General features: G+C 38.4%; 3 protein-coding genes, 1 long non-coding RNA gene and 1 other non-coding gene across 5 annotated transcripts; 3 read left to right on the top strand and 2 right to left on the bottom strand.

Moving 5' to 3' along the window:
- The first annotated feature begins 17,127 nt into the window (after window positions 1–17,127).
- On the top strand, window positions 17,128–17,809 carry LOC137719917 (secreted RxLR effector protein 161-like). The gene is made up of 3 exons (XM_068458902.1): window positions 17,128–17,359; window positions 17,461–17,616; window positions 17,709–17,809. Exons 1-3 carry the CDS (start codon window positions 17,128–17,130, stop codon window positions 17,807–17,809), a joined length of 489 nt encoding a protein of 162 aa, XP_068315003.1.
- A 2,974-nt stretch (window positions 17,810–20,783) lies between these two features.
- LOC137719916 (uncharacterized WD repeat-containing protein C3H5.08c-like) lies at window positions 20,784–23,342 on the top strand. The gene is made up of 8 exons (XM_068458901.1): window positions 20,784–21,686; window positions 21,794–21,884; window positions 21,990–22,147; window positions 22,263–22,314; window positions 22,410–22,489; window positions 22,594–22,687; window positions 22,842–23,015; window positions 23,161–23,342. The coding sequence occupies exons 1-8, from the start codon at window positions 20,784–20,786 to the stop codon at window positions 23,340–23,342; spliced, it is 1,734 nt and encodes a 577-aa protein (XP_068315002.1).
- Window positions 23,343–27,017: 3,675 nt separating this feature from the next.
- Window positions 27,018–28,943, bottom strand: LOC137719914 (uncharacterized). The gene has a single exon (XM_068458900.1). It carries the CDS (start codon window positions 28,941–28,943, stop codon window positions 27,018–27,020), a length of 1,926 nt encoding a protein of 641 aa, XP_068315001.1.
- A 4,243-nt stretch (window positions 28,944–33,186) lies between these two features.
- On the bottom strand, window positions 33,187–33,291 carry LOC137721615 (small nucleolar RNA R71). The gene has a single exon (XR_011066685.1). It is a non-coding gene; the product is annotated as a small nucleolar RNA R71 (small nucleolar RNA).
- A 34,123-nt stretch (window positions 33,292–67,414) lies between these two features.
- On the top strand, window positions 67,415–69,039 carry LOC137721570 (uncharacterized). The gene is made up of 4 exons (XR_011066654.1): window positions 67,415–67,512; window positions 67,626–67,852; window positions 67,974–68,122; window positions 68,202–69,039. It is a non-coding gene; the product is annotated as an uncharacterized lncRNA (long non-coding RNA).
- The last annotated feature ends 3,050 nt before the right edge of the window (window positions 69,040–72,089 follow it).

Genomic DNA, 72,089 nt, shown 5'->3' with positions numbered 1-72,089 from the left:
CTAGTTTTTGTTCATGCATATATTGTTAACCCAAGTCTCCACTCCATGCTTTGATGTTCCCCAAGTCTCCACTCCATGCTTTGATGTTCCACATGCAGTGCAGAATCCTCCATGCTTTGATGTTCCCCAAGTCTCCACTCCATGCTTTGATGTTCCACATGCAGTGCAGAATCCTAGTCGGCTCCATGATTTGATGCTCCACATGCAGTGTAGAATCCTAGTCGGCAACAAGCTGTATGTGCATGTGCATGTGTGCTGTCTTCCCATGCGTGCTTGGCTACTGTTAGTTTAATATGTAAAGGTGTATAGATAGTGCTGCGGTATGGGTGTGCAGACTGCAACTTACAGTTTAATCTGTAAAGTGTTGTTGTGATGTATATATCAAAGCCTTCCCGTAAGGCCTGTGAATAATAAGATTTTGAAGTTATAATTCATATCAGAAAATCCTTTATGGTATCTAAAGCCTTTTTTGTCTAACGACAAAGATCAACCTATTATTCTGTTCATCATCGCTTCCATGGCTGGAAACAATGTCCCTGCTATCAACCCTAACCCCCAAACCACCACCTTTCAACCTTTTTCCATTATCGTCAATATCAAACTTGATAGAACCAACTACCCACTGTGGTTGGCTCAAATTCTCCCTATTTTAAAAAGCCGGGACTTGATGGGGTATGTTGATGGCACCTTGGTGTGTCCCCCAAAACATGTTGCTGGTTTGACAACCGTGAATCCTGCGTACACAACGTGGGTGCAACAGGATCAAATGATCCTTAGCTGGATTAATGGATCTCTGACTGCGTCTGTCTTGTCTGTGGTGGCAAGCAAAAGAACTGCTCGAGCTACTTGGGAAGCTCTGGAGCAAAGGTATGCATCCACGTCTCAGAATCGTATTTTGTTTCTAAGGAATGAATTGTTGCAGACCAAAAAAGGTGATCTCTCTGTGGCGGATTACCTTGATCGCATGAATGCGATTGCTGACAATCTTGCTCTTGCTGGGCAACCTGTGAGTGATGATGAACTGGTCCAGATTGTGTTGAATAATCTTGGACCAGCATATGAGATGACTGTGAGCGCAGCACAAGCTCGTGACAACCCTATCACTTATCCTGCCCTTGAATCCTTGCTGCTGACAACAGAAAGGAGAATGGTGGAACACAATGTTCCGTTGGTTGAAGGAGCCACTGTTAATGCCTTCGTGGCTTCTCGAGGACGTGGGGGTGGTCGTTCTCGTGGTGGTGGACGCGGGAACTACTCACATCGTGGTGGTGCTCACCGAGGTCCCAATCCTCGCCATTACAATGCTTCGCAGAATAATCAAGGTACTGGCGAAAGGTTTGTTTCTTGTGGTGATAGAATTGTGTGTCAGATATGTGGTAAACCAGGTCATCCTGCGTTGGATTGCTACCAGCGCATAAACACTGCCTTTGAAGGACGAATTCCAGCCAAACGACTCTCGGCCATGACCTCTTCACCAATTACTCTTAACAAACAGCAGAATGGTTCTTGGCTCCTAGACACAGGAGCCAATGCACACATTACTCCTGACATTCATAATCTGGCCAATCCCAAAGAGTATCACGGGAATGAAGGAGTAGGAGGTGTAGGTAATCACACGGGCATCTCAATTGCACATTATGGTTCCAGTAAACTTCAAACTAAATCTTGCTCATTTGTTTTACGTGACATTCTTCATTGCCCAACTGCCTCCACTAATATCCTTTCTGCTCATCAGTTTACCCTAGATAATGATTGTTACTTACTTATTTTTCCCCATGTTTTCCTTGTAAAGGACCTCAAGACACGGAAGACGCTTTTCCGAGGGAGATGTGAGAATGGGTTGTACCCATTTCCAAATGGCAGTGGCTGTCTCAAGCATTCTGTTACTGCATGTGTGGGAGTTCGAGTGTCGGTTCAAAAGTGGCATGCACGTCTTGGCCATCCTGCAAAACCAATAATCAAGTTTTTAATTTCAAAAAAATTGGTACCAATTCATGGTACCTCTGATGTACGCTTTTGTGAGTCATGTCCTCTAGGTAAAAGTACTAAATTACCTTTCCAATTGTCCGAGTCTAGGTCTCAATTTCCTTTGCAACTTATTCATTCAGATGTGTGGTGTTCTCCAATTCCTTCTAACGAAGGTTTTCGTTATTATTTGTTGTTTGTGGATGATTATTCGCGATATTCATGGATTTTTCCCATGAAACAAAAATCTGAAGTTTTTGCGATATTTGTGAAGTTTAAAGCCAAAGTTGAAAATATGTTTAACAAATCTATAAAAACTCTTCAATGTGATGAAGGTGGTGAATATAAGAATCATTTTTTTCAAAGGTTTCTTGATATTCATGGTATTTCTCAACGTTTTTCTTGCCCTAAACATCCTGAACAAAATGGTTTAGCTGAACGAAAACATCGACATATTGTCGAAACTGCCATGGTTATGCTTGCTCAGTCTTTCATATCAACTACGTTTTGGTTTGATGCATGCTCAACTGCCACATATCTAATAAACCGATTACCTACTCGTGTATTATTTGATACATCTCCGTTTGAGAAATTATTTCAAAGAAAACCCAATTATGAGTTTTTGAAGGTGTTTGGTTGCCGTTGCTTTCCATGGCTAACACCATACAAGCAAAACAAGTTACAACCAAAATCAAAGTCCTTTGTTTTTCTTGGATATTCTTTGAACCATCAAGGATACAGATGCTTGGACATGACCACAAGACGAGTTTATTTGTCTCGCCATGTTCTATTCGACGAGGACTCATTCCCTTTTCAGGGACTCACATCTCCTTCTGACAGTGTCGACGAACAAGGTAACAATTTTTTCCCTCATATCTTACCTAACTTTCCATTACCCACTAATCCACCATCCATGGTTGAACCTGTATCACAGCTCAACCCACCTTTAGACCCTAACCTATCTATAGGACCCTCACTATCATCAAATGAGCAAATTTTAGTAACTGAACATCATGTGCAACCCACTGTTCCCAGTGATACTGGACATTCTATGACTACACGGTCTAAATTAGGGGTTCACAAACCAAATCCAAAATATGCTATGCATGTTGCAGTTGATAACTCTCTTGTTGAGCCTACCTGTTTCAGTCAGGCAGTCAAACATCAGGCGTGGAGAGAAGCTATGGCGCAGGAGTTTAATGCACTACAAAGAAATGGCACTTGGAGCTTAGTTCCGTACAATTCTACAATGAATGTGCTACCCAACAAATGGGTGTTTAAAATTAAACGTCACGCTGATGGCACTCTTGAGCGACATAAAGCTCGGTTAGTTGCCAATGGTTTTCATCAGAAAGTTGGTGTGGATTACACCGAAACTTTCAGCCCTGTGGTAAAGCATAGCACCATTCGACTCGTGTTGAGTCTTGCTGTGTCAAAGAAGTGGCCTGTACGCCAACTTGATGTGCAGAATGCGTTTTTGCATGGATACTTAAATGAACATGTCTACATGAGACAACCATCAGGCTTCATTGACAACCAGTTTCCTCATCATGTACGTAAGCTACATCAATCTCTTTATGGTCTCAAACAAGCGCCTAGGGCTTGGTTTCAACGGTTCTCTGATTTCTTGTTTCAACTAGGGTTTGAGGAATCTACGTGTGATTACAGCCTTTTTGTGTTTGACAAGCAGGGTATATATATTATTCTGTTAATTTATGTCGACGACATTCTTATAACAGGGAACAATCCACGCCATGTGGCTCATTTGATTCAGAAACTTGGTAGTTTGTTTCTAATGAAAGATTTGGGACCGCTCAGTTATTTCTTAGGCATTGAAGTGAAGTATAATGGTGATGCCATGCATCTTTGTCAGTCTAAATATGCACTGGATCTCCTCACTTGCACAAAATTCACAGATGCCAAACCTATTTCTACTCCTGTGTCGTCTGGTCAGAAACTGAGTGCTCATATTGGCGATCCTTATGTCAAACCAGAGATGTATCGCAGTGTTGTGGGGGCGCTACAGTACCTCACCATCACACGACCTGATCTGTCCTACGCTGTGAATCAAGTGTGCCAATTTATGCATTCCCCGAAAAACACACATTGGATGGTAGTCAAGAGAATTCTTCGGTATCTAAAGGCTACATATAATCATGGCTTACTGTATCAACCAGGAACTGCTACATTGACAGCTTATTCGGATGCAGATTACGCTGGCAACACTGATACTCGTCATTCTACGGGTGGTTTCTGTGTGTATTTGGGTTCTAATCTTGTCTCCTGGAGTTCAAAGAAGCAGAAGACCGTTTCACGTTCGAGTGCAGAAGCGGAGTATCGCCAATTAGCTTATACTGCTGCAGAATTATCATGGTTAAGGTCTCTCTACAAAGATCTTCATTTAAATTTGGCTCCACCAACCATTTGGTGTGACAACATTTCCTCAATTGCCCTGGCGTCCAATCCAGTCTTCCACTCGCGCACTAAGCATCTGGAGGTCGACTACCATTATGTTCGTGAAAAGGTGGTTCGAAAACAGCTCGTAGTAAGTTATGTGTGTTCTCAAGACCAGCTTGCTGACATTTTTACCAAAGGCCTCTCTTCTTCACGATTTAAGCTTCTTGTCTCCAAGCTTCCAGTTGTTCCCCCACCTGTTCGCTTGCGGGGGGCTGTTAACCCAAGTCTCCACTCCATGCTTTGATGTTCCCCAAGTCTCCACTCCATGCTTTGATGTTCCACATGCAGTGCAGAATCCTCCATGCTTTGATGTTCCCCAAGTCTCCACTCCATGCTTTGATGTTCCACATGCAGTGCAGAATCCTAGTCGGCTCCATGATTTGATGCTCCACATGCAATGCAGAATCCTAGTCGGCAACAAGCTGTATGTGCATGTGCATGTGTGCTGTCTTCCCATGCGTGCTTGGCTACTGTTAGTTTAATATGTAAAGGTGTATAGATAGTGCTGCGGTATGGGTGTGCAGACTGCAACTTACAGTTTAATCTGTAAAGTGTTGTTGTGATGTATATATCAAAGCCTTCCCGTAAGGCCTGTGAATAATAAGATTTTGAAGTTATAATTCATATCAGAAAATCCTTTATATATTACAGCATTGTGTTAAGCAGCAACAACACAGCTCGCACTTATACACCTATAGCTCACACTTTGTCAGTTTACTATAGAACCTCTCTGTCTCTTAGATATGAGTATGTTTGTGATCTTCTGAGAAAAAGAAGGGCGAGAAAAATAAATAAATAACTTTACTCCACTCTTACCTTCTCCCTCATTTCCGTTTTAGTTTTTAGTTTACCTTTTGTACACCCTTATCCACAGCTTTCCCTCACTCTTCTTCATCTCTCCTTTCTATCATAGACTTAACTTCTCCATATCCCAAGCACATAAAACATAAAAAATCTAAATATAAATGATTAAATGATTATCAAACGGACTTAACTAGTTAAATTAGCTATTATAAGTGGAAAATATTGTCACAAAATTTTCTAGTATATAAACTAAGAATTATATAAACTAGGAATTTAAATTGCCATCCAGTTTTCCTTGGCATTAAGCTTGAGATGGCCATTCATGTGTAATGTACTTTTAGGTGTTTGGTTCACATGTAAAAGGATTTGACAATGAGAAATCACTTATTTTCTAATGTTTGGTAAGTTCATGATTGGGAAAAAGTTACATATCTTATGGGAAAATGAAGCAATCATCCAACTTTAGTTTTACTATCCTTTCTCATGGAATAAAGACAAAAGTTAAGAATCCAAATCCTCTCCGGATCCTCTTTGTAAGGATCCAGAAGATTTGTAAATTGTGTCCGTTCATCATACATCGTGTGGTTAATTTTCGTCAGATACGGTTTGTGCTCAATTTTAAATAATAAAATTTAAAATGATTTCTAACCGCACGATGTATGATAAACGGACACAATATACGAATCTCCTGGATCCTCACAAAGAGGATCCAGAGAGGATCCTTATTCCAAAGTTAATTATGCGTTGTATGATTGTGGGGAACAAATTTCACACAATCATAAAATTATTTTAGCGTCTCTGCAACCAAGAAAGGAATAAACATGTTAGACTTGGTCACACAAGTGTGGTGTGCGTCAAGAGCTTTTTCATGCTTAAGTTAGACTTAGTGAATATAATGAATACTTCTTAAGCTCTAGATTCTTGGTAGAGTAACTGATACCTCTTCATGGTCGATGACCATGTTTATATAGAGTAACAAGTCTAAGTTTGAAAGTGAATCATTAGGGCAATGTGTGATATTCCCTGAGTGATCGGTTTGAGACTCGTAATCCCGCCCATTAAGTTTTTAGACATTTGATTTTGGGGGACTTAGTAACAGGCACCAAATAAAAGTCCTACTTCGAGAGACCTCTTAACTCCATCAGATATCGTAGCCTGTGACTGGGCCGAGACCATAGGGATTGTTATTCCCTCTGCTGATTCTATAGGATAACTCCTTATCCAACCATGCCAGGCTAAATCCTTTATGTTAGATTATGCATATCTAACACGCGAGCTCGACAGAGGAGTCTCCTCTCCTTTCCTACATTCCCGAGACCTGGCCTCTAACATTTACGGCATGTTTACCAAAGGGGAATGAAATGGTGGAAATCGGAATTGCACATATCCTCAATCATTCCAACGTTTACTAAACCATCAGGAATCAAAATGATTGTGAGACCCGCATAAAATCAGGAATTCAACTCTTGAAATGGCCAGAGTCCAATTCTAGAGTGGGAAGAGGTATTTGGATTCTTGGAAATGGCTTTCATTAGGAATCCAAATTTTATACCGGTAATACCCTCAAACTCCAAAGATGAGAACAGTGTCAATGTTTGCAGACTTTGCGATAGTGATGGCTGGCTATAGGTGCTGCCTTCAAGCCCTTGCTTGACAAGGCTCGTGCTCCCGACGAAGACCAAAGAACAAGGAAGATGGTGGTCTCGCGATCAAGGTAGGTCGACAACAGAGAAAGATAGGGAAGAGACGGGGACGAGAGACAGATGCCTGGAGAATTTTAGAAAGGGGTGGGGCAGCAGAGAAAGATAAGGAAGATAGGGGAAGAGAGAGAGGTGCTAAGAAATTTTAGAAATGGATGGGTCGGCACGGCAGCGAAGAGATGGGGGAGAGAGACCACAGGAAATGATTTTTTTTTTTTTTTTTTTGGGGGGGGGGGGGGGGCGGGGGTGGGGCGGTGGGGTTTGTTTTATGTTGGTAATTGTTAAGGAGCAATGAAAGAATAAAAGCTACTAGAAAATAAAAAAAAAATAGTTATTCTCTCTACTGAAAAATGAAAGAATATAAATTTTATTAAAAATAATTAGATATAAAATAAATTAGTTACAAAAGGGGTATTTTAGTAATCACATTAATTTTCATTCTGATTCATGTGAATTAGTAAACAATTTATATAAATCAATATCATTCATACTCCGATTCCAGCCAATTTTAGTAAACATCTTTAATAAGAATTGGATTCTGATTCCACCTCATTCCAATTCCTCCTCAATCCAATTCCTTATCAATTCAATATCTCTCAATCTAATTACGGATTAGTAAACGAGCCCTTAGTGTGAAGTCAAGCGTGGGCACGTTAAAATTTCAATAGACAATAAGATATTTATGTCCACGTGCTAAATCTTCAACAGGCGGCGGTAATTTTTGGTAACTACAATAACCAACATACCTTTTGTTTTTTTTTTTTTTTAACGAACGATAGTATCTACATTAAGAGTTGAGAAAAGCTAAACAATAATTGTATACTTCGAATTAAGGGATTTAATTGAAATAGAAATTTCGGCATAGGTTCATGAACATTATAGCATAAGTGGATAGAAACATTTATGCTCTTCAACTATAAGGTCATTATAAACCATTCTCGTTATTAACTTTTCCTTGAAAATATTTTGTGACCTCAAAAAAATTAGGTCAATCTTAACAAAACCTTTAGTAATTAAAATATACTGAGAAACGTCCAATTTTGGTTAGACTTGATAATTTCTTACACAACACGAAAATAACGAGTTTATGGTCAACAAGATAACTAATCCGAGTCAGTATCAAGTCACACGATAGAAACCCGTTAATAACGAGTCTTTAACAGGTTTACGCAAGGGTGACACATCAGTAACCCGTTTCTACACGTTAAGAAAAAAGTTAGTTTGATGATTTTAATTTTTAAACTACTAAAAAAACTTACTATAAAATCCAATAGCCATAGTGACACACCCCGACCCGGAATGTCCATTAGGACTCCAAATCAGGTTGTGATGGCCAATACCTGGAAGGTGGTGAAGCCATAAAGTGTAGTGATGTGGAAAATGTAAATAAATTTAAAACATGAATGTGCCTAAATACAGAGTGCGCTAGTGAACGAGAATGAACCCATCTCACACGTGATGTCAGAGCATAAGTAAAGTACAATAGAGTGTATAAGGATTATACCCTCAGAGGTAGCCATCTACACTGAGATTTGCCAAGAATCCTCGTCGATACAATCACTCAGCAATTAAAGCCTAGAGGGGAGAAAAACAAAAAACATGAGTGGGCAGAAACAAAGCTTTTGAAAACACATTTCTCTTTCTAAACATAATAACCCCTCACCGTAAAACCTGTATAATTTCCCAGAAAATAACAATACGTACGTATATAGAAATCATGCTCGAGAGCAGTGAAAACCAAGTATATGCCATGTCGAGTATCTTAGTAATAAATATGTAAGCCAGGTGAAATGACTCAATGTAAAATGATATGTCAGCTGGAGTCACCTAACGTGGCCTGTACAGCTGAATCCATAGCTCATAAATCTATTCCTGTACACGAGTCGGAACCACCTAATGTGGTATGTACGACAGACTGAGTGTAACTAAGTATGCTCAAGTGTTATGATCACATGAAGGTTGTACGAAGTATCGCAAATGATCTATGAGTCGGAACCACCTAATGTGATCTATACGATAGGCTAGCACCTGCCTTGGATCCAAGGTGAGCGTGTGGTGCGAGAGGTGAACGATCACATAAAGGTTAGGCCCTGGCCTCGGGCAGAGAACTAACACCGGGGTGCAGGATAATGAGTACTAAATGTATCTAATCACAATCATATACACTACAATCTCTATCATCAACATCTACTCACCTGGAACTTACCTGAGCATTTGCAGCGTCATGCAACATTATGCATATCTATACTATAAATTAAAATGTGATGCATTTGACATGGCATTTAAAACGTAGATCCATTTAAAACAGTTTCTGGGAAAAATGTAAAGCGTATATACATATACATATATATATATATATACATATATATAGAAAACCAAAAGCCCACTCACATGGATTCCGCGCTACAACTCCCTAGCACACACATCGAGGCGTCACAAATGATCGGTGCCTAGAACAATTATCAAATCATGTCTCAGAAATCTTATCAAAAGAACATGTAACTTACATAAAACACATTCCCAAGGACGTTTTAGAATGATTTGAGACCCATTGACTAAAAGTCAACCGTCGGTCAAAGGTCAACAATAGGATCCATAACCCTACATAACTCGATTCAGAAGACCCGCACATCGGATTTCCGAGCTGTTATTTCCAAAGATCCGCATTATGCTTCTATAGTAACATACTAAATTCTTACTACAATCCGACAGTCGGATCTCCGCCAATTACAAATAAGTGGCGGTTAACGTTTTATCTTACGAACTTAGAAATTTAATTCGGAAATATCCGTACGTCGGATTCTCGATCCGTAAGTTCCTATGGTCCTCAAATATTACGTACTATAATTTATTAAAATTTGGTGATGATCCAACGGTCGGATCGTCAATTCATTTAACGACCCAGGTTTGGAATTTTTTTTTTTTTTTTTTTTTTTTCTTCCTCCTCACGAAAACCTGCATTTTGCAGATTGAAACGAACGACTTCCAGAGCTCATTTCGAGCTCGATTCTCACCCAAAATCAGTGCTACAAAGACCCACATGAAGCTAGAAATGTAGGAAACACAATCATACCAAGGTGGAGCCGAGATAAGATCTGTGTTGGCCGGAAAATTGGCCTGAAAGTGGCCAAATGACCACGGGTCCAAGTTTTCCAGAATCTGGGAAATTTCATCCCAACTTCCAGAGCTAATTTCTAGTTCGATACTTAAACCATTTTTAGTGTTCTACCTATGTATTTAAAGTTCGTAATGAGGGAAACAGGATCATACCAAAATCATAGCTCAATAGAGGTCGTAGACGGTCGGAAAAGGGGTCTGAAAGTGGTCCAACGACCACGGTTGGTTCCTTCCAAAAAATCTGGAAAATGACCTCCGATGTTCCTGTGTTCCCAGCTTCACCAAGGCGTTAAATACGACTAGATCAAGCTATAACAAAAAAAAGTTTGAAGAGTCTCGAAGCTCACCATGGTCAGAGAGATGAATGAACAGTGATGAAGTACTGTGTAGTTCCATTTGGGTGTCCTGAGTAATTGGGTACGAAGGAGGTGGTCTTCCGCGAGATTGATGGTTCAGGTGGTCTGAGGAAGAGCCAACAAAGATGATGATCATGTTGGGTGGTCCTCGGCATGGTTTGTACAGAGTGGGTTGAGAGTTTGAAAGTTGGAAGGTGAGGGATGAGAGAGTTAGAAGACAGGAAAAGTGTTTGAAAATAAGAAAAATAATGGGAGAGAGAGAGACCGAAATCTCTGGAAGGTGATGGAATGGAACAGAAAAATATTCGCACGTTATGAAATTACTAAAATACCCTTCACCTTCGCAGTTCCATAAAATCTTTATCGTAACTCCAAATTTGATTCCGCTTGTACCTACACGTTCGTAACGTCGAATACTTCAAGAATATGATAAAAAGAACATTTCGTAAGTCCCATTATAATATAGTCAACGAAAGTCAATACCCTTACTTTTAGGGCATTTTCATCAATTCCCTCAATTAAAATAAATAGAAACGTAAATTTAGGAACTAGTTGTCACACATAGTGTATAGTATATATATTGTATATTAATATGTATAGTGTATTATTATTCTATATAAATTTAAAATTTAAAATTTTATTTATTTATTTATTTTTATAGTATACTGTAGGCAAGGAGTAAGATTAAAAAATTATAAAACACGTTAAAAATAAAATATCAAGTAATTTAAAAATACCGAACACATTTGAACGGTTTACAATGTTCAGTTTTTATGTTTAGCTTATGTGGAAGAGAGTGTTAATGTGGAAAGTCTTAATGAAAACATCGTCAATATGACTCTTGAAAACGATATATAAAGTCAAAGTTCCAATACCATTTACCTTGGTGATTGATGAAAATTGAAGGGTTTTATTGTAAAAATCGTGCAAGGTTCCTCAACCTTGAAACAACTCCCATCATTTTGCATATGTTTGAACATTTGCTATTTTATAGAATGTACTAATGTTTTTTCATTAGGCTCTTATTTTGGGGTATATTATACTTGAAAGACAAATTTTTTTTCTTTATAAAGTTTAGAAGTAACATTCGTATGACAACGTGATATGCATATACTAATTTAGTATTATATTTCTATTCTATGTGGGTCGAATTATGTTTTTCATTTTCATTATATGTTGATTTAAATACAAGTAACAAGTTGGGTCATATTACCTGATAGTATTAACGGTTCGATTGCAGGTCAGGTCATATTACCTGTTTACTTTAACAGATGTTACATGACACAACCCATTAAGATATTGAGTATGTCACAAAAACTACACAAACACAAAAAACACGACATGAATGTCAGGTCTAGTTTTGATATTGGGTGTGGTAAGTGAGCTTTAGATTGTTTTGAATATGGTTGGGTGTGGTAAGTGAGCTTAACATTGTTTTGAATCCAAGAAGCATAGGTGAAAGTTCAACACCCTATTCACTAGGATATTGAACTACATGCTTACAAATCCTTGTATATAAATTTATATGAGGAACACCTCAATAATCTTATTTGAGGGACACCTTGTGTGGCCCAATTTATAATGGATTTCGACAATCTAACCATTGACCAACTTATTGGGTTGTATGTGTATGTTCGGGTAAACTACCGTTTGACCTCATGAATAATTACCTTAGTTGAAATTGAACATATGAACTATTTTTTTGGTAAATTATCCCCTGATCCATTTGAAATTAGTTAATTAACCCTTTAATGTCAAATTTTGTCCACTTTGCAAGCATATGATGACTTGTGATCAACATGTTATTCACTCTTAAGAGTAAAATCATGCTTAGTATTTGACGACAAAGTAGACGAAATTTCATCAAATCTGTCAATAAATAGTTAACTAACTGATTTCAAATAATTCAAGAGTTAACTTACCAAAAAAATAATTCATATAACTATTTTCAATTGAAATAATAATTCAAGAGATCAAACAAACACAGTGCCCAATAAATTGGTATAAAAAACTGATCGAGTTATTTTGGTAGTGGTATAGAATTGTGAGTTGTAAGATGTGGTAGGTGGTAGACAGGTGACAGTGTTGTGAGCAATCGATGTCTCTAGGGAGGGAGCTAGCTATTCAGCTATCCCTCTGCAATTTTAGCAAGCAGTTACTAGAGTGGCTACCCACTCAAATCCTCCTCGCATACTTGTCGCAGTCACAGCTTTTAATTTTCTATTTATCATTTCATCAATTTATTTTTTTAGCGGTCAAACTTTGTATTTTATTGGGGATTTTAACAAAAAAATTTCGGTACTGTTCATTTTAACGGAAAATCATATTTTTACATTAAAAAGTCAATCCGGGTATTATTCATTGTACCCTTTATTTTTGTTGGAGTCATATTTAGAATAGAAATGTGATTGTGTAAATCCCAAGAGATATGAGAAAATATCTTATATTCCTATTAAGACTAGATTACCTATTAAATGTTGTAATCCTAAATGGAAATGTTTTTACCTATCCTACTACTATAAATAAAGGCACAATGGGGTGAATCACACACCTCACAATTAAATCAATCTCTCTTCTCTCTTATTGTGGCCGGCTTGTCACATCCCGGCTCGGGGCGGACCACTTCCCGGGCCCGCTCCACCACCGTAGCACGATATTGTCCGCTTTGGGCTTACCATTCCCTCACGGTTTTGTTTTTGGGAACTCACGAGCAACTTCCCAGTGGGTCACCCATCATGGGATTGCTCTAGCCCTCTTCTCGCTTAACTTTGGAGTTCCTACGGAACCCGAAGCCAGTGAGCTCCCAAAAGGCCTCGTGCTAGGTAGGGATGTGAATATACATTTAAGGATCACTCCCCTGGGCGATGTGGGATGTCACAATCAAATAGGCCTACAACACGTTATCAGCATGCTTTTACCAAAAGCTGAGGAATTGACGCATCGTAGAAGAAGGCTATCATCCACCAAAATCAAAGGCTTATTCGTTTTCTGCTAATCAGGTACGCTTAAAACAAAAGAAGATATTTGAAACGTCCACGAAGCATGAAAACATTCCCCATGATGCATGAGCCCCTCTATGTTTATATTTTCCTTTCGATATATATATATATATGTATATATATATATATTGTATATGTTTATTTATTTGTCAATATATATATTTGTTTCATGCATCGGACAATTAAATTGTTATGTGGAATTTGTGAGTCAAACTATACAAAATAAATTAGAAGCATATTTAGGGTTTTTTCCTAAACCCTACGGGATTTTGAAAAAAAGAAAAAAGAAAGAGGGATTGGATTGGACATGGTGCGGCATACCACTGCACCTGAAGCGCATGCAACCTATTCTAGTAGCCATCAACGACGAAAGAATCGTCATAGCCATGGCAATGGGCGACAAGTCCAACCATGGGCCCAAGGTCAACAGAGTGCCACACTAAAGGGAAGAAATGTGACCCAGTAGCGTCCACCACTCGACCCTAAGGCCCCAAACTTCAAGAACAAGGGCAAAGCTCCCGTTTAGCCCACTTCTACTGAACTGGACATGTGCTATCACTGTGGATCAAATGATCATTGTTCACGCATATGCCAAGCTTCCCCTGAGGCTATTGTCAAGTATCATTCTCGTCGTGAGTCTAACATTGCACATGTGGATCATCCGGAAGAAGCAACTACATCAATGGAGATATCGGATTTTCAGGAGGCGTCAACGCCTATAAATGAATAAATTAGACATGTTTTTTAGGGTGTTTACCCCTAGTGGCCAAACCCACTAGGAGTGGCCAGCCTACCCCCTTATTTTGCTAGGTTTATGGTTTAATTTTGAACAATTTTCCTAAGTATTTGGAATACTTTGTTTGGTTTTGGTTTGTTTTGAATTATGGATTGTTATTTGAATGGATATTATTCTCTCGAATTGCTTAATTGAATGAATGGACTTATATCTATGCATGTGACCAATTCAATCAATTTATTTCTAGGTATGTCTAGTGGGGAAGTTAGTTGTCTGGCAGATAGTGCAACCACGCACACCATCTTGAGTGAAAAAACATTATTTTACTAACTTCATACCCAACCTGATTGAAGGATATGGAAAGGCACATATCATGTTGTCCAATGGTACAATTCTGACCATTAAGGAGGCACTCTATTCTCCACGTTCCGAAAGAACGTTGATGAGTTTTAGAGATATTCGAGATAATCAATATCATCTTGAAACCACTGAACATCATGGTTCTGAATTTCTTTGTATCACTTCATATGAATATGGCCAGAAGCATATTCACGAGAAGTTGGAACGTTTGCCGAGTGGGTTGTACATCACAACCATTCACAACATAGAAGCCCACAGTATGGACGGCCTTATGCCTGAGTTCCAGGACACTTTGTTACTTTGGCATGACCGTTTGGGACATCCTGGACGTGACATGATGCACCGTATCCTCAAATCTTCACACAAGCATAAGTTACATCCCTATGGTGGACTCCCGCTATGCAAAGCGTGTTCTTTAGGGAAGTTGAATACTCAACCCTCATATACAAAGATTATTCACGACCCCCCCTAAATTTCTTCAGAAGATTCAAGGGGACATTTGTGGACCTATCCAACCAACCTGCGGACCATTTAGATACTTTATGGTGTTGGCTGATGCATCGACATGATGGTCACATGTTTGCTTGTTGTCCACACGCAACACCGCGTTTGCTAAACTCTTAGCTCAAATCATTAAGCTAAGGGCTCACCACCCTGATTATTCGATCAAGTCGATTCGACTGGATAATGATAAAGAGTTTACGTCACAGACTTTTGACGATTATTGCATGTTAGTAGGGATTGATATGGAAAATCCTATGCCCCATGTTCACACCCAAAATGGCCTAGCATAAGCTTTCATAAAGCGCCTTCAATTGATAGCTCAGACTTTGGTTATGAGAACCACTGCCGGTATCTGCCTAGGGCTATGCAATATTACACGCAACTATGTTGGTCCGCCTGAGGCCCACCGCTACCCAAGCACATTCACCGTAACAATTGGTCACTGGATACGAGCCTGACGTCTCGCATTTATAGGTGTTTGGGTGCGTCATTTATGTGCCAATAGCGCTGCCGTTACGTACCAAAATGGGTCCTCAGAGAAAAATGGGAATCTATATCAATTATGATTCGCTATCAATTGTTCGATACTTAGAACCCTTGACAGAAGATCTCTTTACCACACGTTTTACGGATTGTCACTTTGATGAGACAGTCTTCCCATCGTTAGGGGGAGATAAGCATGCTAACGTTCCTGTAGAACTCTGCTAATTGTCGTGGTATGCTCCCACTATGTCTCATTTAGATCCCCGCATTGCTCTGTCTGAAACTGAGGTGCGATGAATTAGATATCTTCAGAGCATTGCTCAAAGCATGCCGAATGCTTTTAATAATCTAACAAAGGTGACAAGATCACATATACCCACTGCAAACACACCTGCAAGGATAAATGTACCCCACGTACGTTAACAACCCATCTGGGAAGGCCGAACCGTCCTCGAAGGTGGGGAGGCCGCACCTTCCACGCGGCAAGGTACATTGGCGGCAAGCCAATCACCTACTCCGACCCTGAAGCGTGACAGACCCCTTGGTTTAAAGGATTCACAACCCCAAAAGAGGAAAATGGCACCAACTAGTAACCCTAGTTTGAATCCGACCATCGCTCACTCATCCGTTCCAACGCATGAGGTTATTCTAGATTACGGTGATGTTTCAGATGAAACATGCCAGCTTCCTGAGAATCGTGAGATTTCGGTCCACTACATAGTATTGGATAAGGTTTGGAATAGGAATGAGATGATCGTTGACGATGCATTCTCATACTCAGTAGTTACTGACATCATGCTTAGCGATGACATTAAAAGACGTTACGTCGATGAATGTCGATGTATAACCGATTGGTTAAACTGGAAATAAGTAATCCAGGTCGAACTCGATTTGCTTGCGAAACGTAAGGTATTTAGACTTATCGTTCCTACACCGCCACGCGTGAAGCCTATTGGCTACAAATGGGTTTTCGTGAGGAAGCATAATGAGAAGAATGATATAATGCAATATAAAGCACGCCTCGTAGCACAAGGCTTCTCTCAACGCCCTGGGATTGATTACAAGGAGACGTATTCCCCCGTAATGGACGTTATAATGTTCCGCTACCTAATCAGTTTGGTAGTTTTCGAAAAACTGAATATGCAGCTTATGGACGTGGTAACCGCATATCTCTATAGGGATCTAGATATGGAAATATACATGAAAGTTCGAGAATGACTTCCATTGACTGGCTCAAATAACTCTAGACCACAGAACACCCTCTCAATTAGGTTGAGGAGGTCACTCTATGGATTGAAACAATCCGAGCAGATGTGGTATAACCGTCTAAGTGAATATTTGACAAGTCAGGATTATGTGAACAACGAACTATGCCCATGCGTGTTCATAAAGAAGTCACATTCCGAATTTGCAATCGTTACAGTTTATGTCGATGACATGAATCTCATTGGGACTCCCGCAAAGCTTAAGGAAATTGCTGCACACTTGAAATCGAAATTTGAGATAAAGGATCTTGGGAAAACTCGATATTGCCTAGGCCTGGAGATCGACATTGTTCGGATGGAATCCTAGTACATCAATCGAACTACACCTAAAAGGTGTTGCGTCATTTTAATAAGGACAAAGCGAAGCCTTCGAGTACACCCATGATCGTGCGAACTCTAGATGCTCAACGAGATCCCTTCCGTCCAAAGAAGGATGAGGAAGAGATTTTGGAACCTGAAGTTCTTTACCTAAGTGCAATTGAGGCTTTATTGTACTTGGCTCAGTGCACTAGACCTGACATCTCATTCGCTGTGAATCTATTGGCAAGATACAGCAATGCGCCCACACACATGCACTGGAATGGTGTTAAAGACATTTTCCGCTACCTCAAAGGTACAACGAATTTGGGCGTGTTCTATACCCGCGAATCTACAAATGTTGCCACCCCACCCCCTATGGTACTTGGATTGATTCTAGCCTTGTTGATTACGCAGATGCTAGATATCTGTCTGAATCACATAGAGCACGTTCTCAAAAGGGTTATGTCATTACCGTTGGAGACACCGCTATATCTTGGAGATCTACCAAGCAAACGCTAGCTACAACTTCGTCTAACCATGTTGAGATTTTTGCCCTACATGAAGCATCGCGTGAGTGCTTTTGGCTAAGAGAAGTTATGGGACACATTCGAAGCACTAGTGGTCTTACATCAGTCGTTGACCTTCTTACGACGATTTTGAAGACAATGCAGCATGTATCGAGCAGTTGAAGAAGGGATACATCAAGGGAGACAACACCAAGCACATAGCGCCGAAGTTCTTTTACTCACACCAGCAGCAGTAGCATTAGAACATTAAAGCGCCGAAGTTCTTTTACTCACACCAGCAGCAGTAGCATTAGAACATTAAAGTCAAGCAAATCCGTTCCCAGGACAACCTGGCCGATCTCTTCACCAAGTCGTTGCCCAAGTCTACCTTACAGAAGCTTGTCCAAGGAATCGGTATGCGTAAATTATCTGAGTTGAATCGCTTGTAGTTCTCTTATTTAGAAGTTATGTCTAACTCAGGGGGATTATCTAGAAGCATACTCACATGATCTTAATGTACTCTTTTTCCTACGATTAGGAGCAACTTTCCCACTAGGTTTCTACTACCTAATGAGGTTTTAATGAGGCACCCATTCTGGGTTGATCATACTCCGTTGAGTTCTCTACCTTCGTCTAGTTTGATGTTTGCTTAAAGACATTATGCATACTTCTAACTTTTCTCCTTAGGGTTTTCCCCATGCCTTGGGTTTTACCAGATGACTTCATCAACTATTCTACCTTATCTGCTAAAGATCTGATGCGATGGTTTGCTGAGTATTTACACGCTCAAGGGGGAGTGTTGCAATCATATTTAGAATAAGAATGTGATTGTGTAAATCCTAGGAGATATGGGAAAGTATCTTATATTCCTATTAGGACTAGATTATCTATTAAATGTTGGAATCTTAAAGGGCAAGGTTTTTACCTATCCTACAACTATAAATAAAGGCACAGTGGGGTAAATCAAACACACCTCACAATTAAATCAATCTCTCTTCTCTCTGATTGTGGCTGGCTCCCCTCTCTCTAAACCCTAAATTGTTCAATCAAATAGGCCTACAACAATTTTATCTTTATTGTTAAAATTCAAAATTTTCAAATTCTTTTAATTAGTTTTCCTTTTTTCTTATAGGATCATTGGTATTAAAGAGTATATACTCTTCACTAACACATTTTGGTTTGTTGTTTCTCTTTATTTCATACTCAAATTAAACTCTTTATTCTTTATTTTATGACTAAAAGTACAAAGTTTTTTATTATTTAAAATGTATTTGGATTATTTTAGGTATTCATGGAAATAAACGAACATGCGTTTGACATTTTTTGAAATTTAAAAAAATAAATACATATAATACGTTACTAGGACTATAAGAATGAGTACTCAAAAGATCAATAGCTTATTGCATGTCAAAAGTACACAGTTTTTCTTTATGAAGTGTATTTGGACTGTTTTCGACATTTATGGAAACAAACGAGTGTACGTTTGAAACCCTTTGGAACTTAAACAAATAAATACAAATAAGAATGAGTACTCAAAATATCAAAAGCTTGGATTTTGAATTTAATTCATCGTGCTTAATTGGGTTTTTAATTTAATTTATATTACTTAATTGGGTTTTTATGTAGCGTCTCTATCTATATAAATGTGAAAATTTACAGTTAAATTTTTTAAATTGATTTCTGGGGTTTCTGAATTTTAAACCAAAAAATTCTGCAATTAATTGCAGAAATTGCTGGGTGTAAAAAAAGCAGAAAGAAAAAGGAGAGAGCAGCAGCACAACCACTGGTAAAAGTAATAGAAAGGAGCAGTAGAGTGGCTGCAGCCCACAGAAGCGCAAACAAGAGAAAAAAAATATTGGGAGAGCTTGGTTGCGAGTTTTAAAAGAGTTGGGATCTGGAGGCCTCAAAATTCAAACATCTGGCAACTAAGGGAGTGAGAATTTGCAGCTGTTTCCTTTCCTTCCTCCGACATTTTCTATTTGCAGTTTGAGTGTCTGAGTTCAGAGTATTGGGTTGAATACAAATAAAGCAATGTTAGCTGAGTTGTTGAAATGTTTGCAGCAGTGACTCCACAATTACAGGAGGGTCGGTCATATTCAACAATATCTCAATTCATCTTGCTTTGCTTGCATTGCTTGCATTGCATTCAAACACACCACTGGAGCCGGAGGAGGTAATACTATAGTAATTATTATACTATACTAATACTATTGTTACGCCTTTTTTTAAGTTCTGACCGTCATTCTGTATCTCAATAAACTATTAGTAATTTAGTACGTCGTTTTTAGCATTCAGTTTTTGTTTTTTTGTTTTTTTTGACAAAAAAATGATAATCGCATACATTTTATAGTTTCTTAGTATTAGTTTGATACTGATGTGCTTTTATAAAAAGTGGGTATAGAAAAAAACTGAGCTTAAAAAAGAGTTTGGTAAAAACTTAAAAACTTATTTTCACAGTTTTAGATGAAACAACAAAAATGAGCTTATTCTCACAATACAACATAAACATTTTTTTTTCAAAGCACAGTAATACCAAACCAGCCACTATGTTTTGTTTGATTAAACCAATTTTTTCAAAGCACAACAATACCAAACCAATTTTTTTTTTTTTTTTTCTCGTTAAGTCTTGGTCAATAATTTTGTTTGATTAACACTGAAAATTAAAAGGGCATGTAAGAAGCTAAACATAGTGTGTAAAAATCAGCTGTGTTTTTTTCTAAATTAAAAAGGAAAAATTCACGAGTTTTCAATATTGGCTTTTAGTTAAAAATTTTGCTTTCATTACCAAACGACGAAAATTACAAACTGAGAACGAAATAGTTATCATATGTTCTTTGGTATTCTAACTCTGTCAGTTCAGGGCTTTTGGTTATTTCCGTCTTTCTATTTTATTTTATTAATTTAGTTTTGGGTGTATTCAAGTCCACTAATATTATTATAACAGTAACTATAAAGAATTAGCCAAATTAATTAATTTAAATTTAGTGTTGATATTTTGTTTGCTATTTTGGAGTTGGTAAGTTCGGTTCCTCGTACTTATCCATGCTTGTGTGTTTAATATTATTCAGTTGAATTGCTTTGCTTTGGAATGTGGATGCTTCATCCTGTCTGCATAGTTAACGAGAAAAACTCGGTCCGTGAATTGGGGACTTTGCTGCGTATTATTATTTACTAAACAAGGTTGCCTGCAACTTGGAGTGAAGGAGGTCTGGAGGTCCTCAAGTGACAGACATGCTGAGCTCTGATCAATCTTATGACGAAGAAAATGATGTGTTCTTCGACTCGGAGGACTTGTCACCTGCACGATCGCTCGTAGCAAGTGAGGAGTACAAAATTTGGATGTATGAGCCACCAAGTGTTAAGGAGAGACGGGAGAGTTTTCTGCGAAAAATGGATTTAGTTGAGTTTGATTCTACAAAGTTTGCTTCTGTGGATATGGGATTGAAAAGAGTTTCGGAATGCAGTGGAGCTTCCCCAAGCTCTTGCATTTCGCCTTCTAGTCGTCATCAAGCAAACTTTATGTATAATACATTGGATAGTAACATACAAGGTAGCTCAAATTTGGCCTGGACTCACGATGCTGTTCATATTGCTTCACCTTCTGCTACGGGTTCTGCTCGGAGAGAAGCTGAGGCTACAGAAATAGAATATCGGAATTCACAGGAGGGTGAAAAGAAGACGAAAGTTTGGTGGAAACAGTTTATAAACAAGAGGAAGAGAAGAGGAGGTAAAGTCGTGTCAAAGGTATCGAAACCAGATACTGAAATACCGAAACAAAATAGGATGAAGGTCAAGCAGAATGGTAAGAAGTGCATGGAGTTCACTGCACTATGCAGTGGGCAAGAAATTCATGCGCACAGGGGGTTCATTGGGGTGATGAAGTTTAGTCCCGATGGCCAGTATGTCGCAACTGGCGGTGAAGATGGGATTGTGTGCATCTGGCGTGTTACATTAGCAGATGCTTCTTGTACCTACTTAACACCTCAAGGGAACTTTGATAGCAAACTTAAGAAAATGAAGTCTGGTTATCGCGTGATCTTTCCTGAAAAGGGTTTTCGAATTCAGGAGTCACCGCTGCAAGAGTTTCATGGCCATTCCAGTGATGTATTAGACCTGGCTTGGTCGAGTTCAAATGTGAGTATATCGTAACGTTTCCTATTTCGTTGACTGACTGATATATAGTCATCTTTACAACTTTGTAGCTTGTGACTGATGTAAATTTATATATATGCTCATTGCAGTATCTTCTTTCTTCGTCCATGGATAAAACTGTTCGTCTGTGGGATGTTAGTTTCGGTCACTGCCTAAATGTTTTCGATCACAATGACTATGGTAAGGATAAAAATAAATATCCTAATTCTGTTTTTATTTTCCCTCAAATTTGTTTATGATATGATAATCTGAAATGTAATTGTTCAAATGTTTAAATGGTACCAGTGACGTGCATTCAGTTCAATCCTGTCAGCGACAATTATTTCATAAGTGGATCGATAGATGGGAAAGTTCGAGTTTGGGGACTCTCTGATAACCGAGTTGCTGACTGGGCTGATGTTCGAGATGTTATAACTGCTATATGTTATCAACCAGATGGAAAAGTATGATTCTTAATACCTGATTAGCCATGATTTTATTACACTGCTACTAAAATTATAAACTTGAGAGTTCTCTCCTCTATGATGCTAACCATATGGTTTTCTGCTGTGCAAGTAGGGTTTCGTGGTTGGTTCTGTTACAGGCACTTGCCACTTCTATGAAGTGTCAGGTACATAAAAGTCGTATGTTGTCTTCGTGTTGATATTCAAGTGTTTGCATTTTCCTCACCTGGGGAGTTGTTAAACCGATTTTGTGGTTGGACAGGGGACTATCTTCAGCTGGTTGTGCGAATGCGTATTCATGGTAGGAAGAAAACCTCCGGCAACCAAGTCACTGGCATCAAGGTTTTGCACTCAAAGCTCTTTCAAAATTTTCTTTTCCGCCACGCTTGTATAAGATGTTATGTTTCTGATTCATTCATTAACATTAGGATTTATTTTCTCCCCAGTTTTGCCAGGAAAAGTCGCAGAGAGTTATGATAACATCAGAAGACTCGAAAGTCCGTATATTTGACGGAGTAGAACTTATAAGGAAATACAAAGGTGTGGATGCTTACCATATCTTGATTTGGGTAGATGATATGATACCCCGTTCTCTTGCAGCATATGCTCAAATTTGCATCTTACTAGTACATAGTGTTTGTTCGCGGTTAATGAAACCATTCATTGAATAACTATATCTTTCTGAATGTAACAGGTCTTGCAAAGTCGGGAAGTCAGACGTCAGCTTCTTTTACATCGAGCGGGAAACATATAATTTCAGTTGGAGAGGACTCGCGTGTTTATTTGTGGGACTATGACGAGCATTGTGTCTCATCATCATCCAAACAAACAAAATCTGTTCAATCCTGTGAGCATTTCTTATGCGAAGGTGTGTCTGTCGCGGTACCTTGGCCAGGCATGAGAAGAGAACAAAGGAGCTTGGAAACACAAGGCCATCTGGAGGCTGCTCCGGGAAGCAGAGATTCGCAATGTTTTTCTCTTGGAAATTGGTTTTTCTTAAATGGTCCGTGCAGGGGCGACTCTGCAACTTGGCCCGAAGAGAAACTTCCTCTGCCTTTATGGGATTTACCGGTCATACGAGATGAAAATGGTCAACATCACCGGCAACGTCAAGTTCATCATCGTCAGCAGCAGCAGCAAAATAAAGCACTCAATCGCACCGCTGAATCGGAACCATGGGGACTTGTCATTGTAACTGCTGGATGTGACGGAACAATCAGGACATTCCATAACTACGGATTGCCAGTCAGATTGTAAGAGTTGGTTTGGATCACGCTGCACTGGCTCCAACCTCACTGAATCAACACGCAACGCAACAAGAGTTAAGTCCCTACATTTCCAAGTTTTTTCATGTCCGTCGAGCGTCCGTGGCAGTGCCCATGAAGATGTAGGTAGCTTAATTATGTAGTTTTTCAATCCTTAACATTTTTTTTTTGTGAATATTAATTTAGCACCGACAACATAGGGAATACGTACAATTACACAGTCGTCCCAGCCAGAATAGGACTAGAGTCGTTTTCGCAGAGCAGCAATGAAAGTTCTAGGATGGTACTAGTTTAACCTAGAGAGGGGTGAATAGGTTCCAACTTAAAAATCCAATTCAATTTTCAATTTAATTTTCAGTTCTCAAATTAAATTCACATTCACATCACATATCAAACTATCATACTCATATGCAATTAAAACGCTAAATAAAAAATGCACAAGGATGTAGGATTTAACGAGGCAAAACCCACCACTGGGAAAATCCTCGGGCTCCCAAGCCAGGACAAACACTAAGAGAAATAAGTACAGAAAGACTTACAAAACTCATCAACTAGACACGCATACTAGTAGGCAGTTTTGTCTCCGCGCTTTGCTACTCGATCTCTCTTTAGTCTTCGAGTGGAAGTGGCATGACACTAACGCAGCCGTCAATCACTGTCTCCTCGAACTTTGCAAGATACTAACCCAATCATGCAAAATGTATGTAATGAAATGTTTTTTGGAAATCAACCAATTATGAAAATCACAAGGCACATTTTCATAATTGATTTCAATTGAAGCGCATGAAAAATTAGTGAACAAAAACTAATATTTTCTTTGAAAAACACTTGGCAATAAACTGATTTTTCTGAAACGAAAAATAACTCTCATTGCACTTAGGGCTGCTAACAAACGTTTGCTTTCAAATGATATATCATGTGTTAAAAGCAAACTAAAAAACACTCTGATTCATCACGATGAAAATATAAACCGACTTAACCCAAGGGCATGCGTCACATGAATTTTCTATCTGTTTAATGCATTGCTGCTAGTGTTTATATCATACGGAAACAACCTAAATGCATATGCATCAGCAGTAGGAAAAACTCTAAACTGATCTAATGCATGCGGCAAACAAAACATAAAAACATATTCACTTGGTGCTGATGCTCTGTTAACCAGTCTGTGTTATGCGGCAGCCCTCAACCAGGTAACTAGGACTTCTATTTATATGTGCAGCAGCTAGACTCTCTTATCCCTATCATATACGCGTGAGCCACAAGCCTAATAAGACCTAATCACTTACCAGTTAAGATATAATGAGATAACTAGGTGAAGGGATATATATGCAAAACCCGAGACATTAACATCAAGTTAAATTCTTAAAAGTAAAACAAGGTTATGCGGCAAGACTAGGATCCCAAAGGTATATATGCATATATATGCTAGGGTTTTAAGCTGACTTAAAATTATGGGCTTAAACTAAAGCATAGTTAAACTAAATGGCCCATCGAATGCAAATTTAGACTATATGAATATGCATGCCAAATTTACCTGAGTGAATGTCTCTGAAAACGTTTATCATTTTGTGATCGAGAGCATGTGAGACAAACTTAGACTAAAATAATTACAACTGAAAACAAGCACTAGTCTAAGATTACAGACTCAGGCGTTTTGTTTAGGAATAGCCAATTTTATCCTAACAATCTCCCCCTTCGGCATTTCCTAGACAAAACCCTTAATCACAATATTATAGACAACTAATAAAATTAACATCATGCATAACATTGAAGTCTGTAATCTGCACACACTCAAACAAGAAAACCTGTGACATACAAAAGATATATGTTGCTGAAAATGAAAGCATTTATCTATAAAAGCAAGCAACCAAAAAAAAAAAAAAACAACCAGGTTTTCAAAATTCTACTTCTCCCCCTGGTTTTCAAAATTCTACTTCTCCCCCTAAATATAAGCATCCTACTTCTCCCCCTTTTTGTCTAGAAACGTCAAAGGCCTTAGAGGTAACCATCAGGTGCAGTCAGTGGAAGATAAGCGGAACATAATAAAATGTGACGGAAAATGATTTCCTTTCTGTGAACTAGAACTTCTTCGAAAGAATAAAAGTGGGGACAAATTAGGAAGGGAAAAGAATACCGATGCAATAGTAAAAAATAAACATGAAAAGAAATGCATCTTTCATATTGTTAAGCTCCCCCTAAACAAATGCTTTAAAAAAAAATACAATGAAATGCAGCATGCAAATGATATGATTATTATTATTATTATTATTATTTTTGTTGAGAAGCATATGATTGTACCAACAAGAATGAAAGAGTGCAAAAACACATGTAGTTCTGAATCCTCATTCACAAACTAACATTGTCTCTAAAACATAACATGTATGAGTGTAGTCACAAGTATAGCCGAAAGTTGATACTACACAAATGTAATTAAGTCTTACATGACCAACTTAACTTTAACCCTTAAGCGCACAAGATATACGCTTGAATTTTCATTCAAAGTGTTTGGGGGTAAAGTGTATACGCTCAAAAGATCATTACATGAATGCTCTACCATAGGCTTGCAGATTGATCTTATCTCCACACATCAAAAATTACCTTCTTTGGATCAAGTAGGTCTTTGTGAAGGGTTGCAATGGGTCTTGAGGTACTTGGTTAATGAAATGAAGGATATAGGAAACACAAAGTCTAAGAAAACTAATAGAGTAGTTGGAAATGAAACCAAGAGAGAAATACAATAACGAACCAGGGAACTTAGCACTCAATTGAGTGGTTGGATTTAAGACATGAACGACATACAACCACACAATTCATTTCAGATGATTCTTGCTCTTCATTTAGACGAACACACTTGAGTTCTTATAATGTTGGCAGCTCACTGGTGATTCATAGTGACTTCTTTTCCTCTTTTCTTCTTTTGCTCTTCATTTGTAGTTGGCTTTCTTCGCAAAATTTTGCATCTTCAACTTTTAAATAACCTTGAACTCTCACCCTTGATAAACGTACTCTACTAGCTTCTTAGTAGGGTAGGGAATTTTTAATATAAGAGGCTAGGTTAGGAAAATGTAGGTTTAAGAACAAAAGGCTTACATATAGGCTCAAAAAGGCTAACTAGGGGAAAACATGTAAGGCACTGGCATATATGGCAATGATGGTACGTCCTAATGCCTACTATCGTCTCCAAAATAGAATAATATATGATACAAAGTTTTGAGAGGTCTCAAAGCAAGTTCTAGAGAAGCAAAACACATAAGATCGCACACATGAACAAAATAAAGAGTGTATGAAAAATGCACACACTATATTTAGGCACAAAAGCTCACATGGGTGCGGGTTTTACTCAAGTTAAACATGTTCAACTCATTAACATTGAAATATTATCAACAAGAGGCTATTGTCCACAATAGGGTCAAATATATCATGCTAGGGTCATGTTATCAAGTGAACAAATCTAGAACTCATATGAAATCATACTTTTCATTTTACCTCAAACATTATTTTATTTTATTTTATTTTTTTAACAAGAAGAAAAAAAAATGCAATATTTATGCTATATGAACATGAAAGCATACATTAATGAAAACATTTGCAAAGAGAGAGCTCAATCAATATAAACAACTTGAAGGTGGAGATAAATTGACAAGTACAGTATTTTGATTCTCTTTTCTTCTCCAAACTTGTCTCACTTTTGGAACTACCGTACTCGGAACAGATATTATTCTTGCTATCCGATTAATCTCTTTCAAATAAGTCACAAATTGTTTCTTAAGATTTGCTTTTTCAAAGTTCCTTGAAACTTTTTCTTGAGAAGAATTTTTCTTTTTAAGCTTATTGCACTTAGGCCGGATGTGACCAGGAATCCCACAAAAATGACATATAGGAATGAACTTCCTAGATTGTTTGTGTTTGTTAGGATTAACTGAAGTCTTAACAGGATTTGACACATTTGCAAAGATTGACGTAAGACCTAAACATTTATCGTCACCTACTTTCAAGTTAGGAGTATCAGAGGCTTTGACAAATCTTGTGACAGAAGAACTTGTAGTCTTTGCATACTCAAATCCTAGACCTCCTTTGTCTCCAAAATTCTTTCCATAGCTAAGCATCTTGTCAATTTTTTTTGAACCTATGCTTAATTCCTGAACTTTTTTTTTCATCTCAACCTGTTCATCCTCAAGAGCTTTCTTATCAGACGTGAGAATGCTTATTGTGGTTTGGAGAATATGTATTTTCTCTAACAATGACTCGCACAGTTTCTCTCCATTGTCCAACTGAGATTGATGCTCAACTTCAGCTTCTTTCTTTTCACTTTCAACAAGTGCAAGTTTCTTCTTTAAGTTAGAATTATCCTTCTTTACTTGCACACTGATGTCATAGAGATCAGAATATTTTCTCAAGACTTCGTCCAAGTCAGGTTCTTCAACAAATGAATCTTCTGTGTCATATCCATCAATAGTTCCTATAAACGCAATCGTATCGTTCTCAGATTCCGATGTAGATGCATCTCCTAAATCACTATCGCTCCAAGTGACCTTCATTACCCTATTCTTCTTCTCTTTTCTCTTAATAGTGTTTGCACATTCAGAAGCAATGTGTCCATAGCCTTGACACTCATGGCACTGAACTTTACTGTTAGAACTCCTATGTTCACTAGTTCTAGATGATCTAGAGGCTTTGTCATGTGAGACATCTAGAGAACGAAAGTTTTTTGAGTTCAAACCTAAGTTGGTTCGTTGCTCACGACCCTTGAAATTTTGAGACTTGAGAAACCTTCTAATTTGCATGGTTAATTCAACTAATTCATCTTCAGACAAGTCTTCAATTGAGCCATCACTTTCTTCTTCTTTGACAGTTTTGAGGGCAATGCCTTTCATCTTCTTGGAATCAGGAAGCTCTAACTCATACGTTTGCAGAGACCCAATCAATTGCTCAAGCTTGTAGGTGTTTAGATCTTTCGATTCCTCAATTGCTGTCCTCTTAGCATGAAATCTCATAGGAAGTGATCTTAAGATCTTTTTCACAATCCTATGCTCTGGAATACTATCACCAAGATTGTGGCAGCCATTGACAATTACGCTAAGCTTAGCATAAAAGTCAGAGAAACCCTCATCATCAGTCATTGTGATATTTTCGAATTTTGTGATGAGATGTTGAAGCTTGGATTCTTTAACAGTTGAGTTACCCTCATGAGTAACTTCAAGAATGCCCCAAGCTTCTTTTGCCGTTGTACACTTACTTATGTAATTGAATTGTTCAGGCGAAACGGCAGTGAATAAAGCATTCAAAGCCCTTTGGTTAAAGGTGCTAGAGCTACGCTCATCATTGCTCCATTCTTTCCTAGGCTTAAGCTTAGACATAGACACAGATGACTCTCTTTTACCTTCAGTTTCTTCAATCGTCGGAGGTTCCCAACCTTCTTCAACAGCAAGCCACACCTTGTCATCTTGCGCCCACAAAAACGATTTCATTTTCGCCTTCCACGCAGCATAGTTATCACCATCAAAATGTGGTGGATGAGAAATTGAACCCATAGCACGATTCATCCTAGACTGCCCACGGATCTCACTAGGTATTTTAGTGACCCGCTCTGGTACCAATTGAAAGTTCTAGGATGGTACTAGTTTAACCTAGAGAGGGGTGAATAGGTTCCAATTTAAAAATCCAATTCAATTTTCAATTTAATTTTCAGTTCTCAAATTAAATTCACATTCACATCACATATCAAACTATCATACTCATATGCAATTAAAACGCTAAATAAAAAATGCACAAGGATGTAGGATTTAACGAGGCAAAACCCACCACTGGGAAAATCCTCGGGCTCCCAAGCCAGGACAAACACTAAGAGAAATAAGTACAGAAAGACTTACAAAACTCATCAACTAGACACGCATACTAGTAGGCAGTTTTGTCTCCGCGCTTTGCTACTCGATCTCTCTTTAGTCTTCGAGTGGAAGTGGCATGACACTAACGCAGCCGTCAATCACTGTCTCCTCGAACTTTGCAAGATACTAACTCGATCATGCAAAATGTATGTAATGAAATGTTTTTTGGAAATCAACCAATTATGAAAATCACAAGGCACATTTTCATAATTGATTTCAATTGAAGCGCATGAAAAATTAGTGAACAAAAACTAATATTTTCTTTGAAAAACACTTGGCAATAAACTGATTTTTCTGAAACGAAAAATAACTCTCATTGCACTTAGGGCTGCTAACAAACGTTTGCTTTCAAATGATATATCATGTGTTAAAAGCAAACTAAAAAACACTCTGATTCATCAAGATGAAAATATAAACCGACTTAACCCAAGGGCATGCGTCACATGAATTTTCTATCTGTTTAATGCATTGCTGCTAGTGTTTATATCATACGGAAACAACCTAAATGCATATGCATCAGCAGTAGGAAAAACTCTAAACTGATCTAATGCATGCGGCAAACAAAACATAAAAACATATTCACTTGGTGCTGATGCTCTGTTAACCAGTCTGTGTTATGCGGCAGCCCTCAACCAGGTAACTAGGACTTCTATTTATATGTGCAGCAGCTAGACTCTCTTATCCCTATCATATACGCGTGAGCCACAAGCCTAATAAGACCTAATCACTTACCAGTTAAGATATAATGAGATAACTAGGTGAAGGGATATATATGCAAAACCCGAGACATTAACATCAAGTTAAATTCTTAAAAGTAAAACAAGGTTATGCGGCAAGACTAGGATCCCAAAGGTATATATGCATATATATGCTAGGGTTTTAAGCTGACTTAAAATTATGGGCTTAAACTAAAGCATAGTTAAACTAAATGGCCCATTGAATGCAAATTTAGACTATATGAATATGCATGCCAAATTTACCTGAGTGAATGTCTCTGAAAACGTTTATCATTTTGTGATCGAGAGCATGTGAGACAAACTTAGACTAAAATAATTACAACTGAAAACAAGCACTAGTCTAAGATTACAGACTCAGGCGTTTTGTTTAGGAATAGCCAATTTTATCCTAACAAGCAAGGAATAATCATATTGTACAATTTCAATTATTGTTTTAGCCAATCATGTATAGAAAGCGCGCTTCAAAAGCATCGTTACCTACAGCTTTTGAGCTATGGATCGTCCTTGTATTTTGAGAACAATGCCAGATCACAGCTGACTCACCAATTCGTCTGTCCTGGTGAATCTTTTCTATCAAGCTCCCAAGAGCTGAGAAAGTGTCCTGTTTCATTTCACACCCAAATATTAGAAAGAGATCGATGACAGGACAGGGACGACAAATTGAGGTATGCAGCCGACTATATTACGACGCAGTTCTTCCCCATAAAAATCCTCATCGAAGTCGTGAAGCAGCCATGGCTCCTGCATTTCAAACTACATGTAAGAAAACAACTAAAGTGCTTGCAAAGGCAACCGATACTCATGACCATTTTGAAGACGCCACGCGTTGATAATCCAGCCCAACCAAATAAAATATACCCCAGAGGGATGTTCGGAAAGAAGAGATGCATATCCTTCTGGATAAATTTTGCTGGGGAAAAAGAGCATTCAAACTATTAGCTACATCTGGAATACAACTTATATATGTCATCTCAAACTAAGAACAGCAGTTATAACCCTTTTCATGAGTCAATTTCATATTATATATTTTACCCTATTTTTAGTATACTTTGGTTAATATTTTAGAAGAATTTTGATACTTTGAATTGTATTTCTAATATAGGACTTTCGACTTCTTCTGGAGCAAAACATGGTCAAATGGACGAATTTTGGAGTAATTCCAATTAGAGGATACCAAGCGATGATTTTCTGGCAATAAAATAAATGAGCAATGCGTAGTGCTGGAATAGTGACGTTTTGGGCTTAACTTGCGTTTTTGGAGCCCAAGATGACCTCGGATGGGTTCGTGGCCTTCTGGAGATGTGTTCAAAACGTCCTAATCGTCAAAACAAGCTATCATGGGCAGGATTTGGAGGAGATTTGAAGGTAAAACGTGGCTAGACAAGTACTTGGCAGATTCTCCTAGTTTAATTAGGACTTTATTTTCTATTTTATTTTATTATTATTTAGTTTCTTAGTGGAAATAAAATACTTGGTTGTTAGGGTTTGTGCGTTGGCTTTAGGGAGATATTAAAAAGCTTTCGCTGGTTCTAGTTTTGGGAGACGATTTATTTTATGCTACTTTAGAGACAGAGAACAATTGCAAGGGTTCTTGGAGATTTTCTAGTTTTCATTCCTTTTATTCTTAATAATATTTTCTATGATTTCAATTATGAATATCCGTAACTAATTCATTTTGCTAGGGCAAAACCTTGAGCCTTAGCATGAATATGTAATTTTTATTCAATTGCTTGTGATTGTTTGCATGTGCACTTTGAATTACTAATCACCGTGATTAAAACTATCTAATTGTCTTAATGCCTGATCACCATTAGGATCCTTAGAAAAGTAATTTGATGCAGTTTTGGTCAGAAGGTTCCCTAAAATTGACACTGACTTCTTATAATTAATAATTGTAATTTCACTTAAGATGAACACCACGCCTCAAGGGTTGCATGGTTTTTCAAAGGGTTTTCATAAAGCATAATGAGTCTTTCATGTTCAGATTTGATCTGAATGTCTGGACGGGTTGCGTGTTAGATATACGTTCTATGTTGGAGGTTCCAAGTAGAATATAGATTAGGGAAACCTAACCTTCAAAGTGGCATGTGTAGATCATAAGTAATTGGTAAAAATAGATAAGATTGCTAGGTGATGGTGGAACCTAGTGCTCTCTTATTTTGATTTTTTCCAAAACAGTTTTCTTTCCCCTTCATCTTTAATATTGCAGATTAGTTTATTTTTATTGATTAAATTCGTTTTAATTTAAGTAGGTTATAAAACCAATCATCTCAACTTTCTGCTTTACAATAATTAATTGGAATTTGGTTTGTTTCGAATTATTTAATAATCCTTGTGGATAACGACCTTGCTAGAACCATTTATATAACAACCTTGTCATTCTTGCAAGTAATATAGAAGTTTTTAACCCGTTTGCGTGTGTGATAAAATCTCTATCAAGAAATTGGCGCTGCTGCTGGGGATTATTTAAAATAATTCGCTCTAATCAGATTCTGCATTAATTATTGCTGTATATATTAAAAAAAATAAAAAATAAAAAATAAATTTCAAAATTTTATTGTTCTTCTACAGATTACAGCAGTGCAAATTGCAATCTGTGCATTGTCAGTACACGGTGAGCAGTGCAGATATTGTTTCATTTTGATCCAGAACCTGAGCAGATTTTAAGGAGGAGACGCAGGGAGAAAAATTTGCAGTGGGTTCCTACTTTGCAGGGGACTTTTCTGCGGTCTTTATTTTCTGAAGATCTGCATAGTAAGGAAACAATGGCATTTGTTATTCCAGAGGTTGGTCAACCTTTAAGGGATTCATTAACAACTCATGCTAGTAACATACCAAGTTGCATTACTTATTCGGAAGTGGAGGAAGGGTCTACATTTGAAATAAAGCAGCACATGTTGAATATTCTACCTACATTTCATGGGTTCTCAACTGACGATCCTAACATGCACATTGTAGAATTTTTAATGGGATGTAAGAATATTTTGGTGAGAGGATTTTCATCCGAATCTATTAAGCTTCAATTATTTCCTTACACATTAAAAGATCAAGCAAGGAGATGGCTCCTCACACTTCCATCTGGAAGCATTAGCACTTGGAACCAACTCACTGAAAAATTCTTAAGCAATTATTATCCAGCTTCAAAGACTCTTGACATGAGAACTTAGATTCTATCTTTTGCCCAAAAACCAAATGAAGAGTTTCATGAGGTGTGAGAATGGTTCAAAGAGTTGATTAGAAAATGTCCACATTCTGGTATTAACAGTATTGATCAAATGCATATATTTTTTTAGAGGACTAAATATGACTACAAAAACTCTTGTCAATGCTTCATGTGGAGGTTCGTACAAGGATAAAAATGCACAAGAAGCTTGTTTGTTATTTGAAAAAATGGCAACAGATACACAGCAATGGGCAGTTGAGCAGCCACAATCTAGGTCAATTTTTTAGATGTCTAATGGTTCTCCATATGTATCAGCACAAATTGAAAAAATGGAGAAAAAGCTTGAAAGATTTGATGCAAAATTTGACATGTTATTACAAAGAATTCCAGGTTCACAGGTTGCTGCACAGCAGCCTTTACAAACTGCCTGCAGCATTTGTAACATGACAACACATGATTTTTTTAGTTGTCCACATAAAGATGCTTCGTTTACAGTAAAGCAAGTTAATGCATTTAATAATCTTCAGCGTCCCTGAAATGACCCATATTCAAATTTTTACAACCTTGGTTGGAAAGATCATCCTAATTTGAAGTGGGATAGAGATCAGCATGCAAAGCCACAATTTCAACAATAGGTACAACAACCTGCTGCACCTAAGGCTACTTGGGAGATTGCAATTGAAAAATTAGCAACTACTACAAATGCAAGACTTGAACAGACCAATCAAGAAATCCAAAATATGCATGCAACAATGAAAAATATGGAACAACAAATTGGGTAGATTGCATTGCAGGTTTCAGAAAGAGCACCGGGTCGATTTTCTAGTCAAACAATACCTAATCCAAGAGGACGAGAAGAATGCAACACTATATGGACTTTACAGTCTGGCAAAAGTTATGACAACAGACATGAAAACTGCGCTGGAAATTCGCAAGCAGCACCACAACCACAAATAGATTCGGGAAATTTTGCAAAATCTAATATTTTTGTAGATTTTGCAATTTTGCAAATTCTAGGCAGCCACAAGAAAGATCCGAAAATACTATAGAAGCTACCACAAAAACTGCAGAACGTGTTTATGTGCCTCAAATGCCTTATCCCGAAAGGTTAAGGCCTAAAGCTAAAAATCAACAGTTGACAGATTTTATGAAGACTTTGGCTAAAGTTCAGATTAATCTACCATTAATTGATGCAATCAAGAACATTCCATCTTATGCCAAGTTTTTGAAAGATGTTTGTATAAAGAGAAAGAAGCTTCTGGATTCCGAAAAAGTGATTCTAACGGAACAGTGCAGTGTGGTCTTATTGCATAAATTGCCTCCAAAGAAGAAAAATCCAGGGAGTTTTACTATCTTTTGCACCATTGGAAATTGTGATTTTAGTAATGCTTTAATTGACTTAGGTGTTAGTGTAAACTTAATGCCTTATTCTGTTTTTAAACGTTTAGGTGAAGGAGAGTAGAAGCCAACCTCCAGCATTATTCAATTGGCTGACCGTTCAATTACCTATCCTAAAGGAGTCATTGAAGATGTTAGTGTTAAGGTTGACAATGTATATTTACCAGCTGATTTTATGGTGTTGGACATGGGTGAGGATTTGACAACACCCATCATATTGGGCCGCCCATTCCTAGCAACAGCCCGGACTCTAATTGATGTTGAAGCCGGAACTCTAACATTTCGGGTTGAAGATAAAACGGTTGTTTTTAGGTTGTTTGAAGCTACCCCACATCCAAGTGATAAGCAAGAATGCATGCATGTTGATGCATTAGATAGTTTGCCTCGTGCCAAATTTATGACCAGATTATCAACTGACAATCTGTCTATAAAGACTCAAAATGTGATTCATGAGTGTGAGAGTAAAGCTCAGCAGTACAAAGTTAAGTTGTTTGAAGTGCAAAAATCAAAAATAGATCCGAGCAACCAGATGGACCAAAAACATCCAAATGTCAAGGGCAAGCATAAAAAGTTGTAAGGCAGTCCTATTTCAAAACATCTCCAGGGAAACAAGAGTCTCGATGGAAAGGTCCTTTTCTAGTTGCTAAAGTTTTTTAGAATGGTAATGTGGACATCAAGGTTGAGGGCAAAGATTTCCCATTTAAGGTTACCAAACATCAACTTAAACCATGCATTGGGAAATTTGGTGCAAGCAAGTCTTTGACTCTGAAAGAACCAGTTATCTAGCCACCAGACTTCGGTGACGTCTAGCCACAGACTTAAAATAAAGCACTTATTGGGAGGCAACCCAATTTTTCTACACTCTTTCCTAATTTTATTTTTCGTTCTTATTTTCAATTACTAGATGCATTTACATACCTAAGTTTTTCAATCAAAAAAAAAAAAAAAAAAAAAAAAAAAAAGAAACAACAACAACAACAAAAAAATAATAATAAATATATTGTTTCCTTTATTAACCAGTTGATTTTATTTTATTTTATTTTCTCTTAACACCAAGTGGTTAGTTGCAGGTTGCGTACATGGAAAATAAAGACATCCTATACTGGAATCATGCACCCAGCAGCAAGTCTACATTAACATTAACCACTTCTACACTATGCTGGAAATTTCAAGCAGTTAGCATGAAGTCCTTCACAGAGGCAAGTTTAGGGGTGATTGTTGCAGATCCAGCACATAAACATAATTTTGAGCAGTTAATTTTCTGCAGCTTAGTTTTGCAATGCATGGATGAGAAGCATTTTAAATCACATATCCATACACCACAGAACTAAGTACAGCTATTATTACCAGATTTACCACAACTACACTTGTAGGGATTTGAATTTTACCTCCCAGATGCACAGTTTTGGGTCCTGAGGGCCTTTCCTGTTTTGTCCATCGAGCTTGTGTGTTTACTTCCTTTTACCTCGGCTCTATCATGGATTCGCATACCTGTACACAAAGTGCACCAATATGAGTACATGCAGGACATAGAACGAACATTTATACAGATCAGGACCCAACCAAAGTCCAAAATTAATCTTACTTTCATATGGACATCGACTCTGAGATGTCCAAGCTGTTTATATCTTCTACCTCCGTGCAGGGGCCAAACTGGAGTCCTATACAGATCAAAACAAAAATAACTAGATTCATGAGTTAGAAACCATAACTATTTTTCAGCAACTCTATTACTCAGGTATTGGAGTCGAATAGTATGTCATTATTCAAGTCTGGGATGGGTTTTTCATTATGTCCTCTAAAAGGTTCCCGTTCACATGGTCTACATGTATGTTCTCACATCTAATCCAGGGCTTACTTCATTCTTCTATGGGAGCCACTATGTTTTAGTCTGCAGTTATTACCAGCGCATGTATGTTTTCAATTCTTACAAAGTCATTTTGGGAGTGTATACATGGTAAATATGGCATCATAAATGAAATGAAGTTGAATCCGTACATGTTGAGCTGAGCGAAAGCAGATGAACGAGATCTTTACCTTCCTCATTTGCAGTGGTCGAGGCATTTGCTGTCTATTTTGACTTCTGAGACCACTGGACCGGTAGCTTAAGGGTTGTTTTCTCTCAGTTCTACACTGGATTTGCGTATTATTTTTTAGTCACATTAGTGGTTTTATTATTAAAATACCAGATCACAGCCAATCAATCAAGAAGGTTACGGTTTCTACCTAAAAAATTTACAGATCCGTGAGTTTGGGGACTATTCGAGTCAGTCTCTTCAGTCTCTTTGTGAATCTCGGGGCCCTAATACAGAAGAACATCAGTGTAAGATTTTACAGAGACTTATCATGAAACATAGCTTTTAGAGATTTTTCACAAGCTGAGAAACATGTATATTAAACCAAGTGGGAGATAATTACCGTTGCATGAGCAAAATGGTCTCGATCTGCATGAAAGGAACTTGAACCGGTGATGGCTTGGGGCTACGGGGACACACGGTTTGGTTGAGAAGAGTTGGGTTTTTGTTGTAGAGAGAATGCAGATCTTGGACGGAGGTGTGTATGTTGCTGGGCTTGAGGTTGGAGAAATGAGAACCTTTTCAGACATAAAAAAAGAAGAAGAGAAGGTTGAGAGACATCTCTCAAGTGGTTGAAGGTTTGAAGGAGTAATAGACGTGGGAACCTGTTATATTGGGAATCTAAATTTAAAATTTTTTTTTTCTTCATGGGTTGGTTTGAAAATGAAAGAAGGAAAGCCATTTGGCTCTGGGGTCGAGGAGATGCAGAGAGCCATTCAATTCTGGGCTCGAGACAATTGAGGAGAGCATCCTATGTTAGGATAAAGGCAACTACGGTTTCTTTTTGTGAGAGCAACTCCAGCGTTGGAGCCCTCCCCCTAGGCTGTTCACTATTCAATCCACCTGGTGAATAGTAAATGCCCTTAATGAACAGTAATCGCCTTTTGCATCTCCACTGTTACACTTCAATAGCCTTGACAATAGGCAATAAAATAATATAAAATAATTTTAATTGTAATTTCGGATAAGATTTTTAATCGTTCTCGTTGCACCACGTGTTATTATTCGAAGTATTACTAAATAATACAAAATAATTTTATTTGTAATTTCGGATAAGATTTTTAATCATTCTCGTTGCGCCACTTGTCATAAAATCCGAAAAGACAATTATTGGGGATGGATTTTCGATAAGATTTTTAATCGTACTCGTTGCGCCACATGTCATTATCCAAAAATACAATTATTGGTGATGAATTTTTGATAAGATTATTAACCAATCACATCGCGCCACGTGTCATAATCTGTTTACAATCTTTGAGGATAGATTTCCATCAGATTTTTAACAAATGATGGCGTGCCACGTGTCATTATCCGAAAATACAATTATTGGTGATGAATTTCTGATAAGATTATTAACCAATCACGTCATGCCACGTGTCATAATCTGTTTACAATCTTTGAGGATAGATTTCCATCAGATTTTTAACGAATGACGGCATGCCACGTGGCATTATCTACAACCTAATCCTTTCTGAATCCTCCATATAATCCATTATCCATCCTCACAAATCTCACACCAATTTTCTCAAGATCTCTATCATTATTCATAGTTTATGCTTCATTTTTCACAAAAATCTGTATCATTATTCATAGTTTCTGCTTCTTTCTTACAATGTCATCTTCTTCCTTAAGGATGATGTAGGAACTCAATCAGGAAGAGGAAGAATTGTTTAACCAATCAGAAGGAATGTTCAATCTCTAGGTGGCAAAAAATGAGAGGGAAGAGGATGTTGAGCGTAGAAAGAGAGATGATGAAGTAAGAATGGGCAGAGCCTCACATTCCCGTCGAGTCATCCAAGCTATGGCTCAGATTTGCAGGCCCAGCCGTTCCAGAAACTTTGATAGAAGCAGGCAACGACGAGGTACGGAACTCTTGGAAGATTATTTTGTCCATAATAGTGCATTCCCTGATACGTACTTTAGACATCGTTTTAGAATGGAACGACATTTATTCAACAAAATCATGATTGTTGTTTGCAACCATGATTCTTACTTTGTGCAAAAGAAGGATGCTTTTGGTGCTATGGGTCTCATTCCTCAGCAAAAAATTACTGCTGCCTTGCGGATGCTTGCATATGGAGCATCTGCAGACCAAGTGGATGACATAACGAGGATGGGGAAATCAACCATTCTTGAGTCCCTGATGAGGTTTTGCGGAGCAATCGAATCTATCTACACCGCAGAGTACCTCCGGAAACCAACAAACATGGACTTGCAACGACTTCTAAAGAAGGCTGAGATGCGTGGTTTTCCTGGGATGATTGGAAGCATTGATTGTATGCACTAGACATGGAAAAACTGTCCAAGTGCATGGCAAGGTGCTTATGGGGACAGAAAATGAGCAAAAAGTATCATTTTGGAGGCGGTGGCATCTTTTGATACATGGATTTGGCACACCTTTTTCGGGGTTCCGGGAGCTCAAAATGACCACAACGTCCTTGCCCAATCCCCAGTGTTCAATGATGTCCTGCAAGGAAAGGCACCAAAAGTCACGTATGAGGTCAACGGACGTATGTACGACGGGCCATACTACCTAGCTGACGGCATTTACCCAAGGTGGTCAACATTTGTCAAAACAGTGCCACGTCCGTGAAGTGCAAAGGAAAAACACTTTGCAAGCTATCAAGAGGGGTGCAGGAAGGATGTGGAGCGTTGTTTCAGTATCCTCCAAGCTCGCTGGGTAATCGTCAGGGGTGCTGCCAAATTATTTGATGTAGAGTCGCAACGATATACTGCATTTCAAATGCCAGACATGCACAATGTCCGGCAAATTGACTTGATAGAGCACCAGTGGGCATTGAAACAAGCTGAAGATAATTAAGTTCATTTAGTGTGTTTTTTTGAATTTGGTATGTTTATGTAATTTTATTTGGTGTGTTTTTATCATTTGAATAAATATTCTCTTAGTATAAATAACTTACCAAATTCATTTGAATAAATATTCAATAAATTGGAAACAACATAAAGTACTATATTCAATAAATAATAAATTACAACCCAAAGTGATTGGAAAATTATGGGCTCTGATTACAAAAACTACGCTATTCATCATCACTTAACCAATTTGTGGTGCTGGGATGATCTTCTCTTGTGGTGCTACAACCATCTTGGCTTGCTCTCGCTTCTCTTGCACACCTTCTTCGCACCACGTCCGCTTTCTCTGACTTCCAGAAAAATTTAGAATTTAAAGACTTCCCTTTTAAAGGCGTGTTCATAATCTCACGATCTCGTTGAGCCCGTCTTTCTTCTCTAACATGTTCCCTTTCTTACCTAAGTAGCTCTCTTTCTCTCTCATTAGCCTGAAATTCTCTCTCAATAGCTACAGCTTTTGCGTCCTCTTTAGCCTTATCAGCCTCATATTTCGACATTTCCCTCGCCAAAGTCAATTCACCTTGGCGAGTAAGTTCTTCCATGAACTTTGCATAATCATTCTTGGAAGCACTCCCTTTTCTCTTTAAAGCCTTCTTACCTTGAGGCCTAATTGGATAACAGGTCGAACCCGACGCTTGTTCTGGGAGGGGCGTTTCGGGCACTTCTTCTGCATCATCTTCATGAACATGCGAGACATGATGGGGTGTAGAGTGTAGAGGGGTGCTGTTTATGAAAACTTCTGTACCGATAGGCACAACTCTAAATTTAGGACAATCTTTGACAATATTCCAATATTCCCACCGGTTGAATGATTTATTTTTGCTTTTGGTTTTGGCACCGTACCAAGCTTGTGCTTGAAGTTCCTACACAATGCGGGAGAATAAATAATTATAATGAAAATAGGTAACAAATAAATAATACAAACAAATAATTATAATGTAAGCAGGTAACAAATAAATAAAACAAACAAATAATTATAATGTAAATTTGGGTATAGTACAAACAAATAAATAATATATTGTTACCTGATCCGAGTAATTTTCCCCACTTCAAATATTACTACTAGCTTGTGCCAAGGTGTCTCTCCACGTACTAAACAATTGGCCAAGTAATTTCCAACGACTGGACATCGATTCTTTGGTTCTTTTCCCACCAATTTTCTCAAGATAATTTGTATGAATAAGACTCCACATTTCTCGTAACTGCATCTCATTACCCGTAAGCGAACTATGAGTAACTTCAACCCAGCTAGTACACAACACAACATCTTCAAGAAGCGACCAATTCGTACCTGCATCAATAGTCATTTTGTTGAAAAAAGATGGATTGAAACTTTGAGAGAAAGAAAGGAATGTGATTGAAAGTAGTTGAGAAAATATGAAATTGTGGTGTAAGGTAGATAATAATGAGAAGGTATTTATAGAAAAGTAAAAACAATTTTTTTAAAAAAAATTTCAGATTTTTTTTTCGAATTTTTACAATTTTTTTACAATTTTTTTAAAATTTTTATTCAACTAATTAATCTCTGCCGTTGGATATTAAAAAATTTGAATTCCAACACTCCAGATTGTGCCACGTGTCACAACGGTAACTTTTCTTAATTTTAAAACTATTTTTTCTTTTATTTATTTATTTATAAAGCATATTAATATCGACCGTTGATCTCAGATCGAATGGTGGATATTAAATAAGATTTTTTTTATTTATTTTACCGTTGAGATCGAACGGTCCAAGTTAAAGAGTCGTTGAGATCGAACGGACCGTGGGAAGCCACATGGCTTCCCAACGGTAACTTTTGAATTTGAAAAAGTGGTAGATTTTTCTGAAATTGTGTCGGCGACGCACCCCCACGGGCGAGTGGGGTGCACGTGCCTGATAGAAAAAAAATAAAAAAAGGCCTGACGCCAGGCTGACGTCAGGCCTGGCATCACATCCACTCGGGCTCTCGGGCTGACAATTCTTCACAGGCCCGGAGCTAGGGCCTTCACTTCCACTCGGGCTCCTTCACGCTGGAGCCGATCCATAGAACCTCGGACCCTTTTCTCTGGGCTGTCCCCCGAGCAATCCACCACGGTGGAGTTGCTCTGAGAGCAGCCAAGTGGGCTGCTCTTTCTGTTCTTTCTTAGCAATCCAGCAGTAATTGCCAGGCTTCCATCCGACAGCTATACACGCGTGTGCATGCATGTGCGCGGATCACAACCTTCAATCCCACATCTTCTTGCGTTCGATCCCCGGGTGTATGTGTGTGTTTTTTTTTCTTTTTCTTTTATTGTTTTCTATTTTTCCTTTTAGTTTTCTTAAGTCTTTTCTTTCTTTTGGCTAGCAGCTTTCCGTTTTATTTTAGGCTTTAGTATTTTTGCCAATTTTTTTGTGATGTTATCTTCCACACCTTGAGGACAAAGTGTGCAATTAGTTTCGGGGTGGGAAATAACATTTTAGGTTTTTAATTTTTGTGTCAAGTTAAAATTTTTATTCTTTTTAAGTTAATATCTCTAAAATATTTTAAATGTTAGAACAAATGGACATGGTGAAGGTTAATCCCACATTAGAGTCTTTTCTATTTATCGTTGCTTAGACACTAATTCATGAATTATACTTTGACAATTTTGCACATTCACATCAACATGGTTTGTGAGGAGTGAGATTGAAACACTTACTTTTAGTCTAAGTGTATTTTAATTTTTGTTCCAAGTAAAGTATAGTAGTTATTGTTATGAATAAAGTAATAATTGTTCCACCCGAGTCTTTGCCTAGTAACCGAGCCAGTCTTGCCTAATCAGTAGTGATTCCCGAGTCAAACGATAGAGTTTTGGCATGGGGCATGGTGGTTAGTTGGTTTCATTGCCTTTTCAGCTCAGGTTAATAAGTCCTTAGGGGTGTTCTACACCTAGTGCCCTAAAGCCCTAGTGGTTTGGGAGTCATTGACCTAAAGCTCGCTACATGGGTTGGATCGAAAGCTTAAGTGAACCGACATTGCATGACCACTACTATTACTAAATATATATATATATATATATATATATATATATTATATGAAAAAAAAAATAGTTATATTTAAAGTTAGTATGTGTGAAATAATGAAGGACGAGAGGTAAGGGTTTTAGTCGAGTCTCCTTAGCTATGTTGGTTCACTTGTCACCAAAGGAAGTTTGTGGATTCTTTTCTAATTGATTCTAAATGGCTTAGACTCTGTGGTGGGATTGGTTGGAACTTTTGAAAAGATGTTTTGCTTTTTAACATGTTCTATGGATGGCAACTTTGAAGGTGAAAATTTTTGTCAGATAGTTTTAGTTAAGTTTTTAGTTTGTTAGTTTTTATTTTTGTTTTCTAGTTTTATTTTGCTTGACAAGCAAAAAGCTAAGTTTGGGGGTATTTTGATGAGTCAATTTCATATTATATATTTTACTCTATTCTGATTAGTATACTTTGGTTAATATTTTGGTTTGGGGGTATTTTGATTAGTATACTTTGGTTAATATTTTAGAAGAATTTTGATACTTAGAATTGTATTTCTAATATAAGACTTTCGACTTCTTTTGGAGCAAAACATGGTCAAATGGTTGAATTTTGGAGTAATTCCAATTGGAGGACGTTCGTGAGTCAATTGGCTTTATCCTATCCAAATATCAGATTTTTCTACCAAGCGATGATTTTCTGGCAATAAAATAAATGAGAAATGTGCAATGCTGGAATAGTGACGTTTTGGGCTTAACTTGCGTTTTTGGAACCCAAGATGACCTCCAATGGGTTCGTGGCCTTCTGGAGATGTGTTCAGAACGTCCTGATCGTCAAAACAAGCTATCATGGGTCAGATTTAGAGAAGATTTGAAGCTAAAACGTGGCTAGACAAGTACTTGGCAGATTCTCCTAGTTTAATTAGGACTTTATTTTCTATTTTATTTTATTATTACTTAGTTTCTTAGTGGGAATAAAATACTTGGTTGTTAGGGTTTGTGAGTTGGCTTTAGGGAGATATTAAAAGGCTTTGGCCGGTTCTAGTTTTGGGGGACGCTTTATTTTATGCTACTTTGGAGACAGAGAATAATTGCTAGGATTCTTAGAGATTTTCTACTTTAAGGTGTTTTCATTTCTTTTATTCTTAATAATACTTTCTATAATTTCAATTATGAATATGCGTAATTAATTCCTTTTGCTAGGGCGAAGCCTTGAGTTTTAGCATGAATATGTAATTTTTATTCAATTGCTTATGATTGTTCGCATGTGCACTTTGAATTACTAATGTGATTAAAACTATCTAATTATCTTAATGCCTGATCACCATTAGGATCCTTAGAAAACTAATTTGATGCAGTTTTGGTCGGAAGGTTCTCTAAAATTGACGCTGGTTTCTTGTGATTAATAATTGTAATTTTACTTAAGATGAACACCACGTCTTAAGGGTTGCATGGTTTTTCAAAGGGTTTTCATAAAGCATAATGAGTCTTTCATGTGCAGATTTGATCCGAACGTTCGGACGGGTTGCATGTTAAATATACGTTCTATGTTGGAGGTTCCAAGTAGAATATAAATTAGGAAAACCTAACCTTTAAAGTGGCATGTGTAGATCATAAGTAATTGGTAAAAATACATAAGATTCCTAGGTGATGGTGGAACCTTAGTGCTCTCTTAATTTGATTTTTTCCAAAACAGTTTTTGACACACCCCGACCGAGATCAGGGCATGCTGGCTGTCACGTGGAAGTGACGTAACCATGTGCACAGTGCGGAAGCTAATAAAATAATAATAAAAATATGAATAATAAAAACCAGCTATACACAAGGTACGAACATACATGTGCAAGCGTAAGTGTGGAAACAAAGTTCAGAGCTCGAAGACCTAATGCAGTCCGGGAGAAATAACGCTACAAAAACACACCCAAAGGTGGTCCTACACTGGTAATAATGTATCAGATATGCCGGGGAAATCCTCTAGGAAGCCACCAAAAGTGCTAGCCAACTAGAACCTGGAAGGACGCAAAACAAAAAGTGTGAGTGGGCAAAAACAAAGCTTTTCGAAAACCATTTCATAAACAAGGTTCTAACCTCTCGCCGTAAAACCTGTATACTTCCCAGAAAAATAGAATATACATATATAAGTCATGCTCGGAAATATGCCATGCCAAATGCCTCGAATAAATGCAAGTGCTCAGGAAAATGTCAAAATCCATGCCATGAATCTGTCAGCCGGAGTCACCTAACGTAACCTGTACGGCTGAATCTAGAGCTCAGATCTCCAACTCACTAATTGTACCTGCACACGAGTCGGAACCACCTAAAGTGGTCTGTACAACAGGATTGGGTGTAATATAAGTACGCTTAAGTGCTACGATCACGTGAAGGTTGGGCGAATAATTGCAGGTCACTTACGAGTCGGAACCACCTAAAGTGGTTTGTACGACAGGATTGTGCACCTAACTTGGATCCAAGATGAGCATGTGGTGCGGGAGGTGAACATCACGTGAAGGACTGTGCCCAACTCTGGGCGAGAACACTAACACCGGGGGTGCAGGTTATGAGCTCTCGATGCATCTCAAACCACTACTGAATATAAGCATAAACCATACTCACCTGGCACTTACCTGTGCATCCACAGCACCAAACATATATATATATAGGCTACTAATAATGCATAAACAAATGGCAACATAATGCATGACATAAAAACGTATAAATGTTTCAATTCATTCTCTGGGAAGAACATAAGTATATAGGTATATACGGAAAACAAAAGCCCACTCATTGGTATGTAGAAGGGTCGTAACCCCCTTGCCTCGAGTGACCGCGCTCGTCCTCGGGATAGGTCTCACTTATAAGCGAAAACAACTATAAAAACGTTAATTTTTAAAGCACATAACCAACATCACGAAATAACTTCTCATACAATGCTCAAATGGGGTGTATGAATACACCAACGTGATCTACTCAACCTCAGGAACATCCCCATATTTTTAGAAAAATTTTCCACCGCCGCACGTGCCCCCACGCACCAGCCACGCGCAGGCACGTGCCTGGCACACTGACGGTGTTAGTTAACGCCGTCAGGAATATTCCGTTAACTTTAACAGATTCCGTTAACGCCGTTAGGAATATTCCGTCCAAACTGACGGAATATTCCATCGTCTTCTCCGGCGACAACGCCGGAAAATCGGGAAAACTTTAAAACCTTGTAACTTCTTCGTTTTTCAACCAAATTTCACAAAATTGGTACCAAAATGAAGCTTACAACAAGAGGAACAAATCCATGCCACTTTCAAGTACTAAAACACACGGAATCTCTTCGGGAAAACACCACCAACTCCGGCCAACCTTGTAACTCACGATCCCAACGTCCAAAACCTTCAAACGAACCACCCCGAGCCTCCTAAGGACCTCACCAAGCTTCCTACAAGCTTAAAATTCGCAAAAACACAAGAATTAACGTGTGCATGAACAGTGACCAAATCGGGGTATCTTGAGTTCGACGTGAAAACGAAGGTATCCTTACCTGAAATGGGTATAGTTGAACTCCCAAGGACCTCACGAGCATGAATATGTAATTTGTTTCCTCGATCTGTGAAGGTTTGGATTGTTTTGGTTGTGTCCGTACATGGGAGGATAGAAATGGAAGAGAGAGAGGGCTCGGGACAGGGATGCAGGACAGGGGAAAGGGTGAGGGGGTGTGGGAGAGTGTGTGTGTGGTCCAAAACCTGCCAACAAAATCTAAAAACAACCACACAACGAAATAACCACACTAGGGGCAAAAACGTCATTTCACCCCTACAGTTCGAAAATCCGGAGCGGGCTGTCACAACCTACCCACCTTATTAGAATTTCATCCCGAAATTCAAAACAACAGCACAAAGAAAACCCTTAGCGATCAAAGAACAACCGAGGATACAAATCTCTCATTCGATCTTCCGTTTCCCACGTAGCTTCCTCCACGGAATGGTTCCTCCACAAAACTTTCACCAAATTCATTGTTTTGTTCCTTAGAACCTTTTCTTTCCAATCTAGAATCGTCACTGGTTCCTCATCATAAGTCAAATCCGGATTGATTTCCAGGGGATGATGAGGTATCACATGAGACGGATCAGCAACATAATGTTGAAGCATGGACACGTGAAAAATGTTATGTACTTTAGCCAACTCAGGAGGCAACTCCAGCCTGTAAGCTACCATGCCAACTCGCTCGATGATCATGTACGGTTCGATGTACCTGGGACTCAGCTTACCTTTCTTTCCAAACCGTACAACGCCTCTCCATGGTGAAAGCTTCAGAAATACCCAATCGTCAACCTCATACACTCTGTCAGTAGCATGCCGATCTGCTAAACTCTTTTGCCTATCCTGGGCCGCCTTCAGGTTAGACTTGATTACCTGAACATTTTGAGTGGTCTCCTCGACAATCTCCGGGCCCACCAAAACTCTTTCTCCGACCTCTGACCAACACAAGGGTGTGCGACAAGATCTACCATACAACGCCTCAAATGGTGCCATGCCGATACTCGAATGAAAGCTGTTGTTGTAGGAAAATTCCATTAAATCTAACCGCTTGTGCCAAGCATCACCAAACTGTAACACTGAAGCTTGCAACATATCCTCCAACGTCTGAATGGTTCTCTCTGACTGACCATCCGTCTAAGGATAATACTGAAGGGAAAATATGAGATTTATGTGGGATTTCTATTGACTAGCATGCATATACAATTCAAAATTTATATACGAAAACAACGGAAGCATGTCATCAATTAATATCAAAGCTCTAGTCATGAAAATCCCCTTCAAGATTCATAGGTTTATTTATGATGCATCAAAAACAATTTATTGAAGAACAAAGTTTAGGAGTAGTTTTATACCTCTTGATCTAGATCTTAGACCAAGGATGGACCACCTCCAAGCTCTTTGCTCCTTGAACTCCTTGAGCCTAGCCTCCCTCCTTGCCTCCTCCACTTTGTTGAGAATTAGTGCTCCTAGGTCCTCTTCAAGTTTCCAAAATTGAAAACCTCTAAAGATCCTCACCCACTAGTGTAGTGAGAAGGATGAAGGAATAACCAAAGGGGTGATAAAATGATTAGCTAAAATCCCCCTATGGTGGCCGGCCCTTTGAGTGTTAGAGAGAGTTATTTTCTTTTCTCTTTTGTTGTTTTGAACACACAAAAACCCCTAATGAAACTTTTACTATAAAGTTCCTTTTATTACATAAAGAAACAAGTCAACAATTGACCTTCTCTCTCCCTCTCTTTGGCCGGCCTTCTTTGTGTTGTTTGGGCTTTGGGCTTTTATTATTTCAAGTCATCCAATGCTTGAATAAAAGCCCAATGGGTTTAGGCCCAATGGGCCCAATTAAACCCGAACATTTCTTTAAGCCCAAAACGATCTTTTATCGCTTTTATGATTTCTTTAAACTTTCTAAATTAATCACAACACTTAATTAATCCAATTAATTATTTCCATCATCCATTAGTTACTCACTACAAGAGTGTATTGGTGAACAATCTTTTAGGTTCTAATTAGCAAGGCAGTGAGGTGATTGGCACCAATCCAATTGATTATATTTATTCAACCACTTAGTGAATTAAAACTTACTTTTAATTCACCTTCTTCTTTGATGACTACATTTAATCATCTAGAAGAACTTACAAGCCATGAGTGACATCTAAACATATATCATGGCTACCCAAGCTAATGTAGAAGTTTATTCGGAGAACCTATTCAGTTGGAATTATAATGTAATTCGATCCTTCTCTAAAACAATACTCTCAATCACATCACTAGGGTATGGATATACTATGTCAAACCCCTAATGTGATTATGCATTCTTATATGATTCAATTGAGTCGCATAGGAAAGCTTTCCTTTATTACGCTCGAGACTTCGGCCGAAGATTCCCGAATCATATCTCAGAGTATTCTTCCTCTCATAACGAGGATCAGAGATCCCTTGTTGATCATTCACATGCCTACATGTTTAGATAACTTGACCCCAACAATGCCGTGGACACTCCAATGGAATGTCGTTTGACATGATCAAAGATCAAGGACCTAACCATTAGACATCTATGATGCTTCAGGTCAAAGGATTACTTACATTATTCCAAACTTCAGAGTTACTTGCTTGACATGTGAGTAGACCTCCATGCAAGTACTCTCGTTCGATTGTGTTCAGTGAACTCATTCCCTTAATGAGCACCTACATACTTGTCTTTGTGTCACTACACGAATGGGATGAGACTTTCCATCATTCCATTTGAAGCGGACATAGTATGTACCAGTCTATGCATTGTCAGTATCCCTCCGACAATCCTATGACCAGGAACCTTTTTGGACATGATGGTTATGAGAAGGTCTCTGTAGTCTAACATCATTAGATTATTTCTTTCATCAATCCATTGTCCATGGATTCATTATTTAGGACATATTTTGTTCATTGAGATAGTCCTAATTAGTATCTTTGCCTTCCGATGTATAAGAGTCATATATACATCAATTCATTGTCCTGAAAGGTTTCTTCCAAAGATTGACTTTCAGGGCATATTTCCAACAATCTCCCACTTGCACTAAAGTCAATCACTAGTGTATCTTATACATGCTAGTTGAGTGAGCTTATGCTCGTAGGTTAACTTGGTTATGTATTAATCACCTTTTAATTTAAAAGGGATTTACTTATCAAATGTTTCTAAAACATTTTGATGATGTCTCTTTCTTGTGTTCGAATACTTTGATGAGACCTTGATTCCATGGCTTGAGCTATCGCCCCATTACGTCGTAGTATCCTACTAACGACCTTATGGTTTGGATTCAATCATTGGTTCTAAAAGAACCCCTTCCTTTCAAAACACCTTTTGAAGCAGTTTCTAAAACAATATATCGACATATATTTTGTTTGTATACTTTATACAAACTTTGCTCCAATCCTTGAGACCATTGTAGTACAATATTATCAATACATTCATATGATTAGTACTTCATTCATTATGAAGTTCCATTTGTTAAAATGGATTATTTTCACTTTGGTTCATAACCTAAGTGAATGCACGCTTCTAGAGTCCCACTCTGATGTTCCTTTCTTAAAGGCAATAATACTCTTTCAGTTGCTATGGTTCTGATCCTGGGCTATAGTAATATCTAAAAGTGACAACCCACGTGGTTTTTCACTTTTGGATATTTACTCATAAATCCATACATGTGTCCATTTTGTGATTTTATGACACATTCATTATAAGGGTTATGAAAGTGATTTTCTATCATATAGGAAAATGCTTTCTTAAATCTTCAACATTTGAGATTTAATTTCCCCATATAACTTCCTTGAGATAGCCTTGCTATATCAATAAGTCCAATTTCAAGTTTATACTTTAAAATTAACCGTGTCATGTCTTGTCATTTTTCGAGTAACATCTAGGTTTGATCAAGTCTATCAAATAGACTTTATTCATATCTTGTTGCTCAAATTATGACATCACTCCCATTGGGCTTGTTGTAACTTAGCATTCATTCAAAAACTTATCACTTAAATTTTCTTGATTTGAATGCATATTGCTCCCACTAACTTGTTTTGGATCTATTGACAATCATTGAGATCCATTAGCTTATTAATGATGTCTCAACAATTTTGAGATTATCAACAACGCTAGCTAACACAAGTTATTTAAATGAATCATTTAAATGGTGTCATACACCATTCTTCAAGTTTTAGTCATACTAAGACTTTAATGTAGTCATATAAGAATTATCCAAGTCTTTAGTGAAAGCATGGCTTCTACTAAGGATATAGAAACTCAACCATTCCTTCTAGGTGGTTGATATAATTCTTTATCAAAACTACATAGAGCGTTATAGTTACATAAGGTGACGAATTCGGATTGTCTTGTTGTTAAACTATATGTTGTGACTCATTTTGAAACTATTCCCTTTTGTTTCATCAACTTGTCCATATGCTTTGTTATTTAGCTTGTTCTCATATAAGAGAATGATGGACAACTCCCCAACATATAACCATTTTATGCTAGGTTGACGAAACCTACATTCAAAGACTATTCTTTAGAATGTTACACAACATAGAATATTAACGTTTTGTAGAGCTTGAGTCTTTTAACAATTAAAATTATAAACTCTCAATAATAGTCAAGTACTATTATTATTTAGACAACTATAAACCAATCATATTCAAGTTTATATCCAATTTCTCACCTCCCACTATTTCTTATGACTTTAATGAGAAATCATTTCATACATTCAAAAAAATGTATAAACGTGGAGTATACGGGTTGAGGACATTGTGTAGTAGCTTTAAAACCTTTCAAGCTCATTTGTTTCACTCTTCACTAAGTTGATGTCTTGTTATTAAGTGACTAAAATCTTTAAACATTTTATTGATTTAGACACTTCATTCTTGGTTTAATCACTAACACACTTGACATTTTAAAACAATTTTAAGAATGTCCAATTAATTGTTCAAAACTACTAATTGAATCAAGAGTGATCTTGATTATTGTGGTTTAAGTGATAACCATATAAGAAACGTTTTTCTTATTTCTAATATCATTATAATCATGTATCTCAACTAGGATACAACAAGACAATATTCAATTCATAACATTACTTTAAGGAAATATTTTATTTATTAGAAGGCATTCATCACATTACATTAATATGATAACACAAACATTCACAATGTTTAACTTAAAAGGAATTATCTCTAAACATTTAGAGACTTATTTAAGTACCTTCAAACATTTAGGCATTAATAGTGGTCTTCCATCATATGAAGCCACATAATAAGTTCTTAACACAATAAGAAAGTTTAAAGACAATCTTTAAATGCCTAAACAAACTTCCCAAGTAGTAAGCAAAAAACATGGTGACCGAACCCTTCTCCACTCTTTTCTTTGCTTGTTCCTCTTCTACTTAGCTCCTCCACCTATATACAATTATACAAGTGATTAGCATTTTATATCAAATATAAATATTTAGAAGATCTCACAATTAGAATTGAAGATAAGAACATAAACCATACCTTGTGGCTTGTCCTTAAGAGTTGCAAGGTATAACCTGCAATTCCTCTTCCAATGCCCCTCCTTTCCACAGTGGTGGCAAGCCCCCTTGGGCTCCATTGCCTTCTTTTTCTTCACTCCTCCTTTCGGCTTAAGAGTGGGTGACTTCTTCTCCTTCCCTTTGCCTTTGCCTTGCGGCTTAGACTTGGAAGAGGATGGCTTGTTGTAGGCTACTGCAGAAGTCCCTACAACGTTCTCTTTCATCATATTTTTCTCAGCAGTTACTAACATGTTTAGTAACTCAGATAGAGTACTATCCATTTTATTCATATTGTAGTTCATTACGAACTGTGAGAATGAATCAGAAAGAGAAGCCAATATAAAGTCCTGGGCCAATTCCCCGTCAAGTGGAGTACCTAGGTTCTCCAGTTGTTCAATGAATCCTATCATCTTCAGTGCATGTAGATGCACTGGAGCCCCCTTGACCATCTTGGTCTTCACAAGTTCACAGACAGTGCTAAAGCGACGGTTGCGCGTCCCTTCACCATATAACTCCGTAAGATGGAGTATTATGGAAAATGCACTGTCCATGCCCTCGTGCTGTCTCTGTAGCTCATCATTCATGGAAGCCAACAGATAGCACTTGGCTTGTGTGTCATCCTCAATGTGCTTGTCAAACTTAGCACGTTCATCCTCAGTGGCCGAAGGGCCAAGAGGTATGTGAGGTGGACCTTTGTCTAGTACGTAAACAATCTTCTCCAATGTTAGGAGAATCTTGACATTACGATACCATGATGGGAAATTGTGCCCCTCTAGGCAATGTTTGTCGAGTATTTTCGCGAGTGTGCTTCCAACCATATCTAAATACATAAACAATAAAATAAATTAGTTTGATTGTTGATTAAGTCACACGATTCGGGTCTTTGAACCGAATGACACCACCCACCATTTTTGGCAAATTCCATATCCCTCAAGATGGAATCCGGGAGATTTCAAAGAAAGCTCCTAGCAGGTTATAGGAGGCTCACTATTACCAAGCCCACCTCACGATGATACGATGTCGGCTAGCAAAAATAATAATGAGAGGGTATACTTACCCATTCACAACAACCTCTTGTGATTACCTATCTTATTGGCCTCTAGAGAATAATGCCTCACGATGATACGATGTTGGCACCATTTCTTCTTAGTTAAGTTCTTACCCACCATGCCGGTTTAGATAGGGGTCCAAATATAACCTCACGATGATACGATGTTGGTTACACTTGTTGCCTACTTTCACCACATCAAATGTTTTTAAATAGACTCCTCCTGAGTATAAGCATGCACTTTGTACTCCCCCATGATAGGGTGAAGGCGGTGTACAAGTCATAAACGATTGGAGCCTACCATGGTGGAAGGCCACGAAAAAAGTGTTCAAAGCACTCTTACGCTTTCAACTTAATATTGTATTTGATTGAGGGATTTTAAGGTCTCATCAATTTTATTTATTTAAACACATTCAAATAAATTGTGTCCTATTATAACTACTAGTCCAAAGTTTAATGAAATTAGTAGCATACAATATCCCCACTATTCGTTTTCATAAAACAAATCAATATCAAAACATTTTTCAAAATATTGGAGATACATATAACTACTAATTGTATTCATTATAGTTTAGTAGCGTATGATACTCCCACTATTTGTTTTGAGAAAAAAAACAAATCAATATCAAAAAACGAATTTTTCAAATATTGGAAGTAACTACTACTACTACGGTTTTTGCATTCCCTTGAAATTGGACTTTATAGTCATCTTAGGCTCTTGGATGACCATGGACTTATTGGTTAATTCAACAACGAGCCAACATTGTTGAATAAGATCTCGGGGAGGTTGTGTCAATTTAATTACGTGCTTTCAATTCAATTAAAACATTTTTGATTGAGCCATTAGAAATGAAAGACAATGATTCATTGCTAATTAGGGCGTTGGACCCATTTAATCTTTTTATCTCATGTCAAAACCCTCTTTTAAATATGTCTCCTTACCAATAGTTAAAGAAACTCTAGTCTAGTACTAGAAGGAATCAACTAACTAAAAGAGATTAAGAAGTAATAAGAATTACAAACCGATTTGTACAAATTCCTACAAATTACACATACTAAGAGGGAGAGATAGATTAATGTCAAACATGATAAGGTCCAATTGAAATAGAAATTAAAACACATTCCCAAGGTTCAAACAATTTGAGTTTAGCGCCTTATTCTCGTAGCTCAATTATCGTTTAAGGCAGAAGTCCATAGTCACCCATTTTCTAATTACTTAATCACATTAAATGATTAAATGGAATGCAACATAATCAATTAGATTTAGTGCATATGGGCATAATTAAATGATGAGTTTAAACATTAAACAAAATTAAAATCAAACATTTCAATTTTTTAAATAGTAGGGGTCTAAATGCAAATATGAAAAAGTTAGGGGTCAAACCATAAATACTAAAAGTAAAACCAAACTTTTCATGATTACAAAAGGACCCTCAAGTGGGAAATCCATTGAGTTTGGCCGGCCATGTGAAGGGGGAGGTGGGTAGGTCTCACCCACCTTGCATTATTTCAACATAAAGAAGAAAAAGAATTCAAATTATGCTTGCACTTGATTTTGCTTTAAGGAAATTAGGGAAAAAGTTTTAAAATATCCTAAAGAAGTCTAGGATTGAAAAAACCTTTTGTAATAAATATTGATGATAAGAATATCATCCAAATCCATAAAACAATTTATGAACTTAAATAAAACTACTTTCAAAAAACAAAACCATGAACACCAAGAACATAACCAAGAACTTTAAGAACACATTTTTCTAGCTTCAAAGTGTGTGCGTGAGGTTCAAAACAAAACACAAACACATAGCCAAAAAAATCCCCTTTTGCCGTGCCCTCCCTATGATTCAAAACCCCAAAAATTGTTCTAAACTCACTCTTCATTCATGCATCCAAAACACCTTTTGCATACATATCTTTTTTCAACTATTGATTCACAATTTTTCAACATTTGAAAAACAAAAGATAAACATACTTTGAATGAAGAACTAATATGTCAAACATAAAATTAATACCCATATGCATAAAATCTAAAAGGACACATCAAATATAAACCTTTGGCTCTGATACCACTTGAAGGGAAAATATGAGATTTATGTGGGATTTCTATTGACTAGCATGCATATACAATTCAAAATTTATATACGAAAACAACGGAAGCATGTCATCAATTAATATCAAAGCTCTAGTCATGAAAATCCCCTTCAAGATTCATAGGTTTATTTATGATGCATCAAAAACAATTTATTGAAGAACAAAGTTTAGGAGTAGTTTTATACCTCTTGATCTAGATCTTAGACCAAGGATGGACCACCTCCAAGCTCTTTGCTCCTTGAACTCCTTGAGCCTAGCCTCCCTCCTTGCCTCCTCCACTTTGTTGAGAATGAGTGCTCCTAGGTCCTCTTCAAGTTTCCAAAATTGAAAACCTCTAAAGATCATCACCCACTAGTGTAGTGAGAAGGATGAAGGAATAACCAAAGGGGTGATAAAATGATTAGCTAAAATCCCCCTATGGTGGCCGGCCCTTTGAGTGTTAGAGAGAGTTATTTTCTTTTCTCTTTTGTTGTTTTGAACACACAAAAACCCCTAATGAAACTTTTACTATAAAGTTCCTTTTATTACATAAAGAAACAAGTCAACAATTGACCTTCTCTCTCCCTCTCTTTGGCCGGCCTTCTTTATGTTGTTTGGGCTTTGGGCTTTTATTATTTCAAGTCATCCAATGCTTGAATAAAAGCCCAATGGGTTTAGGCCCAATGGGCCCAATTAAACCCGAACATTTCTTTAAGCCCAAAAAGATCTTTTATCGCTTTTATGATTTCTTTAGACTTTCTAAATTAATCACAACACTTAATTAATCCAATTAATTATTTCCATCATCCATTAGTTACTCACTACAAGAGTGTATTGGTGAACAATCTTTTAGGTTCTAATTAGCAAGGCAGTGAGGTGATTGGCACCAATCCAATTGATTATATTTATTCAACCACTTAGTGAATTAAAACTTACTTTTAATTCACCTTCTTCTTTGATGACTACATTTAATCATCTAGAAGAACTTACAAGCCATGAGTGACATCTAAACATATATCATGGCTACCCAAGCTAATGTAGAAGTTTATTCGGAGAACCTATTCAGTTGGAATTATAATGTAATTCGATCCTTCTCTAAAACAATACTCTCAATCACATCACTAGGGTATGGATATACTATGTCAAACCCCTAATGTGATTATGCATTCTTATATGATTCAATTGAGTCGCATAGGAAAGCTTTCCTTTATTACGCTCGAGACTTCGGCCGAAGATTCCCGAATCATATCTCAGAGTATTCTTCCTCTCATAACGAGGATCAGAGATCCCTTGTTGATCATTCACATGCCTACATGTTTAGATAACTTGACCCAACAATGCCGTGGACACTCCAATGGAATGTCGTTTGACATGATCGAAGATCAAGGACCTAACCATTAGACATCTATGATGTCTCAGGTCAAAGGATTACTTACATTATTCCAAACTTCAGAGTTACTTGCTTGACATGTGAGTAGACCTCCATGCAAGTACTCTCGTTCGATTGTGTTCAGTGAACTCATTCCCTTAATGAGCACCTACATACTTGTCTTAGTGTCACTACACGAATGGGATGAGACTTTCCATCCTTCCATTTGAATCGGACATAGTATGTACCAGTCTATGCATTGTCAGTATCCCTCCGACAATCCTATGACCAGGAACCTTTTTGGACATGATGGTTATGAGAAGAAGGTCTCTGTAGTCTAACATCATTAGATTACTTCTTTCATCAATCCATTGTCCATGGATTCATTATTTAGGACATATTTTGTTCATTGAGATAGTCCTAATTAGTATCTTTGCCTTCCGATGTATAAGAGTCATATATACATCAATTCATTGTCCTGAAAGGTTTCTTCCAAAGATTGACTTTCAGGGCATATTTCCAACAGATACGCCGTTATACGCCGTACTATAAGTAGTCTTGTACCTAAAGCTTCCTGAAAACTCATACAGGGACACCATGGTACTTCACGATCTTCGAGATGAACAACTCAGCTAATCGGCCCAAAGAATACTTCTCCCTCACTGGAATGAAATGTGCTGACAAACAGCACACCTACTCACATACTCAGCTATCTCCCTTTTCATACCCGGCCAATAATAAAATGGTCGAATGGTATGATACATTTTAGTAGCTCCTGGATGCATAGCGTAAGCCGAGATATGTGCTTCATCGAGAATTGCTTTCTTTAAATCCAAATTATTAGGCACAAACATCCTACGCTCCTGCATCAGCATGCCATCCGAATCACGAACTCTGAGGTCTCTCCTCCTCCCTCGATCTCGAGCTTGGATCAATTCTTGAGTTTCCCCATCAGTTACCTGAGCTTCAAGCACCCGATCAACTAAAATTGGCCTAACTTGCAAATTAGCAAGTAAAGCCACCTCTCGATCCTCTGCCTCTAACCTCACTCCCGTGGATCTTAAGTCTGCCAGAAGAGGAATACGACTAGCGTATAACGCATTGATACGGCCCTGAGATTTCCTACTAAGTGCATCAGCCACTACATTTGCACGACCAGGGTGATAATCAATCGTGCAATCATAATCACTGAGTAGCTCCATCCACCTCCGCTGACGAAGATTAAGATCCTTCTGCGTAAAAAGATATTGAAGACTCTTATGATCTGTAAAGATCTTACATTTCTCTCTGTAAAGGTAATGTCTCCACAACTTCAACCCAAAAATAATGGCGGCTAACTCCAAATCATGTGTAGGGTAATTCAACTCATGAGGTTTCAATTGTCGTGAAGAATAAGCAATTACCCTACCATGCTACATCAACACACATCCCAGACCATTCAAAGAAGCATCACTATAGACCTCGAAATCACCACTATCGTCTGGGAGCGCCAAAACAGGTGCATAAGTAAGACAATACTTCAACTGCTGGAAACTCTGCTCACACTTATCATCCCACTCAAATTTAACGTCTTTCCTCGTTAACCTCGTCAGTGGTCAAGCAATCACAGAAAAATCCTTAACAAACCGTCGATAATACCCTGCTAAATCAAGGAAACTCCTCACCTCAGTGACAGTTCGCGGTTGCTCCCACTTCTCCACAGCAGCCACCTTTTGAGGATCCACCAAAATACCTTGAGCTGAAATGATGTGCCCTAAAAATGCAACTTGGTCTAACCAAAACTGGCACTTGCTAAATTTAGCATACAATTGGTGTTCCCTCAACCTTTTCAACACCAAAGTAAGATGTCGAACATGCTCCGCTTTAGACTTAGAGTACACCAGAATGTCATCGATGAAAACAATAACAAACCTATCCAAATATGGCTGGAACACCCGGTTTATCAAATCCATAAAAGCAGCTGGTGCATTCGTTAATCCAAATGGCATAACCAGAAACTCGTAATGACCATAACAAGTTCTGAACGCCGTCTTAAGAACATCATCCCTACTAATCTTCAACTGATAATATCTAGACCTCAAGTCAATCTTAGAGAATACACAATCACCTCGAAGTTGATCAAATAAATCATCAATACGCGGCAACGGATAACGGTTTTTAATCGTTACCCGATTCAATTGCCTATAATCAATACATAGCCTCAAAGTTCCGTCTTTCTTCCTCACAAACAACACTGGAGCTCCCCAAGGTGAAGTACTAGGCTGAATAAAACCCTTATCCACTAATTCTTGCAACTGAACTTTCAATTCCCTTAACTCAGCGGGAGCCATACGATAAGGAGTCAAGGAAATAGGATTAGTACCTGGAAGCAACTCAATGGTGAACTCCATGTCTCGGTCTGGCGGCAAGCCAGGTAAATCCTCAGGGAAAACATCAGGAAAATGTCTAACTACCCTTACATCCTCCACACTACTAGGAGCAGCCTCATCCAACACCACATGAGCTAAGTACCCCTGGCAACCTTTAGATAACAACCTTTTCGCTCGCACGACCGAAATAACGCCATGTCTCACCCCACTCTGCTCACCCACAAAAGTAACCACAGGTAATCCAGGACGATGGAATGTAACTATTTTCCCGTAATAATCAATATTGGCACGATTGAAATGCAACCAATCCGTGCCCAGAATCACATCAAAGTCAACAATATCCAACGGGATAAGATCAGCTGGCATAACAACATCCTCCACTATCACTGGACATCCTGGGTACACAAGATCTACAATACATCTTTCCCCTCTAGGCATAGCAAACTCTAAATCATACCCTAGAGGTGTGGGGCGAGGTTGCGTCACTTGAGTAAATGTACGAGAAATCACAGAATGTGTAGCACCACAATCAATTAATACTCTAGCAAAATAACCAAGGATATTTAACGTACCCATGATCAAGTCTGGATTGTTTTAAGCATCCTGCAGAAAGATGTTATGAATACGCCCCTAGGTCTGCTGCCGTCCACCTCGACCTCTGCTCGTTCGGCCACCACGACTCTGCGTACCACGCCCCTGACTGGGCTGACCAAACTGCCTCGAAGACCTCGCACTACTCGTAGCAATCTCCCCCTGGTGAGTCTGTCCTCCCTGAAACCACTGAGACCCGTCTGCTGGAACTGAAGGATACGACATATAACCACCAGAATACTGGGGATAACCACCCTGAGAGTATGGGTCCTGGGGATATTGATACTGTCCCAGGGCATAAGGAACAACATCGCCCTGATAGTAGTAGGCACCACCTCGACCTGTCTGCCCATAGCTACCAGGACCAGGAATCTGCTGAATCGGTACAGGCGGTGGCAGGAAAGTCTACTGAGGCTTCTGCTGACTCTGGGGATAATTTGCAGCTCGATGTCCCATCTGCCCACAAGTAAAGTAACCACTGCTGCCTCGCCTACACTCACCAAAATGTCGATTATTACACCTACGGCAAACTAGGGCCCTACCTTTACCAACATCACCCTGTCTCTGGCCTCTAGCACCACCAGCAAACCTACCACCACGACCCTGACTAGTGGCGCTAAAACCACCGCTAGAAGAGCTAGAACTAGTACCACCCCTCTTGAAGTTCTGGGTCCTACAAGGTCCGAGCGACGCTTAACCCTTGCCCTTATCATCTTTCCTCTGATTACCGTCTTCCTCTTCCTCCTCACTCTCGCTCGGCATGTTCTCTGAATCCTCAATTCTCAACAAAATCTCATAAAACTCCTGGTAGGTGTCACAAGGGGTAGTGTTTGCCATCGAACGCCACTTTTTCTTAGTGTCTAAACGGAAACGACGAAGCATCTCCATCGGATTGCCAGCAACATCCGGATGATAGCGAGACAAATCAGTAAACCTTCGGTAGTACTCATTTGCTATCAACTTCCCTTGTCTCAACTCAGTGAATTCCTACTTCTTGCGGTCAATATACTCAGGAGGCACAAACCTTCTCCTGAACAACTATCGGAATACATCCCAATCAGTCTTCTCTGCTAGAGTCAAACAACGAAGTTCCTGCTCCCACCATGATGCAGAATCCTTACCCAAAAACCACGATGTCGTCTCAACCCACTTTTTGACAGGGAGATTCAACTGATTATGCAGAACACGAAAGGTATTCTCAATATGTTCTAGCCACCGCTCCGCACCCTCAAAACCCTCATTGCCTTCGAACTTATCCAACTTCAGATTATACATAGTCTGTAGATGAGTCCTCTGGGAAGGGCGAAGCGCCGAATGAATAGCTGTAGCGATAACTTCCCCCAGCTAAGCTATATCGGGGAAACTAGGCTTAGCAGAGCGACGTGGTTCCCGACGAGGCGGAATAATTCTGACAGAAGACCCCAAAACCATTAGAATACTCACAAAAGTACAGGACTGCCAAACCTAGGCTCTGATACCAAACTGACACACCCCGATCGAGATCAAGGCATGCTGGCCGTCACGTGGAAGTGACGTAACCATATGCACAGTACGGAAGCTAATAAAATAATAATAAAAATACGAATGAATAAAAACCAGCTATACACAAGGTACGAACATACATGTGCAAGCGTAAGTGTGGAAACAAAGTTTAGAGCTCGAAGACCTAATGCAGTTCGGGAGAAATAACGCTACAAAAACACACCCAAAGGTGGTCCTACACTGGTAATAATCTGTCAGATATGCCGAGGAAATCCTCTGTGAAGCCACCAAAAGTGCAAGCCAACTAGAACCTGAAGGGGCGCAAAACAAAAAGTGTGAGTGGGCAAAAACAAAGCTTTTTGAAAACCATTTCATAAACAAAGTTCTAAGCCCTCGTCGTAAAACCTGTATACTTCCCAGAAAAATAGAATATACATATATATAAGTCATGCTCGGAAATATGCCATGCCAAATGCCTCGAATAAATGCAAGTGCTCAGGAAAATGTCAAAATCAATACCATGAATCTGTCAGCCGGAGTCACCTAACGTGACCTATATGGCTGAATCTAGAGCTCAGATCTCCAACTTTCTAACTGTACCTGCACACGAGTCGGAACCACCTAAAGTGGTCTGTACGACAGGACTGGGTGTAATATAAGTACGCTCAAGTGCTACAATCACGTGAAGGCTGGCCGAATAATCGCGGGTCACTTACGAGTCGAAACCACCTAAAGTGGTCTATACGACAGGATTGTGCACCTAACTTGGATCCAAGATGAGCATGTGGTGTGGGAGGTGAACATCACGTGAAGGACTGTGCCCAACTCTGGGCGGGAGCACTAACACCGGGGGTGCAGGTTATGAGCTCTCGATGCATCTCAAACCACGACTGAATATAAGCATAAACCATACTCACCTGGCACTTACCTGTGCATCCGCAGCACCAAACATATATATATATATATATAGGCTACTAATAATGCATAAACATACGGCAACATAATACATGCCATAAAAACGTATAAATGTTTCAATTCATTCTCTGGGAAGAACATAAGTATATAGGTATATACGGAAAACAAAAGCCCACTCATTGGTATGTAGAAGGGTCGTAACCCCCTTGCCTCGAGTGACCGTGCTGGTCCTCGGGATAGGTCTCACCTATATGCGAAACAACTATGGAAACGTTAATTTTTAAAGCACATAACCAACATCACAAAATAACTTCTCATACAATGCTCAAATAGGGTGTATGAATACACCAATGTGATCTACTCAACCTCAGGAACATCCCCATATTTTTAGAAAAATTTTCCATCGCCACACGCGCAGGCACGTGCCTGGCACACTGACGGCATCAGTTAATGCCGTCAGGAATATTCCGTTAACTTTAACGGATTCTGTTAACGTCGTTTAGAATATTCCATCCAAACTGATGGAATATTCCGTCGTCTTCTCCGGCGACGGCACCGGAAAATCGGGAAAACTTTAAAACCTTGTAACTTCTTCGTTTTTCAACCAAATTTCACAAAATTGGTACCAAAATGAAGCTTACAACAAGAGGAACAAATCCATACCACTTTCAAGTACCAAAACACACGGAATCTCACCGGGAAAACACCACCAACTCCGGTCAACCTTGTAACTCACGATCCCGACGTCCAAAACCTTCAAACGAACCACCCCGAGCCTCCTAAGGATCTCACCAAGCTTCCTACAAGCTTAAAATTCCCAAAAACACAAGAATTAACGTGTGCATAAACAGTGACCAAATCGAGGTATCCCGAGTTCGACGTGAAAACGAAGGTATCCTTACCTGAAATGGGTATGGTTGAACTCCCAAGGACCTCACGAGCACGAATATGTACTTTGTTTCCTCGATCTGTGAAGGTTTGGATGGTTTTGGTTGTGTCCGTACATGGGAGGATAGAAATGGAAGAGATAGAGGGCTCAGGACAGGGATGCAGGACAGGGGAAAGGGTGAGGGGGTGTGGAAGAGTGTGTGTGTGGTCCAAAACCTGCCAACAAAATCCAAAAACAACCACACAACGAAATAACCACACTAGGGGCAAAAACGTCATTTCACCCCTACAGTTCGAAAATTCGGAACAGGCTGTCACAGTTTTCTTTCCCCTTCATCTTTAATATTGCAGATTAGTTTATTTTTATTAATTAAATTCGTTTTAATTTAAGTAGGCTATAAAACCAATCATCTCAACTTTCTGCTTTAGAATAATTAATTGGAATTTGGTTTGTTTCGAATTATTTAATAATTCCTGTGGAGAACGACTTTGCGAGAACCATTTATACTACAACAAACTATAAGCTACATCTACAATACAACTTATATATGTCATCTCATACTAAGAACAGCAGTTATAACCCTTTCATCTTAAGACAAGTAGTTTGAAGATTTGAACTTGATAGGCTGACACCTAAAGCTTCACTCTAACACAACTGTTGGGATCCCGAGTACTTTTGAGCCTCGACCGAACCCTTAATGACTAGACCAGCAATCAATTAGAGAGTTGATCACCTTATCCGCAGATGTATAAAGATGGGACTGCTTTAATGTGATGTGCTTTGTCATGGAAGGTTCAACATTATGCCTTTTAGCAGCTTCAAGGAACCTGCAATGGACCAATGGCCAACAAAATATTCAGGGTTTCAGAACACACCATATACGGTATATCTCATCATTGATAGCAAACACTCAAAGTCAGATCAAACAACGAGTTTTGCATCTCACATTTCAGGAGATGGCTTCCCCGACTTTACTTCATCGCCACCATTGATGACACAAAATGATTCCTTCCAGCCTGCATTTGAAACGAAATAAGGAAACAAGTACTTGTTTAGTATGATTATGAACAACTCGTAATATCATGAATGTATATGACACCAGACAATTGTCTATTAAGATATAAGCAAACTGTACATTCTTTTGAAGAGCAAGTATACCCGGCTGAAAGGAAAGTTTGGCTTTCGCACCTTGTCTTGATCAAATTCATGTGCTACACATGCTTGCATACTAGCATCTTTGCATGGGTTACTTAAAAATCATCCTTTGTGAAGTCCTTCCTGATTTTTGTAGTTCCCATAACTTCATTGATTCTCGATTGGTCAACAAGTTAGGGTGGACATTACACAACGCAACAATGTTAGAAGTCAAGGCTGTTGTAAGTAGTTCCCCATAGAACTGGGCTGGGGGTGGGTGGGGTTTACAATTTCAATGCAGACCTTCTCTTCCTCTAGGTGGCTCTCTTCTATTAGTCTAGTGCTTTGGGATTTTCAACTTCTTATTACGGAGTTTAAAGTAAGTGGTGCGAAATTCAGGTTGCCTCATAGCTCTATTCCACATCCTCCAGTTCAAGAAATCTCTCTTCACCAATTGGACAAAGAGTTTTAGGAGTGCTAACATTATTCTATGGAGTTTGAAAAATTGGAAGCATCAGATTTGAATTTGTTGATGCACAAAATCGGTTCATCTTGGAATAATGTAAATCTGACTGTAAATCACACATACACACAAGAACCCAATGATATATTGTGGTTCACCCCAAGTTGGGGTTATGTCCACACTGGTGTTCGATCCAGTTTCACTATATAAAATGATAGTTACATTGTTGTTGCTAGAGAGGCTAGAGTTTTATAGGATAAAGGTTTCCCTCCCCGCTTACGTACATCATGGGCCAAGCAGTGAGGCCCAACATATGGCACAACAGAATTCTCAACAACTCTCTGAATTGCAAGGTCTATTGGGCGACTTTGAGGAGATATTTGTACTTCTTTCTAAGGTACTTCTCAAAGAGCATATATATGACCATAAAACTCCATTGGTTCCTAGAGTAAAGCCACCTAATATCAAGCCCTACCATTATGGTCCAGTTCAAAATACTGAAATTGAGAAGGCAGTGCAAGAGCTTTTGCAATCTGGTTTCATCAGGCTTAGCCATGACTCATTTTCATTTTATGTGTTGTTGGTGAAGAAGAAATAGGGAACATTTGATCGATGACCTATTTGATGAATTGTTTGAAGCACAATTTTTCTTTAAGCTTGACTTAAGGTCAGGATATCATCAGATTATATTGAATCATGCATATGTTGAAAAGGTTCATGAGGGACATTATAAGTTTCTAGTCATGCCGTTTGGACTCACTAATGCTCCTGCCACTTCCAAAACTTAATGAATGACATTTTCAGACCCTTCCTCAGGCAGTTTATACTAGTATTTTTTATGACATCTTGGTTTATAAAAAAACTTGGGAGGATCACTTGTCTAATTTGTACAAGACCCTCAAGTTACTCCAGGAAAACCAATTATATGTGAAAAAGAAAAAATGTATATTTGGTCAAAGTAAAGTACTTGGTGCACATTGTCTCTAGAGATGGGGTAGCTATTGATCCTGCAAAGATTCAAGCCATTTAGGATTGGTGAATTCTTGCCAATGTGAAAGAATTGAGAGGATTCATTGGGCTCACGGGATACTACAGGAAGTTTGTTCTTGGTTATGAGAAAAATATGTCAGCCACTTTATCAGTTAACCAAAAAAGATAGGTTTTTGAGTTGATGAACCCAAACAATATGATTGGAGGTAGAAAGTTTGACAAAGTTTGCAGTGTTTTGGCCGCATAAAGGAGAGGACATGGGACGACAAAAATGTTTTTGTTATGTTTTGTTGGTTGGGACGGCAACAAAAGGAGGAGATGAGAGAAAGCCCTAGGACCTAAGGAAATCTAAACGAGTGATATCATATAGAATTATGACTTCTTGTATTGATGTGTAGAAAATATTTTAATATAGAATTATATAACTTTATATTAAAAATATGAATCATACACTGATTACAATAAGAAATTACATTCCTATATGATACGCTACAATTACAAAAATGATTTCGGATTAATTAATTATATTCTAATAGGTGTCAATAATGTCAATGACAAACTCAGTTTTAGTCATCCAAAGGTGGAAGTTTTTGCTGGTTGCATAGGCCTAGAAATGGTAAATTGCCTATTCAAAGGGCAATATAGTAATAAGGAAAATGAGGTATGTTCGGTTGAATTTCAAAACATTTTTTTTATTGAGGTAGGACTTTTGCCAAAACCAACAAGATCCTCTCCGGATCTTTTGGTGGAGATCTTGAAGATTCGTAAATTGTATTTGTTTATCGTATATCGTGTAGTCATTTTTTATTAGGTATTGTTTGTGTTTAATTTTAAATAAAAAAAATTTAAAATGATTTCTGACCACACAATATACGATAAACGAACATGATTCACAAATTCTCGATATTTCAAAAAGAGGATTCGGCGAGTGTCCGGATTCGAGAGGGAAAGGAGAGAGGCATATTATCTTGCTTGGTTTGGTCAAGCAGCAGCTACAGCTTGGCGCTAGGACTTGAACTAAATTAAGTTACTTTGACTTTCAGTTATTCATGGCGGCAATTTCGCCCTCCTCCTTTGTCTCTGTCTCCTCTTCCACCTCCTCCTCTTCTTTTTCATGTCCACCTCTGACTTGTTTGAAGCGCGCTTACAATGGTGTGCCGGTGAGTAAACAGCCTTCACATGGGCAGTTGGCGGCGGTTACCTATTCATCTTCTGAAATGGGCTCCGGTTCCGACTCCGTGAACCACCGCAGGTATGCCACTACAAGAACATGACTTTCCTGTATTTTTTTACTGTAAATTGTTATGGGTAGCTGCTTAATTTCAGTTTTGTTGTGGGAATTAAGGGTCCTTGAATGTAACTATCAACTGACTCTAGCTGAAAGTTACTTGTAGTAAACCACTGGTAGGGTTTAGTAAGTATCAACTGACTGTTGGGAATGCCAATTTACTGGCTACCTCCGGATTGCAGTAGACATGGGGTGCCGGGTGCAACGATTTCAGTTTCACTTGGTGGTTCCTTAATTAACTTGCATGCTCCTCAATTACACTTGATTTTGTTGTCAAATATCCAATCTTGTAGGATATATAATAATCAGTATGTTCTTCAACCCTCGATCTTCCCCTGGATGATTCAATCGTTTTCACTTTTTCATATCTTGTTGTTCTTGGGATAGATATTAAGGGGTGTGAGAAAATTGTCTTTCCTTGGTTGTCGAATTGTGTGTGAAAATGGCAATGTCTTTTTTTTTCATCTAGTAGTAGCGTTTGGTAGTGTTGGTTTGGACACCATTGCTCTAATATCTACCATTTTAACTTCATATCTTTTGAACAGTAATACTCAAATATCATCTATGGCTCCTTTTGGGGTGACAATGAATGGGAATGGTTCGTCTGGACCATTTTATAAGTGGCGAAGGGTTTTGCTTAAAGTTAGTGGAGAAGCACTTGCCAGAGATCATACACAGACTATTGACCCAAAGGTCTCGTACATTCTTCAATCATCCTATGATAATTATCCTTCTCTTATTGGTTTATGAAACATGAACAGTTTGGCCCGTCGATAATATTAGGTAACAATGGAAATTGCAAGGGAGGTTGCATCTGTGACTCGCCTTGGCATTCAGGTAATGCTCAACACTTGAAATTAAAGAACTATACTTTACATGACCTTTTCCTTTTATGTATACAAGGCAAGGGCACACACACAGAGGTCACATTCTTCTCGTTATATTGTTTACCTGTGATGTTGGTCATTACTGTAACCTGTTTATATGGTTAAACATAGTGAAATTTGGGGATTCAAGAATTATCTATGCGGGGACGAACGTGCAGTCTGGGAAATGCTTCATGATAAGAATGGGACTATAGGTTATTTTTATTATTTAAATAACCAACAGAATGCAGGGATAACATAAACAGGAATAGTTTGAATGTTTTAGTAATCTCCGTAAAGTGCTCAACATATTGTACTAGTGAGATTTGTTTGCTTATGATCCAAAACATAGTTTACTGTGTTCTGTATGTTTTAGTAATCTTAGTTAAGTATTTCAGGTTGCAATTGTAGTTGGCGGGGGAAATATATTCCGTGGATCTTCCTGGGTGGGAAGCGGCGGTCTTGATCAATCATTTGCTGATTACATCGGGTAAATTCCTTAGTGTTGTTTGATGTCACCTGTGTAGACTTTTTTCCAGTTGCATTTTTACATAATTCCTTTCATTGGGTGATTACTTGATCTGGTTCATTTCATTTTTTCAGGATGTTGGCAACTGTCATGAACTCAATATTTCTTCAAACAACAAAGGAAAGTATTGGCATCCCTACTCGAGTGTAGACTGCCTTTCAAATGTCTGAGGTTACAGAGCCTTATATACGTCGAAGAGCTATAAGGCATTTAGAAAAGGGGAGAGTTGTAATCTTTGCAGCTGGAACTGGAAATCCGTTCTTCACCACAGACACTGCTGCAGCGCTTCGTGGTGCAGAAAGTAAGTAGTCTTGAATATTCCCAAATGTACTGCTTAATATCGAGTCTTCTCGTATTTATCTAGTCCTAAATTTACTGAATTGCAACTTGTCTATGTTGGCAAATATCAATCGTTTATCCAGTGAATGCAGCGGGGTTTATGACAACGATCCAAGGTGTGACCCGAATGCCCGTCTTCTTGAGAATTTAACATATCAAGAGGTGATGGCGAAAGATCTTTCGGTGATGGACATGACCGCCATTACTTTATGCCAGACAAACAAAATTCCTAGTATGTTTAGACAAGCATCTAAAATTTTGTAACCATACTTCTAAGCTGAACATGCTGTTGTTTCTTTCCCATGATGCAGTTGTTGTGTTCAATCTAAACAAACCAGGTAACATCTCAAAAGCCATAAGGGGGGAGAAGGTTGGCACCTTAATTTATAAGGAGGATGTTTACCGTTGAAGCTCTAAGTCTGAAAAATGTCAGAATGCGAGTTCAAAATGATTCAAGAGCGACCAGCATGGGAAGAACACTATGACCTCAAAGGATACAACGTACCACTAGCATTCGGCATCTTTTTCTTTATTTGATGAACGGTCTTCAGCATTGTAAGGGTAAATAAATTTTGAGTTTTCCATTTGGCCTCAAAGTTTTTGAGCTTTTGTACAACTGTTGGTAGATACGGATTCCGAACAGTGAACTGTAGTGATCATATGACAATGTAGGCATATATCTGTCCTTTTACAAGCAATATGCAACTGGGTTGAACCGTCAAAGAGGAACGCCCTAACCAGTAGGCAATCAACCACTTACAGCGATATTTTTGTTTAAACTAATCTAAATAGCAAAATTCAAACGAAATCCATGGAGGGAACACATCCGCTTAGCTAATCCCAAGTAGGAAATGAATAATGATCATTACAGTTAATTTGTAAAACTCCATCTGAATTACAAAATGATTACAAAGACTGGGGCTGAGAGTAACAAATTAATTACAATTGCTAAAATGTAAAAATGCTACGAAACTGAGGACCGGGCAGCAAATTGTTGAATTATCAAAAGTAGTGTAAGAAATGGTTAAAAAGGTCCCATGAGCAGGGACTGGGAGAAACCAAAGCGGAAGCCGGCCCAGGGCTACTGGCCATCCCCATCCAATTATTAAACATTCGGCTACTTATGACGTCATGCTGATTTTGATGTGAGAAGAATGTTGAAACTTACTCTTAGATCAAACCAAACCAATAACAGAAAACCATGAACAACGGAAGCACACTTTATTGATTGAATAAAGGAATACAAGAAAACTCACACAGACAAACAGTTTTCTTGTCACATAAGTCTCTCACACACTATATCCACATTAACTATACCCTAACGTTAAGGACCCTTTTTATACTAAATCAAAACCTAATCCTAAACTGAGTTGGAATCCTAAACCTATCTGAAACTTGCGTCCAAGTTTCCCATACCTATTACAATTAGAACTCCCACACCAGTTAGGAACCCTTCTCGGATTCTATACCAACTTCTAACAAACTCCACCTTGGTAAGAACTCCGTCTCGAGACTTCTTCTGCTTCCATCGCTCCACCATTTTCAAGTATCAAACCTGTCTTACATGCACCAAACCCAGAAAATGACTGAATTTTGATGCACCAACCACCTTTGTTAACATATCTGCAGGATTATCAGCTGAAGCAATTTTCTTTACAAGAATCTCGCCTTCAACTATAATCTCCCGAACAAAATGATATCTTACATCTATATGTTTGGTTCTTGCATGATGCACTTGATACTTCGCCAAGTAAATAGCACTTTGACTATCACAATGCACATCTATCTTGCGCTGTTTAACTCCCAAATCTGCTATTAATCCCAGTGTCCAAATAGCTTCCTTAATTGCTTCTGCCATTGCCATATATTCAGCTTCTGTTGTTGATAAAGCAACAGTTGGTTGTAGAATTGATCTCCAACATATAGGACCATTCGCCATGGTAAACACATATCCTGTGGTAGATCTTCTTTTGTCTAAGTCACTAGCAAAATTAGAATCTACATATCCAATAGAGAACTTCTCAATTCCTTTATCATTCCGCTCAAAACAAATTCCCGTGCTCCTTGTTCCATGCAAATATCGCAGTATCCATCGAGCAGCTTCCCAATGCATTTTTCCAGGATTATGCATAAATCTACTTACTAATCCAACTGCATGAGCAATATCAGGTCGAGTACACACCATGGCATACATCAACCCTCCAACCAAACTAGAATAAGGAATGTCCTTCATCTTAGTCCTTTCTTCATCAGACTTAGGGCATAACTGCGTGCTCATCTTGAAGTGAGAGGCCAGAGGTGTACTTACAGGTTTGGTTTCATCATGGATGCCAAACTTGTGTAGCAATCTTTCCACATACTATTTCTGTGATAAACACACCAGCCCTTTCTTTCTATCCCGTGTGATTTCCATCCCCAAAATTTTCTTTGCTTCGCCAAGATCTTTCATCTCAAACTCATTTTGCATCTGAGTTTTGAGTTTTGAGATTTCTGTTTGATCACTAGAGGCAATGAGCATATCATCTACATAAATCAGTAAATATACATATGTACCTTCCCTTGTTTTCTTGTGATATACACAGTGATCGTATTGGCTCCTAGTGTAGCCAAAATCCTTCATAACCTTGTCGAACCTCAAGTACCATTGCCTCGATGATTGCTTCAAACCATATAGAGATTTGTTGAGCTTGCATACTAGATTCTCTTTTCCTTTCTCTTCGTATCCTTCTGGTTGACATATGTAAATTTCTTCAGACAAATTTCCATGCAGAAACGCAGTTTTTACGTCCAATTGTACTAATTCGAGATCGAACTGTGCCACCAGTGCTAGGAGGATTCGAATGGATGAATGTTTCACCACGGGAGAGAAGATTTCATTGTAATCTATTCCCTCTTTCTGAGCTTAGCCTTTAGCTACTAACCTGGCTTTAAACCTTACTGAACTTGCATTATTTATTCCATCTTTCTTTGCATACACCCATTTGCATCCAATGGCCTTTCTTCCCTTAGGTAGCTCCACCGGATCCCAAGTTTTGTTCTTCTTTAGTGACAACATCTCATCATCCATAGCTTCATGCCAATTTTTAGCTTCTTTACTCCTTGATGCTTCTGTGAAATCTGTAGGGATGTCTACTTCGATTACTGGCAATGCGTAGGCTATACAGGAGACGCAATCTTTGAATTTAGCAAGAAGCCCAACCTCTCTTTTTCCTTTTCTCTTGGCGATACAATCTTCTTGATCTGGTACATCATTAATCATATTGTCCTCTTCTTGCTTTTCTTCTTGATCGACACTGATTTGACCCTCATTGTCGTGTTTGTCTTCATCTCTTGAATGTTCAGTTTGTTCTTTTGCTAGCTCCACCTCTTGCACAATCTTTCGATCTTCTCTTAGTTGCATATGGGTTTCATTAAACGTCACATTTCTGCTTATTACAACCTTCTTGAGTTCTGTACTCCACAATCTGAATCCCTTGACGCCACTGTTAAACCCTAGAAAGATAGCCTTCCTTGCTCTCGGGTCTAATTTATTTTCTTTCACATGGTAATACGCATCACACCCGAATACCCTTAGTCTGTCATAATCTTGAGCAATTTGTCCTGACCATACTTCCATTGGAGTCTTTCCGTTTAAGGCTGAAGAAGGAAGACGATTTAGAATGTGACATGCATAACTCAATGCTTCTGCCCAAAAACGTTTATGCAGTTTTGCTTGTGACAGCATACATCTGACCTTTTCTAACAGTGTTCGATTCAACCGTTCTGCAATTCCGTTCTACTGAGGAGTTTCTCTAACACTGAAATGTTGTGTTATACCTTCCTTTTTGCAGGTTTCAAAGAAGGGATCAGACGTATACTCTCCCCCATTATCACTTCTTAAGACTTTCAATTTTTTCTCAGTCTTCCTTTCGACTGTGTTTTTCCATTCTAAGAAAATATCCAGCACCTCATGTTTGTGCTTCATCATATAAATCCATGCTCTTCGTGAATAATCATCAATGAAGGATACGAACCATCTCTTTCCTCCTAGGGATTCATTCTTCGCAGGCCCCCAGACATCTGAGTGTACATAATCCAGGATTCCATCCGTTTGATGTATTGCCGTGCCAAAACTTACTTTGGTTTGTTTGCCAAGGATGCAATGTTCACAAAAATCGATCTTCCCACTTTTGGCTCCCTCTAGGACCCCTTGTTTAATC

Source organism: Pyrus communis, chromosome 16 (genome assembly GCF_963583255.1).
Source record: "Pyrus communis chromosome 16, drPyrComm1.1, whole genome shotgun sequence".
Lineage (NCBI taxonomy): Eukaryota > Viridiplantae > Streptophyta > Magnoliopsida > Rosales > Rosaceae > Pyrus > Pyrus communis.
This window is presented reverse-complemented; position numbering and strand designations above follow the sequence as displayed.

Bases quoted from the DNA above. Each gene is read 5' to 3' on its own strand.
- LOC137719917 (XM_068458902.1), top strand. From the start codon at position 17,128: ATGATCGTGCGAACTCTAGATGCTCAACGAGATCCCTTCCGTCCAAAG. The intron at 17,360-17,460 runs GTACAACGAATT...TTGATTACGCAG, and splicing joins CATTTTCCGCTACCTCAAAG to ATGCTAGATATCTGTCTGAA. The intron at 17,617-17,708 runs GTGAGTGCTTTT...ACGATTTTGAAG, and splicing joins TGCCCTACATGAAGCATCGC to ACAATGCAGCATGTATCGAG.
- LOC137719916 (XM_068458901.1), top strand. From the start codon at position 20,784: ATGCTGAGCTCTGATCAATCTTATGACGAAGAAAATGATGTGTTCTTC. The intron at 21,885-21,989 runs GTAAGGATAAAA...AAATGGTACCAG, and splicing joins TTTCGATCACAATGACTATG to TGACGTGCATTCAGTTCAAT. The intron at 22,315-22,409 runs GTACATAAAAGT...GTGGTTGGACAG, and splicing joins CCACTTCTATGAAGTGTCAG to GGGACTATCTTCAGCTGGTT.
- LOC137719914 (XM_068458900.1), bottom strand. From the start codon at position 28,943: ATGGGTTCAATTTCTCATCCACCACATTTTGATGGTGATAACTATGCT.